General features: G+C 42.5%; 2 protein-coding genes across 2 annotated transcripts in view; both read left to right on the forward strand.

Moving 5' to 3' along the window:
* Positions 1–4,740: 4,740 nt before the first annotated feature.
* Agr3 (anterior gradient 3, protein disulphide isomerase family member) lies at positions 4,741–22,362 on the forward strand. Its single transcript, XM_021651374.2, has 8 exons — positions 4,741–4,785; positions 7,331–7,466; positions 14,378–14,441; positions 19,198–19,250; positions 20,614–20,690; positions 20,901–20,964; positions 21,404–21,487; positions 22,000–22,362. Exons 2-8 carry the CDS (start codon positions 7,361–7,363, stop codon positions 22,047–22,049), a joined length of 498 nt encoding a protein of 165 aa, XP_021507049.1. The 5' UTR covers positions 4,741–4,785; positions 7,331–7,360; the 3' UTR covers positions 22,050–22,362.
* A 40,178-nt stretch (positions 22,363–62,540) lies between these two features.
* Positions 62,541–72,089, forward strand: part of Agr2 (anterior gradient 2, protein disulphide isomerase family member) — a 10,339-nt gene continuing 790 nt past the window's right edge. Inside the window, exons 1-7 of the mRNA XM_021651382.2 lie at positions 62,541–62,592; positions 64,773–64,918; positions 65,166–65,229; positions 65,345–65,397; positions 66,681–66,754; positions 67,839–67,902; positions 70,586–70,669. Of these exons, the coding sequence (XP_021507057.1) occupies positions 64,780–64,918; positions 65,166–65,229; positions 65,345–65,397; positions 66,681–66,754; positions 67,839–67,902; positions 70,586–70,669 (478 nt within the window). The 5' untranslated portion in view covers positions 62,541–62,592; positions 64,773–64,779. The remainder of the gene's footprint in view (positions 62,593–64,772; positions 64,919–65,165; positions 65,230–65,344; positions 65,398–66,680; positions 66,755–67,838; positions 67,903–70,585; positions 70,670–72,089) is intronic.

A 72,089-nucleotide genomic window follows, 5' to 3' on the forward strand; every position in this document is an offset into this window, starting at 1 on the left:
TGAATTAAAATATTCCTTTAATTAAACATGAAAACCTTATCCCATCGGCTAGCGCCTGTCATCTTCAGATGAAGCCCACAGTGAGGCATACGTCTTCCCCACAACTATCTTTTTCTTACCTCTTCTACTTCCTAGTCACTTTTTCCAGGGCCAGCTTGGGCTGGATAAAGGAGAGAACAAGTGAAGTGAGGGAGAAGTGCCTGGCCCAAAGAGCTACTGTTTCCAGTCCGATCTCTGCTCTCTGCATCTGGCAGAAAGAAGCAAAAGCTAAGCATTTTACAGAGACATCTGTACCATTTCTTCAGAGAGGCTCAAGCCTTGGGATTCCCTCCTCAAGCGCCCTTCACTAGGGAGATTTTCCCATTGTTCAAAGCACTGGGCTATATCCCAGCCCTAGCCACTCTTGTTTGGCCAGTAAGAATTAAGCATTTTCTTCTAAGAGCTTGCTATTCCCTTTTTGGTGATTTTCAGCAAAAATAAAAATGTCCCTACTGAAGGAGGACGGGTCCATAGGCAGCCCTAGTTGACCCAAATCTTCCTTTTCTCACTATTACTTCTCAAAGTGACTGTAGAATGTACTGTGAAGCCAGCACATTGGAAAAAGAAGAACTGAGCAGGACAGCCTCAACTCAGTCCTATTTCTTCCAGAACAGGAAGGTACTTAACACCTGAGCAGCACCAAAGCAGAAAAGCAAGGCCGACATGCTCTCCGAGTCTCTGAGCTGCAGTACACAGTGAGGCATGAACATACATGATGCTATCATCCTAGGACAGCTTTCCTGAGCCTTCGGGGACCAGCTCTCCATGAATCCCAGGCACTGTGCTCTTCTTGTCTATCTGTGATAACCTTGCCTGAGTTGAGCGAGGCCTGTCTCACTGGACTCACATAAGTGGCAGAGAACACCCATCTCCGCCGTCATAACCCACATCTATACCCCAGGCAACAACTCCTTTGCACAAACCTCAGCCAAGCAACCTTCTTGCTTCCATTAGAGGGTGCAGAGAAAGCATGAAGGGCTGGTGGCGAAGACAGTCAGTGCTCACGAGCCACCGAGCAAAGGGTCTTACACATTTCTACCTGGAGTACATGTCACAGGATGCATTTTGACAGGCTGCTACTTTCTGATAAAGCTCCAGTCTGTCTGTGGTTCCATCTAGGAAGTACACTCCAGCTTATCCTAGAACTCCTGGGCTGACAGAGCAAGTCCTGGAACCTCTGTGGTTTACAGATTTTGTGATTTGTACTCAATACATGATACAAAGCGACACTTTCGTTTCATTTCAGGTAAAGGTATCCACCTACTCACACAGGTCAAGCCTTGCTCTGCTGTTGAGTTGTCTTCACAAATCTTCCCCTCCCACAGTCAGCCTCTAACCAGAGTTCCCCCGCCCCCAAGTAGCCAATGTGCATGTCAGCAGGCCAGCTCTCTGTGAAATGGAGAGATCTGCTGCTCAGATGCCCAGGACTCCCCCAGCAATCTCAGTGGAGGTCCTGATTAGGAGGCTGTGTGTGCAGCAGTGTGGGATGGAGCGTGGAGGCCCTCACGCCATGGATTTACTATTGTTATCTTATCACTGAGGACAGAACCAACTGTCCAGAGTGGCAGAGATTTCTGTTATCCAAGAAAATAAAGGACTTTATGGTCGAAGTTGGAGTTTTTGGTTTGTTTTGTTTTATAATTTTTGTAACAGACAGCTTCCCATAGTTGGCCATCTGTAAACATGAATAAACTTGAATTTGGGAAATTCCCCTATGAAAAATTTCATGTAAGGGCAGGGGAGATAGATCTGTGGGTGAAGTGCTTGCTGGGTGGGTCCTGAGGCTATGCGCCAGCCAGTCTACCCAAGCCAGCAAACGTGAGGTTGAGCGAGAGATCCTGCCTCGAAGAATAATGTGGGGAGCAGCAGAGGAAGCACCCTGATGGCAGCCTTTGACCTCCACAGGTGCCTGGATGGATGAGTACATGAGTACACCTGTATACAGGATCAGGTCGGGGGCGGGGCAATGGCATGGAGGGAGACAGTGCAGAGAAAGATGGCTGGAATTGGAGGGGGTGCGCATTTGGGGAGCAGCGTGGAAACCTAGTATAAATGAACCTTCCTGGAATTTATGAGGGTGATCCTAATGAGGACTCCTAATAATGGTGGATATGGCATTTCAACTTGCCATCTTCTGTAGCCAGGCTGTGCTTTCAGCAGTCGTACTGGGTTGCATTCGGTTGCCTTGGGTTCTATGGAGTTCCTTAAACAGCACAGACTATGCTAGGACAGAGGGTTGCTCTCTGCAAACTGACAGTGGGACCCTGGTTCCAAGGACAACATCTACACAGCTCATTGACTGGGGAAAGGTTGAGCGGGTGCCTGCAGGGAAAGGGAGCCTTCACCCCAAGTTCTGGTCTCTTTGGTGTGGGAAGGTGCTTTGCCGGGTAAGAAAAGTGAAACCTGGATGATACAGCCACAAACCTCTTGACCTACAATTTGTCATCCCTACAAGATGTGGGGGGATGGGCGGATATGGTGGCTCAGAGCTTGTGGGAGTGGCCAACCAATGACTGGTTTAACTGGAGGCCCATGCCAGGAGAGGGAGCCCTGCTGGACTTGAGGATGCTCTGGACTTGGGGTAGTCCAGAGACCCATGATAGAACCAAACAGGCTGGTATAAAAAAAAAAATCAAAGAAAGGATTCCTAATAATATTCTGCCAAACTCATAGATCTGTGCCTAGCCCAGAGAGGCTTCCTCTGGCAGCAGATAGGAGTGGATGCAGAGACACACAGCCAGGTGTTCTGCAGAGAGAGTCTACTTGGAGGTGTCCATAGAGTCCCTCCCCTCAGAGCTCAGGGAATCAACAAGAAATAAATAAATAAATAAGAAAATCGATTCTTCTCTCATACCATACATTCCTACTGAAGTTTTCCCTCCTCCCAGGTTCCCCCTCACTTCCCTTTTCCTGCAGATCCGCTCCTCTTCCATTTCCCTTTAGAACAGAACAGGTCCCCTGGGGGTAAGCAAATATAGCGTAACAAGTTACAATAAGACTAGGTACAAGCCCTCTTATCAATGGTGGTTGAGGAAAGTCAAGGAAGAAAAAGGGTCCCAAGAGCAGTCAGAAGAGCCAAAGACACCCACAATACCACAAAACCCCCAGGCTACACAACCATATTGTATATGCAGAGGACCTGGTTCAGACTAATACAGCATTCATGATTATTGCTTCAGTCTCTATGAGCCCCTGTGACCCCTGTTTAGTTGATTCTATGGGCTGTGTCCTCATGGTGTCCTCAACCCCTCTGGATCCTATAATCCTTCTTCCCCCTCTTCTTGGGGGCTCCCTGAGTTCTACCTGGTTGTTTTCCTGTGGGTGTCTGCACCTGTTTCCTTCAGATGCTGGCTGGCGCCTCTCTAATGACAACTGGGCGAGGCACTGATCTATGAGAAGAGCAGAATATTGGGAATCATTTCATCGACTTTTCCCCAGCTGTGTTGGGTTCTATCCTAGGTCCCTGGGCCATCCAGCCTCTGCTTCCTGGCCCTCCTGGTAGTGTCGTAGGTGGGCTCCCTTTCTTGGTTTGGGCCTCAAGTTGGACCTCAGTCATTGGTAGTCACTCCCACAAGTTCTGCACCACCATTCCCTCAGCACAGCACAACTTACAAGAAGAAAAAAAAAAATTCAGGTCAGAGGTTTTGTGGCTGGGTTGAGGTCTCCCACCCCTAGAAGCCCTGCCTGGTTATAGAAGATGGTCAGTTTGGGCTCCATATCCCTCATTTCTAGGAGTCTTCACTAGCATCATTCTGTTGATCCCAGGAAGTTTTTACCTGTATCTATGTTGCCTCCCAAATAACCCCAATTCAAGTAGTCTCTCTGAGCACTTTCTCACTACGTCCCTTACCCCACCCCACCCCACCCTTCCTGTTCCCATCTGAGCCCTCTCTGCTGCAGGGTGCCCACATCAAGCTAGAACCCAGCTGGAAGCTTCTAACCTAAATATTCTAGAATAAACTTGCAAAGCTTACTGTCTCTGGTTGGTCGGTGTTAGAAAACGGACAGTGTCATCCTATTGGAGCTTGGAGGGGCAGGTGGCATTGGGGAGCTGACTTGCCTGAACACCAGAGAGCCCACTATTCAACTTTCAGGAATTTCACTGCACGTCAGTTAAACACAGCCAATCTCTAAACCTAAACGAGATAAAGTCACAATATTGAACAATATCCAAAATAAACAGAAAAGATTACAGAGGATAATCCCCCCTCCCCCTCCAAGAAAAAAGAAGGAAAGAACACCTGATCTCCTTAGCTCTGCATTATATTCCTGTAATCTAAGCCTCCCTGAGGAATCCCTATTTGCTTTGTATCTAATCCCCAAAGCTCACCGGACTCCCATTAGGAACAAGGTGTACACACAGTTTCAACGCTGGCCGCCCCCCCCCCGCCTTTTCCCTCTGTTTTCTTTCTTTTTTCTTACAGTGTTGAAATCTAGCCAAATGTCCAATTACCTTGGAAAGTAAAAGGTAGAGGAAAGAGAAACACAAAGAAGTCTTTGGTGTCACATTTATGAAGACATGTGATCTTAATTTAGAGCGAGGAGCACCTTCTCTTTGCAGAGCTTGGGAACTGGAAAGAAGCCAAGTTCTTTGGACGAGCCTGTGTGCATGAGCACACAGGTGACAGCTCTCTTGTTGCCATGCAAGGGAAGTTGTAGGTCAGGTGTGTGTGCCTATAAATCCACACCCCTTTGCAACGAGGGACATCCAGAATACGTTTCTAACAAGAGCGTCAGGCAGTTCAGGTAAGCAAGCAAAATGTGCAGGCTATTCATTGCTTAATCTCATAGCCTCTGCTACGTTTAAATGATCTTTTTCTTTTTCTTTTTTTTTTTTTTTTTTGCTATTTAAAAATAAGACTTTTGCATAAAAGTGAAGCTATATTCTGTTGCTGCTACTGGCTTGGTTTCCTGTGCTGGCTTCATAAAATTTTCCTCTCAATTCATATCAATAATAGGATAAACTAGACTTAATGTAAAATGATTTCTTTAAAAATAATCTGGGTTCTAACAATAGTGCTTCCTTGTATTTTTTTTAGGTTTTATTTTCTAACAACTGTTTCTTTCTTTATTTATTTATTTACTTCTATGCCATGTGTTTTGCATGCATGTATGTCTGTGTGAGGGCATTGGAACTGACAGCTGTGAGCTGCTGTGTGTGTGATAGAAAGTGAACCCAGGCCCTCTGGAAGAGCACCCAGTGCTCTTAACCACTGTGCCATATCTACTGCTACTAAAGTTTTATTGTAAAATGTAGAATTTTTCAATATTGAAGTAAAATGGTTTACATTAAATTACTTTTCAAAAGTACAAGCTTAGTGTTAGAAAATGATAATTGGCCAACTCTGATAACACCGATTGGTAGACGCAAGGTTTGGTGTTTCCCAAGCAAGTCAGATGCTTCTGTAGTGCAACAATCAACTGAATTCTTCCCAGCTGCTGTCCCTTGCAGCTGGAACCTCAAAGCTCTCAGCAAGAGAAAGATCACCGAGCCCCAAACAATGGACGAGTTCTATTGCTTTGAATACACTGGTACCTTTTTTGCAACAAAGGTTTTTAATTTTGAAGATAAAAAGGTGTTGACAATAGTACATAAATACACTTCCTTAATAATTAGGAGTTATTAGGTTCCTTCTCGACTCTGAACTTGGCCTGAAAATGGCACAAATGATGAAGTTGCACGTTCTCTTTCTTTTCTTGGTGTAGGTTGCATCTGCACAGCTCTGTCTTTAACATCAAGAACTTTCTGAATACTTTCTCCAGATTAACCTTTCCTAACTCTTCCTTCTAAGATCCTAGAAGAGTCTGAAGCACTTTTTGAAATTTTTCAAGGACGATGGAGAGACAATTTGGGGGGTTTCTGTAACTGATTAATTAGTTAATGAATTAAGTTGCTGCCTGTAGCTCATCTGCAGCCCTTCTAGAAACCGACAGGACTCTAATGTAGGTGGCATTGCGACATCTCTACTGCAACTGTCAGCCTGATTGCAACTGACCTTCCCAAGTTGGGCTTGTTAGCCAGGCTTCCCATATTCCCTGCTAAGACCCATAGCTTCTATTTCATCTTCCAGATACAGGATGGCCACTTTAAGGAAACAAGATGACATTATGTAATGTCTTACTAAGCTCTAAGAACTGATGGTGTTATCAGACCTGGTTACTGTTTAACAGGGTCTTTAGAGCCCGAACACTGAGAAGGCAGTAAATGGTTCTACTGGCAATTATGGACGGAAACAATCCATATAAGACTAACTTGGGGCAGCAAGCATCATCAGCTTAGAGATGAGACAGAGGCGACATCACTGAGAATGAAAAGACGCTGGGAAGAGAAGGATAAGAAAGCACCTAAATAAGCCAGGGTGCACACTTCCTGTGAGCTGACATCCTCCAACATCTCCGAGGCCATTTTACACTGACTATCACAGTCATTGCGTGTTTTGTTCAGACCACCTTTTGTGTCTTACTAATCTTTGTGTTTTTCCATAATTCTTAAGGGAGCTAAATACAGCCACACTGAGACAGAATCAGTAAGCAATCGTTCGTTATATTTGGGCTAGGAAATTTCATTACTATGGTGGAATTCACTGCCAAATAACACAAACCTGCAGCAAAAAAAAAAAAAAAAAAAAAAGTTTTAAGAAAATTTAAACAAAACAAAGGGTATTTGTACATGTATTTCTACTCTGTTATCCATGTTTCATTTTAGCAATGTGACAATACTGTCATTTTTTAAAGAGAAGTGTAAAAGGTCCCATGACCGTTGGAAAGCACAGGGGTGGGGGGGATGGAGCATGACTACAGAGCACTGAAAAATGGGGCTTGTCCATGTTCTACTTTCCTTCTTATTCGTAGCTGATCAAATGATTTTTCGTCTCTAATCTCATTCTCCTATAAAGAAATCGTTCTTAGGTGTTACGCCCAGAAAGATGAAAAGACTAAGAGTCAGGTGCTGAGAGTCAACACTGCTTTGCACAACTCAGCTGACAGGGAGTCATGGACAGGATTGTGTTAGAGTTTCACCGTAGAACTCTGCACACCATAGTGACCTAAGGAGCAGCTGGGCGCCCTCAGCCTGCTCTCAAACATCACCCGTGCCAGGATTCCCAGAACCTACATGAACTTAATAACTAAGATGGTTCAATGTTTTTGAGTGTGTTAAAAAATGATACTCAGAGATTATCTAATGTGGAATCTAAAACTGAACCTGTCAGCATGGGGTTTATTCAAATATCTTTGAATAACAGACTGTTGGAAAGTGACCTGCTTCTGAAAATAATTTTCCGCTGTCTAGCTGCCCCTGGGTGACTCTCCAGAAGACACGATGCTCCATTCCGCTCTGGCTCTCTGCCTCTTGCTGATCACAGTTTCCTCCAATCTTGCTATTGCTATCAAAAAAGAAAAGAGACCTCCTCAGACACTCTCCAGAGGTACCGTAATCTCACTGTGGCTTCTAAACTTAGTCATTTCAACTGCTATCAAAATACTTAGTGTATCCATCTAGAGTTTGGTTGGCAACAAGTGAAAAAAAGATAAATAGAAGCGAGGTATTTTCAATGCATGACTTTAAAACAAACTTTTCTAAAGGGTGATGATTGATTTTAGACTGTAAATAACCAAATTGCAAAGAAATAACAATACTTTGGGTTTGGGGGATTTTGTTTTGTTTTGTTTTTGAAGCAGGGTCTCTCCACGTAGCCTTGGCTGGCTTGGACCTCGTCCACCAGGCTAGTCTCAAACTCACAGAGATCAGCCTCTGTCTCCCAAGTGCTGGGCATGGTGTGCAACACTATGTCCGGCTCAATCAAAATGTTCTGATGCATCTTTTGCAGATGGAAAGAACTAGCTTGATGTGTATAACTTTGACTACTAGAATCTTAGAAAAGAAATAGTTCGTTGATGTCATAATGTTTTCCTGAAGGCAATTTAAGATTCTTCAAACTTTGTCAAAATTCCCAGGACTCTATTTAAGGCAAGGAAATAATTTGGTATTATTTTATACAAGGCTACCTAGAGAATCATACTTTATCTCACTTCCTGATAATTTGGGGTAAACAAGCCTTTCTCATGACAATGATAAAGTTGCACTCATTTTAGACATTTGCCATTGGCTCCAGCTTCAGAAAAACTTCTATATTTTTATACTTACAGTTTTCCTTTGATCTAAGAAACAAATAGGAACGTGGTTGAGCAAATGTCCTTGTTACATCTTTTGGATATATGCCCAGGAGTGGTATAGCTGGGTCTGGAGGAAGCACTATTCCTAATTGTCTGAGAAAGTGCCAGATTGATTTCCAAAGTGGCTGTACATTCCCACCAGCAGTGGAGGAGGGTTCCCCTTTCTCCACAACCTCTCTATCGTCTGTTGTCACTTGAGTTTTTGAGCTTAACCATTCTGATGATTGTAAAATGAAATCTCAGGGTCATTTTGATTTGCATTTCCCTGTTAGCTAAGGATGTTAAGCATTTCTTTAAGTGATTCTCTGATGTTCGATATTCCTCTATTGAGAATTCTCTGTTTAGCTCTGTACTCCATTTTTTAATTGGATCACTTGATTTGTTGCTGTTTAATTTCTTGAGTTCTTTATGTATTCTGGATATCAGCCCTCTGTCAGATATAGGATTGGTGAAGATCCTTTCATAATCTGTAGGATGTCGTTTTGTCGTTTTATCCTGACAACAGTGTCCTTTGCTTTACAGAAGCTTTTCAGTTTTATGAGGTCCCATTGATTAATTGTTGATCTTTGAGCTTGTGCTGTTGGTGTTCTGTTCAGGAAGTCATCTCCTGTCTCTGACATGAACTCAGTGGCTGGCTCTTTGATCACCTCCTCCTGAGGGGGGTGCAGCCTTACCAGGCCACAGAGGAAGACAATGCAGCCAGTCCTGATGAGACCTGATAGCCTAGGATCAGGTGGAAGGGAGGAGGACCTCCCTTCCTATCAGTGGACTTGGAGAAGGACATGGGAGGAGATGAGGGAGAGAGGGCGGGTGGGGTGGGGAGGGAATGAGGAAAGGGGCTACAGTTGGGATACAAAGTGAATAAACTGTAATTAATAAAAAAATAAATAGGATTTTTAAAAGAGACAAATGTTCATATCTAAAAGGATGATGAAGAAACAGGTCACAAAACTGGTTTTTATATTTCCAAAGAACAGATAAATGCTGAGAATTGTTTGCCCCAACACAATGGATTCAGAAAATCAGGATCACCACACAGTGCTTGGCCCTTCTTTGGACCGGTGTTCTGAGCACAGTGAAAAGTGAACCTTTTCACAGAAGAACTAAAATCTGTCCTGGTGGTGTGCTAGCCTTTAATTCCAAGATATTTAAAATGCTAAGGCAGACTGGCCTCCAAGCCATTCATTTCTTCATATACATAGAGTGCCAGCCATGTGTCCATAATAGTTTACCCAAGTGAATTCATTCAACTTCAGCTCGGAAATCACGATCTGTGTGTCTAGAAAGGCAATATATACTGCAAAATAAATAAAGGGCAAAAATATTTCTCTGGATAAAATTTATCACAGAGCTCTCCACACAAACATAATAGTTATAAAATAAAGAGCTTAGTAGCTTTAAATCACCCAAGGCCAAAATACTCCTTGCTCTTCAAGTCCTTCTACAGTGGAGGTGAGCGGCATGGCTACATTCTGAGACTCCAGTATTCTGTGAGCCCTTTTAGATAGGATCCAAAATTCTGCAGCAAGGCTTTGCTACATTTATTTACTCATGTGCTGAAGTCAGAATACTGATGCAGTGAGGCACAGTGTTGTGAGCTGGCTTATGCTGGCTGATCCTTTCGCTTTGTCTTTCTGTGTTAGAAATGGCTGGGAGGGTGCGATGGAAGGCAGGAGCGGATGGAAGTGTGCAGAGTTCACCCCTTAACGAAGAGCAGTGCCAAACAGCTAAGGGCAGAGACAAGTTCTCACACTCTTCTAAAATGGAAGACTAGTGAGAAGAGGAATAGGTGGTTTTTAAACACACACATGGTGACTAAAACATTTCCTAACATCCTTTTCACAGAAGAACTAAAATCTGTCCTGGTGGCATGCTAACCTTTAATTCCAGCCCTTGGGAGGCAGGGGTAGGAGGATCTTTGTGCGTTCAAGGCCAACCTGGTCTCCAAAACAAAAGAACTACCCCAGACCTGGACCAGCTGCCTAGCATACAGCAGATACTCAATGAACGCATAACTGACAAATGAATAAAATCATGGAAAATGAAAAGGCACAGCTAAAGCTAGAGACACAAGCCATGAATCCAGACCTAGAAGAGAATTTAAATCCTGTTACATTTGTCCCATTGTGCTTATGACCTAGACTGTATAAAAGCAGTTATGACACAATATGGGCCCTATAGAACAAGTTATGTATATATATTTTTGTATTACCAGAAACTAGTGGATTAAAAACATGGCAGATGATCCTTTAATGTTTATGGAACTAGGTTGAGCAGGAAAAAAGAATTAGAATGTTTCTACTCCTAATGCTGTAGTATTTGAGTGACATTTACAACCTATGAGGGGAGCTGAAGAGATGGCTCAGCGATTAAGAGCACTTACTGCTTTTCCAGGGGACCTGGGTTCAAGTCTCAGCACCCAGATGTCAGTTCACACTAGTCTAGAGCTCCAGTTCCAGGGAATCTAATGCTGACCTCCCCAAGCACCAGGCATACATGTGGTACAAACATACATGCAAGCAAAATACCCACAGACAAAAAAAAATTAAAAATATGAATAAATATTTTAAAAAATGCAAGCAAAGTGAGAAAGGTAATCCAGGGGCTGCTCTCATATTCTAGGGTAAAGTTCACGTGGAATGTGCTAACACAACATCAGATCATCTGTCAGGATCTTTACAGAGGATAGAGGGAGGAGTCAGAACAATATGATGTCTTCCAACGTTAAGATGTTAGATCTACCACATGCCTATCGTTTTGCCATTATTATAAATTGGCACAGTAATGTTGTAGAGCAAACTAACTCTCCTCAGAAAGTTAAAACACAAGACAGGTGTGCTGGTGCTCACGCTTAACCCCAGCACTTGTGAGTTCAAGGATACCCTGGCTCCAGGACAGCAAAAACTACTACGTACAGAGAGCTTGTGTTAAGCAGTATTATTCATCAAAGTCAGAATGCTGAGATAACCCAAATTTCCATCAACTGATGAGTAATAAGTGGTCGTCTTACTTAGGCTTACTACTGCTATGATAAAACACTATGACCAAAGACACTTGGGAAGGACAGGGCCTGTTTGGCTCATACTTCCACAGAGCTGTCATCACTGCAGGATGTCAGGTCGGGACTCAAACGGCAGGATCCTGGAGACAGGAGATGATGCAGAGGCCATGGAGGGTGCTGCTTGCTGGCTTGCTCCTCACACCTTGCTCAGCATGCTTTCTTACAGACTCCAGGGCGGCCCCACCAACCATGAGCTGTGCCCACCGCTATCAATTTTTAATTAAGAAAATGTGACAGCCAGGATACAAAGTGAATAAATTGTACTAAATAATAATAATAATAATAATTTTTTTTTTCAAAAAAGAAAGAAAATGCCTTACAGCTGGGTCTTATGGAGGTATTTTTTTTCTTTCCAGTGATTCTAGCTTGTGTCAAGTTAACATAAAACCAGGCAGTATAACTGACCCCTTGCCAACTTGATACTCAGAACATGTCACCATAAAACCATGACCATTCCTTTCTTCTTCATCTCCAAGATCACACATTAATATCAACATCAAAACACAAAGCATCTTACAGACTTTAAAAGTCCCACAACCTTTACAAATTCAAACACTTTAAAATTCAGTCTCTTAAAAACCCAGTCTCTTTTAAGAGCCTAAAGATCTCTTTTAAAAATCAGTCTCTCAACTGTGGGCTCCTGGAAAAAAAAATTTTTTTTTTAATTTTTCAATACTTTCATACTTCAAGAGGGAAAGACCAGGGCACAGTCACACTCTGAACAAAGCAAAAACAAACTCCAGACTCCAAGTGTAAGTATTTGTCCGATTATCTCAGATTCACTCCTAATCTTCCAGGCTCCTCCAAAGGGCTTGTTCCTTCGCCAGCTCTGCCCTCTGCAGCACGCACACAGCTTGGCTTCCAGACTCCAGCTAGCTCCACTCCACTGCTGCTGCTGCTCTTAGTGGTCATTCCATAGTCCTGGCATCTCCAAAACGCTGGGGTCTTCTGCTGCAACTGGGCTGAACTTTCACCAACAGCTGCTCATAGGCTCTCTTTGTGGTGCCAAGACTCCGTCTTTTCCTCCTGGCCCCTTTCAACTTTTCAATCCTGGGCCCTCTGCTGTCACTGAGGCTGCACCTTCAGCAAAGCCCTTCCCTGGCTCTCACAAGTTCAGCTGCCAGCATGGGGTACCACCTTGGTCACCTCTGGAACACAGCTCCTGTGCTGACTCTCAGCAAACACTCCCCAGAAGATTTCACCTCAATGATGCTGGTCTCAATCACTGCTAATTTCTCAGCTCCAGCCCACCAGCACTGACTGTACCAGCAAAGTGAAGATTGCATTTCAGTAGTTCTGTGTCTTGTTAGTCACAGCTGATTCTTCAGCCCCAGCTAACCAGAACCACGGAACCTTTGCACAAAAATCTCGGCAGAGTCTCTGCTTCCCTCTATAATTTCATCGTGCAGGCCTCCATTGTCTACCCTGCTCTCGGCACTCATAGCTTCCAAGTTTCTACAAAACAGTTCACTGAGCTCTCAACACTCAGTGACGTTTCTAGCCGTGAGTTTCAAAGTCCTTCCACAATCCTCTCCAAAGCAGCATGACCAGGTCTGTCACAGCAATACCCTATTATTCTGGTACCAACTTCCTTCGCTGCCTAAGCTAGGCTCTGTGTGATGGAACAATACTAAGCCAGAGAAAAGTCACTAAGGAAGGAATACTACGTGGCAGGGCATGAACTTCAAAAACATGCTAAGGGAAATAATTCAGCCACATTGTGTGTATCTCCATTTACAGAAAATGTCCAGAATAGGCCAATTATAGGGGTACAAACTAGATGAAGGGTTTCTTAGAGCTGAGGAGGATCTGGAGAGTGGAGGGTGGATGACAGCTGAAAATGTGCAGTTGAGGGCTAGCAAGATGGTTCCGGAGGTAAAAGTGTGTACTGCCAACCCCGGTGACCTGAATTCAATTTCCGGAATCCTCCTCCTGGAAGAAGAGAGCCCACACTGTGCAGTTGTCCTCTGACCTCCACACTTGTGCTGGGGCTCATTATGACCCCCCCCACACACACACACAAATAAATAAAGAAATACATGCAACTAGTTTTTTTTTTTATCAGAGTTTACTTTGAGGTGTTGAAAATGTTCTAAAATTGATTGTGGTGTTGGCCATGTACCTCTGGGAATATGCTGCAAAGAATGTGCAGTTTCTGTGGGCGAATCGAATCATATGTGAATAATATCTCAACAAAGTGCTTATCAAATAATGAATAAAGAAAAGAAAAAGGAACACAGAATCGTGTTTATCTTAGTTGATGGTTCTGCTTTAATTCCTGCTGTTCCACATGTGCATAGATGCCACAATCTGACCTTTGAATACAGAGGAAAACCTGCATCTGACCAGCCCCCACATATCTCTGTCGTGATAACTCGGTGTTCCTCATCCACGTCTAGGCAAGTCCGAAGCACCCTGAAGTATTCCTGCATGCTCTGTACATTCCACTTCTTGAGGGCTTCGTTTTTTACTCTCTAGCGTGCTTTTACATGACTTCTTTCTCCTCTCTAAGGCTAGTAGATTCCGGCTGTTGTCACAGCTCACAACTTTCTCACTATTCCACTCCTTGGCTGTTTCCAGAATATGTGTGTGTGTGTGTGTGTGTGTGTGTGTGTGTGTGTGTGTGTGTGTTTTCAAACATGAAATTTCCTGCCTTAAATATCTTTCAAGTAAAAAGTGGAAGTAGAATTTGGTACTCCTTTTCTCCAGTGTGCACGGTACAGAAGCAGTCGGCATCCTTTGGCACTCAGGGGACACAGGGCACGTTGTGGTGGAGTGTAAAGGGCTCTGGGTGGTTTTTCAGAACTATGCTACAATAACTGTTATTTCATGTACATTGTGAAAGCTGGGGCCTTTGCATGACCACAGCAGTTCCCCCACGGTCCGGCACTGACAGGTACTGATGAGGTGCAAGGCTGGGTCTTGAGCTTTGGTGCACACTCCCAAATCCTCCAAAGGGCACCACTTCTCTGCCTTCAGATGGAACTCACCATCTTTCACAATGCATGTCAGTAGCCTTGCAGCTACTGTAGGTCTGGGGGTGACAGCTGCTCCTCAGAGACTACAACCCTGGAATAATGCATTGATTTATGTCTTCCTCAGGGTGGGGAGACGACATCACTTGGGTACAAACTTACGAAGAAGGTCTCTTTCATGCTCGCAACAGGTAAAACCCCTCCCAGCTGCTGTTCATGCGCCATCTCTCATGCCTTGTGGAAGAGCCAGAACCAGTTGTGTTAGCCTCTGAAAGAATGCCGCAGCTCTCGAGCCGCTGCTGTACGCTGCGTCAAGTCAGGCTCGCTATCCCAATGCTGTCCTGGCTACGCTTTCCATCGCTGTAAGCAGACAGCTGACCAGAAGCCACTTAGAGGAGGAAGGATTTATCCTGAGCCAGGACTAGGCCATAGAACCCATCGTGATGGGGAAGGCATGGCCGTGGAGGGCTGCATCACGCTGCGGCCAGCAAGCAGAGCCGGACCAGAACAGGGACAGATATAACCTGTGGGGACATTGCCACGGACCCCTCTCTCTCCAGCTTCCACAGGTTCCAGGACTTCCCAAACCCTCACCTCCAGCTGGGGAACAGTCCCGTTCAAACCATGACAGATGAGATTCTTTACCTGTAGAGGCGCTAAGTCCCTTCGGACGATTTCTTTAGGACGAAGGAAAGCTTTCAGTGCCCGTTGCACGAGTGAGGTGGTGCCGCCCAGTAGGCACTTCGCAAGCTTAGTAGTAAAACAGTTTATTGGAACACTCCGGGGTGCTCAGCCAGACTCCCTGAGGAGCTTTGCGTCATGCGCACGTTCACAATTCAGCAGCCACGTACTAGCTGATTGCCCTGTGCTGTGTGGCGGGCGCGGGCCCAGACTCAGTGACCAAAAGCAATGTAATTTTGATCCTTAAAGATCTTCTAAATCTCCTGGAGAATTTTCCAGCTATCTAAAGAACATTCATTTTCAATTCTCCCATTAAAATAAAAAAATTCAGGAAATTAAATGAAACCTAAATAAATACTACGGGAAAATCTTGTTTCCAACTATAAGTGTAAGAAACATGTAGACAAATGCTAGCGTCAGAGCACGGGTGACGCAGGCGGCTGATGGAGCTGAGTAGAGCAGGCGCCAAGCCCTCTCCATCGCCGCATCACCTAAGATGGGTGTCATGGAGCACGCCTGTGCTGCCAGGACTCAGGAAGGAGGTACAGGAGGAGCCGAAGTTCAAGGTCATCCCAGCTACGCGGAAGTGCAAGGCTGAAATTCCGGGGGCAAGTGGAGACAGGAGGACCAGAGGCACCCGCTGGGATGCAGCCACAGTGACTGTCCATTCAGGGAGCGCCCTGGCTCAAGAGAAAAGGAAAAATACGGATGGAGGTTAACAATGACGTCCTGCTCTGGCCTCTTCCTGCACGGCACAGGCGTTCGCAAGCACACACCCATGTGCATGCACCTCATACACAGGGCACACACAGCACTCATGCCATGCACCACATAAGGGCAAGAGTGCACACTCACACTCACACCCCTCCTCTTCCACATGGGATCTCCAGATATCCTGGCCAACTTGCCTAGGCAAGATAAATATGTAGAAGGCATCCAAATGAGAAAGAAGGAAATCTCAAACCATTCCCGTGTGCACAGGAAATGATTGTGCACACAGAAAACCCCAAGGGACGTTAGAGCTAATAAAGGATTTCAAGCATTGCGGCCACGATGATGAAAAGGTAACTAACCACAGGATGCCTATATCTGTGATTGTGTGACTCTTTCGTGTAGCTAGAACCATAGGCCATGGAAGAAGTAAAGAAACGAAGAGGGGGAAGCGGGGGAGCTTATATCACAAGAATGAATTTCTCCAACACTGAGTCTTCTTTAAAGTAAAAAACAATCTCATCGCTGCAAACAGTGAGTGAAGGATATGACAGGTCACAGAACCAACAAAACACAATTGGAACATACGGGAAGGACTGGTTTATAGGAACGCAAACTGGCAGTGCCCTTCTTTGTTTTCCCATATTGGGGAAAACAATTTAAAGCTGATGACCCGTAACAGAGGTGCACGGAGTTGCCTGCCAGAGAGAACTTGAATTGAGACAGCTTCTATGGGGAATAAACCAACAGGATGCATGCGCATACTTGCTGGAATACAAATTCTGCCTCTGGAAATTAATTGACAAACATGCACACACAGGTGCAAACTCATACACAAATAACCACTGCACACCCACCAAGTCAGAGTTTATTCAAATGGAAAGGAGAGATTGAGAATGATTGAAGTACCCACGTTAAGGTGACTAATTAGAGAAGATATTTAGTGGAATAATATATTTAGAAAAGACCTGTGGAGTGACATCTGAGACGTGAGATATACTGAGAAGAAGGCAAATCCATGTTTGGTAGTGTTTGTGAGCCTTCTTTTTATCTTTAGAGAGCTAGTCTTCCTAAAACCACTCGGCTTGCCTGAGTTCTCTGTCCTGAACCTCCTGCGAGCAGCTTCTGTTCAGATGTCACGTGGTGCCTGTCCTGTGCCTTTAGAAGTACACACACGCATGACACAGGTAGTGGACATGTTTGTGGATGTAAACAAGACACATCTATGTTTGGGAAACTGGCCCCCAAAAAATCTGTGGAAGAAAACAGAAATGATAGCACTGCTTACTTGTGGAAGACGGATCTGGGAGGAAGAACTTCTACCTTTTCAAGTTTTAAGAAAACTGAACTTAAAATTTATTTTAAAAGGAAAAAAATGTACAACTTTAAAGAACAACTTACCAAATGATGTCAGTCAGTGAGGCCTGGGGCTGCCTCTGACTTTTAGAGTCTCAAAAGTTCAGACAGTAAGATCTATTGCACTCCCTCCTCTCATATCTCTCTCTCTCTCTCTCTCTCTCTCTCTCAACCTCTCTCTCAATACCTCTCACAGTTGGACATGCTATATCATAAAGTTTTAGCTCAGGAATCACATTTCATATATAGTATTTGAACTGAAAACTGACTTCTGATTTTTACTTTAAAATTTTTGGATAATAAAAATATAGTATTTTATAATGTGAAAATGACACTAAACTCACCTTTTAGTGTTCACAAATGTACTTTTGTTGAAATACAATCATATTCTCCCCCCACACACACACATATCACTTTTAACTACTTCTATGTGATAAAGGCAAAGAGAAGCATTGAAGATGAAAATGATTATAAACCCTTAGGTATTTACTTTCTTCAACTGAAAAACAAAACAAAACCTGAAGCCTTGTTTCAGACTGTAGCTACTTCAATTCCTGCCATGCAGTCCTTGTGTTTTGTTTTGTTTTGTTTTCATTTGCAGACTGTTAGGTCTTCCATGTAAGATGACATTTTCCTTGGATTCTAATTGCTACAATGTGATGCTGAAATTAATGCCCCAAGACCATCCTCAGGTCCCTCCATAAGCACAGCTGCCCCCTTTCAGGATGTCTTGTTGACGCTAGGAAGAAGTAGTCGGGAAAAGCAGGGTGGCCTGGGCCCCTGGTGGCTCTGTCTCGGGGCGCCTACCCCACTGCGCTCAGTGAGAAGAGCTAAGAGAAAGCTGATGCTCACAGGCTGAGTATAGACCTGCCTGTTGGAGCATCATTAAAGGTCATAGGCTCAGGAGGTCTGGATCTAGTTTGTCCTTCCTGTGGAAGCCTCCGAGAACACCTGTAGGCTTAGCATACTGCTCATACGAGGGTGTGGCATTTCATTCATCACAGCTCAAGTCCGCAGCCTTCCCAATGCCAAGTGCTGGCGAATGGGAGCTTTCTAATTACCCCATAAATCCTAAAGGTAATTTGGAAGGATATTATCCAAAATGTGCTTCTTTGTTGTTATTGTTTTGTTTTGTTTTGTTTTCAAGGCAGGGTTTCTCTGTATAGCTGTCCTGGAACTCACTCTGTAGACCAGGCTGGCCTCAAACTCAGAGGTCTGCCTGCCTCTGCCTCCCAAGCACTGAGATTAAAAGTGTATGCCACCACCACCAGCCAGCCCCAAAATGTACTTCTAAACTAAGTTTGAGAAAATATATAATAATAAATAAAAGTATTCACTCAAAATTTATGTTTAACATTTACTGAGATTAAAAAATGTTAGATACAGCATAGACTTATATAACCACTGAATTTATATAATTATATGTTTAATTGGTTTTGAAAAGATTTATGCTGGCCTGGGAGTATAGCCAACTAGTAGAGTGCTTGCCTAGTATGTTTAAAGACTGGTTACCAGCATCACCAAATTACCTAATTAATGCCTAAGAATTTTTGTTGAATAAATCTCCCCAAATCTCTCTCTTCTGATGCCTATGAGTATCTTAGTATTAAAGCCATATTTAAAAAGTCATCCTACATATCTGTCTTAGTCAGTGTTATGTGGCTATAATCAAATATATGAAGCTGGGTAATTTGCAAAGCAAAGAGCTTTACCTAACACCTGAAGTCCAACAGCATGGACATCAGTATTTGCCTGGCTCTGTGCAGGCTTGTGGCAGATGGCATCACAGGATATGATTGTGTACCAAGAGGATTAAAAGATCCCAGCCTCCCAGCAATGCATGCTTGTGGGAACTAACCCAGTCCCAGGGGATCAGATCCTCTCCCAGGAGACGCAGTAACATCTTCTGGAGGACAGAGCCATTCTCTAACCACCTTCAAGTTTCCACCACCTTATTCCACTGGGGACCTTGCTTCCACCACAGACCTTCGGGGAAAAGATGACATGTAAGCCATGAAAATATCCACATCATAATCATTTTATCCCTTGATAGACACTACCTACTATGGGCTACATTGCCATGACGTATGAGTCTAAGATTTCTATTTGATTCTAGTCAACAGCACCAAAACTTAAAATCTAATTCAGTTTTGCAGTGTGATGCAGCATTAATTAATTAACTCTGCTTTCTCTGTTTAGCAACAAGCCATTGATGGTTATTCACCACCTGGAGGACTGCCAATACTGTCAAGGTAACTTTACAAGTTCCTGGCATCTTACAGTATATCCAGACGTAAGGTACCGTGAGCTGGTAAGAACAGTTATGAAGACACCCAGACAAATCACACTTTATTTTTTTCTTGTATTTTTTTATAATTTATTCATTTTATATCCTGATTGTAGTCCCCTCTCTTGTTTCCTGCCAGTGCCACTTTCCCTTCCCCCCATCTCTGTCCTCTAGTCCTCAGAAATAGAGAGACTTCCTCCCTTACCATCTGACCCCAGCCTATCAGGTTCCATCAAGACTGCCTGGATTATTTTCCTCCGTGGCCTGGCAAGGCCACCCTGCCCAGAGCAAGTGATCAAAGAGCAGGCAGCTGAGTTCATGTCAGAGACAGCCCTGCTCCCCTTACTCGGGAACCCACATGGAGTCTGAGCTGCCCATTGGTTACATCTGAGCAGGGGTCTAGGTCCTGACCTTTTCCATGTCCTTGGTTGGTGCATCAGTCTCTGCAGTCTCCCTTGGGCCCAGATTCTGTGGCTTTGTTGGTCTCCTTGTGAAGCTCCTGTTCCCTCCAGGTCCTTCTATCCCTCCCATGCCAACTCTTCCATAAAACTCCCTGCGCTCTGCCCAGAGTTTGGCTGTGAGTCTCAGAATACTACTCAACTATTAAAAACAAGGAAATCATAGAACCAGAAAGACATGCATGGTTTAACCTCACTTATAAGTGGATATTAGCCATAATATGTAGGATAAACATACTTAAACTCACAGACCTAAAGAAGCTAAATAACAAGGAAGACCACAGGGGAATGCTTAAATCTCATTCAGAAGGAAAAGCAGAATAGACACAGGAAGCAGTTGAAGAGAGGGAACAGGACGAGAGCTTACCACAGAGGTCCTCTGAAAGACAAATCACATTTTAAAAATGTCATTCTCAGATTACCAATTCTATCAAGTGAGAGCCACCTAGGGGCACTCGCTGGTAACTACAGCAGGATTGTGAGTCTGAGGTAACCTCGGCGAGGTAGTGAGACAGTCCAGACAAGATTATGATTGCTGCTGAATGGGAAACTGTGATATGCTCGTTGAGATGTGGTACCCACGTCTTAAAAATCAACATGAGGAGAAAAACTTGATGACAGAAATTTTTCTAACCAATGAGTTACTGAGCAATGTAAATTATAAAACTACTGTCTTCGTTAATGTGATTGCCCCTTGACATCTCCGTGGCCATGTTCTAGCTCATTGCTTCCCAACGACAGAGTAAGTAGTAAAAGGAGAACAAGCCATTTAACACACGTCATTGACACAAATGATAGAAAAACATACCGACTTTGACACTGACGATATCTTGACCTTTAAGGAAACTGACATTTTGTTCTACCTTACAGCGCTTAAAAAGGAATTTGCCAAAAACGAAGAAATACAAGAAATGGCTCAGAATGACTTCATCATGCTGAACATCATGGTACATTAACTCAGCAGTGTTTTCTTGATGTGAAAGAATCATGGAAATCTTGACTCCCCCCCCCCCTTTTTTTTTTTCAAAACATGCTGGGTCAAGGATTAGTTGCTATAGAATTTTTGAAAGACCTTAATGTATAATTTTCTGAAAATTTAACTTCCATAAAGAATGCCACACGGTCCAGTAATGTTCATTTATTTTTTCTTCTGCTAGCACGAAACCAGGGACAAGAACTTGTCTCCTGACGGGCAGTATGTGCCGAGGATCATGTTTGTAGGTATGCGCCCCCACAGCAGTCTGGCAAAATTAGTCGCAACTTCAGCACTCTTGCGTTCATTTGCTGCTCTCTTTAAAGGGGAGTCATTTCTAACCCAATCAATAACATTAGGCTCTTGTTAGATTGGTGCCGATTTTTTATTGTTCATTAATTTTTATTTTGCTTTACTATTACTAACAAATTTTAAACGTTTAAAGCAATTTATGCTATTAAATCAACTTACCCATATACCTTTAGCACAGTAACCCAAAATAGATAAAAAGAAAGCCACGGCACTCTACAAGGAAACTCCAGGCTAATCCGTCATGAATCCACATGATGAAAATTAACTTTGCTTATGAATTTGCCTGAGCTTGGCTTGAGCGCAGGGAGAATGAGCGACTTTAGGAACGTGTTAAGTGATGTCTGAGTGACTTTGTGTTGTGTCGTGTTTCGGCAGACCCATCTTTGACAGTCAGGGCTGACATAACTGGAAGATACTCTAACAGACTATACACATATGAACCCCAGGACTTACCCATGTGTGAGTATTCATCAATTATTCTGGACAGTGGTGACAGCTGACCGTGACACGCACTAAAAAGATGCAAACAGTAAGAGAGATAATGCTTTCTCCTAGTGTCAAAGACCCAAGGTGATGCTCTCCGGAGACAATAATGATGATCTTGCCTTTTTAAAATGCCTATAAATAATGAGGTACAAATTTACTTAGGACTTTAACCATTTTAATAACAGTCACTATGGGACATATTTAAGAAGATGCTATTGGTCCCAGATCCAGCCACATTGGATTAATTCAATAGCTAATTAAAAAGTTCTTTTAATAAATCTCCTTAATGTAAATGATGAGCCACCTCTGATTGATGAAATCCACAAATTTACAAATATTCATTTAGTTTATAGTATGATATGGTATGCTTATGAGCCAGCTAATATAGAACTGGGAGCAGTCCAACTTTATTTACTATCAGTTGGATTCTAACATTCACTACTTTCATTTACTGAGAGCACAGTATGTGTTTACTCTTATTTCAGTGATAGACAACATGAAGAAAGCACTGAGACTTATCCAGTCAGAGTTGTAAGGAATGAAGGAAAGATGCTTCAACTCCAAAGATGCTTCGACACAAACATCTAACTCACTAACAATCACCAAATGTGCAAGTAAATGGATTTTATAACACCTCTACTTAGACCTGTGACATGTCTGTGGTAGTTTTTATGAAGGTAAAATTACGTTTTAATAAATGTTGGAATGCATGGTGACGCTGTAACTCGATGTTTACCTTGATCTCTAGCAAAGACAGTTTGTCACCAGCTCAGAGCTGCTGTGCTTTGCATATGAAATGTCCTCACTGCCTCATGTCTTGAAGGCTTGGTTCTCAGATAATAGAGAAGTCCCAGAAACTTCAGAAGGCAGCATCTAGCTAGAAGCTGTAAGTCATGATGGCAGCTCATTGAGAGTATCTACTCTCTGACACATTCTTCTCTTGCTCTCTGCTTCCTATTGACCGAAAAGAGGAACCTCTGCTGCACAGTCCCCCCTACAATTGTTCTGTCAAAGTACATTGGCCCAATTGACCGTGGACTAGAAGCTCTGAAAGCCTGAGCCAAAGTAGAACTTCCTTCCTTATGTCGTTGATGACAGACACTTTGGTCACTGTGAACAGTAGCTGATACAGGTCTAGTGGAGGAAGAACGACCCAAATCGGGAGTTAATGGGTATTTCTCTTTCCTCAGCCCTCACTCACTTTGTCCACTAACTAATTTTTACACCTACCCTCTGCGGCATATCAAGTCTGCTGGTGTAGATGACAATTGACTTCCTTGCTACATACTGGATCATTTAGCAGACTATTTCAGAGTTAACCACTTATTTCAAATTAAGAGAGGCATTTGAAAACTAATTCAAATAAACTTAGAACATATTTTAAATTTCAATAACATTTTCCTTAATTATTCGTAGATACTTTAAATTTTTAATGTTTTAAGAAAAGTGAAATTGCCTCAGTAATATTAAAGAATTTCTCTAATAATTATTAGAGTAGGGTGAGATAGCTTCCTAAAGTTATCAGATGAGCAATTTCTAATCCAGTTCTTCACAGGAAGATACCAAAAGGATGATAAAATGTTGTATGTTCTTTTAAATGTGAAAAAAAAATCTGCGGAAAGAAACCCCACAGCCAGTCAGGACGGAACAACTATCAGAAGGCAGGATGTCTCTGGATAGTGTTTTTCACCCACAGAATCTGGTTGCAGTTCTGAGGTATCTTGAGTCAGAAAATATATACACACTGTCTGACACTTACACCTGATTGACCCCAAGATTTGATGAGTCAGAGGAAGATTGCTCCAGGTGTCATTTGACCACCATCCTGATGGTGTTAAGCAACACTTTTAGTAAACTGATCTACTTGGATTAAATAGGTTGTGTGACTTTCTGAACTACGATTCTATGTAAGGTATCTGAAAAAGGCATGAACACACACATTCATTCTCCCAAATCAGAGAACACCAGTGCATTTTAACAGATCAGCGTTTATTTAAACACTAATTTGAATTTGATCTAAAATTGAAAATAAGGTGTGTTATAAAAATGATATACCCCATGGCTGAAGATTAAAGTAGTACAGTTGATTGTATTGCTGAATACATAGGAGAGTGGGAGAAAATGTCAGTAATCATTTGATGTGATCTGCAGAAGAGATTCATTGACAACTTAGTTTCTAAAATTAAAAAAAAAAGAATATTCACTTGTTTTTATTTAGAGGGAATGGTGAATGTGTCACTGAATATAAAATTGACTATTCCTTGTAATAAAAATGTATATTTATTTATACATTTATATATATAATTGTATTATGCATATATTTAACATAATTCATTTTAAATGGTAATAATTTTGTAATAACTATATTAGTGATTTTACGTTTGGAATCTTTTATTTCCCTTAAATTATTTAAAAGTTTTAAACATTGTAGCCTACTTGATGTTTCTACTCAATATCACCATTTCACAAAATGAGTTGCCTGGATACAACAGCTTCTAGATTTGCTCTTGCATTTTGTATTTAGAACTACGCATCAGCATGGGGGGGGTTGCTAGATTGTAAATGTTGTTTGCAGAGGGTATCTCTTGTGTCTGTATGGAAGCATTATCTGGCAATAAAAAGCTAACGGTCTATAGCTGAGGCAGGAAATAGGAGGTAGGACATCCAGTAGGCAGAGAGGATTCTGGGATAGAACCAGGTACAGTAGATTCACCCATGAAGATGTGAGGAGGTCAGATGAATGGTACCTGTGCAGAGGTAACCAGCCATATGACAGAATGTAGATTAGTATAAATGAATTATTTTAAATTATGAGCTTGAAAGAAAAAGAGCCTAGCTATATGGCCTGGGTTTTTGTAAATAAATATTTTGAGTCTCATGAGTCATTATTCTGGGAGCATAGGGATGGAATGAAAAACCACTATAACTTGATGCTGTACTATACGTGGAGAATAGAATCCAAACTAACTTGAGAGAAGTCCCAGGTGGAGGCACAAACCCTCCCTGAAAACAAAACAGCTTCAAAGCTCAATCACTGCAAGAAAAATGACCCCTGATAAATAGAGGAATGGCAGAACCCAGCGCCTCAGGGCATATTGGCCCACTCCCTAGTACTGCCTGGTTCCATGGGGACTGAGGAAGACCATGTGACCAGCCTTGCTACATCCACTTCCAGAGCCAGGCTGGCCAGTGGCCAGCAGGAACCAGAGCAGCAGCAAGGAGACTGAGGAATTAGATGCTAGGTTAAGCATAAAAGGGAAGATGATGGATTCTTTAAATAAAAATAGAAAACCTTCAGAGGAATCCAATTTGAAACTTACAATAACACCAAAAGAGGTAGTTCCAGATGAGAGAAATTCACGAAGGTCCCAGAAATTAAAATGGCAACCTGTAGAGGTACAATATATTGACTTAAAGATCCAGATTGTTTTTATTGATGCTACCCTACAGCAGTGTCATACAATAAGTTATGTGTCTGATTTTTGTAAAGTGTGGAGAATGAAGGTATGTGCACAAGTTGGTGAATCATACTATCGCTGCATATTCAGAATCCCAGTGGGTCTCTTGAATCCCGAAAAAAGATAATTCTCATATTGTACATTTATTCAAAGTTATAACAATTGTAGGCACTGTACAAATTGAGACTGACACTACTACAGCAAATATCTCTGGTAAAATAAAACAGCTTTTAGCACAGTATGGCATGAAATCTGTTACAGATATATCCTGCAGTCCTGTAGGACAAGTAATTATAGAAGAATTTCACAGAAATTTTGAGGGGAAGCTGATAAGACAGAAGAAGGATGAAGATCACCCCACGGATAGATTAAATGGTGCTTTGCTGACTTCAAATTATTTAAAAGTCAATGATACAAGTAGCACAACTGTTAAAAAAAATATATTGGATTTTAGGAAGGACTGATAAATTACATCAGCATATAAAGGTGCTAATTTCAAAATGGAAATAAAGGAGGTATGTTGTATGGGGAGGAGATTTTACATTTGTTCTTACGGGAAAGGAAAAGCTGTGTCTGCCATCCAAATGGATAAAAGTCAGAACTGACAGAGGGAGACTCCCTGAAAATCTTGGCCACACACAAGAAACAAACCAAGACCGAAACAGGTAATGTCTGCTGGTCCCTGTATGGGAACAGCTCTGACATTGGCTGAGACATAAATACTCATGCAGAGCCAATAAATCTTGTTGGCTACAGAATCCTCATGATGTACTATGCCATCCTTTTAAATGGCATAGAATAAATTTGGTATTATGGAATGGTATACAATGCAGACCAGCTTAAAGAAAAAGACATGTTTTTCATCTTCACAAACAAAGAGCAAGAAATCATTTTTAATTGATCTGTTTACTTTGCACATTCCACATATATATTACTATGGAACTGTATATTATTTGTGAGAGTTTATATATTTGCTGCACAAATGGACCAAACACCAACAGAATGGAGATGGTCTTGACAAGACTCATCCACCAGGATGTTGTCAGCTCCCAATACCTAGAAACATGTATTACCTGGAACCCCCAATGGCCACAACCATCAAGGGCCCAGAAGACTTCCTTACCAGGCAACACATAGCAACTACACTCTCCTAGGAATCACTGAGGGCAACAAAAACCAAGGAACAAAACATCCAACAAAGACGAGACTAGATATCATCACCTAGAATTACAATCTTCCAAAACCCAGAGGCTTAGACAACAACATAAAACATAATCAATGACAGTATGATTCAGCTAGAGCCCAGCAACCTACAAGAGCAGGCCATGAAAATTGCCACATAGCTTAAGCACAAAACAAGGACCTTACAGTAGCCTTTATTAATATGGTAGAGTTTTTTTTTAAAGAAATTAATAAATCTCTTAAAGAAATCTGAAACCACAAACTGTAGAAGAAAAAAAAAAGTAAAGCAGTTTAAGATGTGAAAGTGAAAATAGAATCAGTAAAGCAAGCCTCAATAGATACAAGAAAATTAAAAGAACTCTTTGTATCCTATATGACCACCACAGATTATAAACAACAGCAGAAACAACAGGAAGCTTACAAGCTCATGGAAACTGAAGAACTCCCCACTGAATGAAAAACGGGTCAAGACAGAAAGATAGAAATTAAGGAATTTCTAGAATTCAATGAAAATGAATATGTAGCATACCCAAACTTATGGGATACAATGAAGGCGGTACTAAGAGATAAGTTCATAGCACTAAGTTCCTACATTTAAAAAAAAATGAAAAGATTTCATACCATCACTTAACAGCACACCTGAAAACTCTAGAACAAAAAGAAATAAGCACTCCCAAGAGGAGTACAGCAAGAAATAATCAAACTCCATGCTGAAGTCAATAAAATGGTAACAAACAAAAACTACAAAGAATCAATGAAACAGAGTTGGTTCTTTAAGAAAATCAATTAGGTTGACAAGCCTTAGCCAAATGAATGAAATTAAAGACAAAATGGGGCATAACAACAGATACTGAAGAAATCCAGAAAAATCAGAAAATCATGGGAATCTGTTCTCTACCTAATTGAAAAATTTTAAAGACATGGATAATGTTCTCATCATATTACCTACCAAAATTAAATGAAGACCAGATAAGAAATTTAAAAGACCAATGACCCCTAGTGAAATAGAAGCAGTCATTAAGTCTCCCAACCAAAAAGCCCATGGCAGGATGGTTTTAATGCAGAATTCTCAGAGGTTTTCAAAGAAGAATTAATGCCAATACTCCTCAAATTATCTAATAAAATAGAAACATAAGGAACATTGTCCAGTTTATTTTATGAGGCCACAGTCACCTGATACCCAAATCACATAAAGACCTAACAAAGAAAGAAAATTACACATCAATATCCCTTATGAAAATAGATGCAAGAATTCTCAATTAAATTCTTACAGAGAGAATCCAAGAATATATAAAGCCTACCATGATCAAGTAGGCTTCATCCCAGAGATGCAGGGATGGTTCAACATAGGAAACAACATATAAACAATCTGAAAGACAAAAACCACATAATCATCACATTAGATGCAGAAAAGGCCTTTGACAAAAATCTAACACCCTTTCATGATAAAAGTCTTGGAGACATTAGGATACAAGGGACATTCTTAAACATAATAAAGCCCATAGACAACATCACCTTAAATGGAGAGAAACCCAAAGCAATTCCACTAAAATTAGGAACAAGACAAGGTTGTCCACTCTCTTCATCCTATTTCTTATCATACTTGAAGTTTTAGCTAGAGGAATAAGTCAACTGAAAGAGATCAAGAGGATACAAATTGGAAAGAAAGAACTCAAAGTTTCTATATTTATAGATGATACGATAGTACACATAAGAGACCCTAAAAATTTCATAAGGAAACTCCTACAACTGATAAATGATTTCAGCAAAGCAGCTGGATAAAAATTGGTTAACAAAAATCGGTATCCCTCTACATACAAATAGGCTGAGAAAGAAATCAGGGAAGCAACAGCTCTCACAATAGCCACAAACAATATAAAATATCTTGGGGTAACTCAAACCAAGCAAGTGAAAGACTTGTATGATTAAACAGTTTAATACATTGGAGAAAGAAATTGAAGATATCAGAAGATGGGCTGATCTCCCTGTTTCTCCGAAAACTGTCAGTCCCCATTGCTGAAGTCAACACCAGCACAAGTCACTGAACATGGGGAAATTGAGCTGGTGCCTGGGTAGAGCCTTCACCGCTGTATGCTAGACCGTTTGGTACAGGACCATGCTCTGCAAGCCACCAAAGGAGAAACATAAACATCACCACACCTTCAAATCCTTTGATCTACAGGGGTGTCCTTCCTGTAAGACATGCTAGTGCCATGGAGACACAAAGCTTGGGGGAATAGCCAACCAACATGTGGTTTGACTTAAGGCCCACTCCACAGGATGACATACCTGAGACAACTTGGTTAATCAAGAATCTGAGACTACATAGGCCAGGAACCTCGGGCAAGCCCAGATACTATTATTCTAAAACAATAGCAACAAAGGTAATAACAAAGCGACTCCTAATGACACTCTGCTACACTCACAGATATGAGCCTTGCTCAGCCATCGTCTGAGAAGCTTCCTCCTGCAGCTGATGGGAACAAATATAGACACCGGGAAATGGGCAATGTACAGAAGGTGAGAGACCTGGAAACAGTCCGTGCAGAATGGTGTGTCCTTCTCAACTCCCTCCCCTCGCGGCACAGGGAACCTTGCAGAAGAGGAGCTGAAGACAGTGGAGGAGCTAGAAGGAATAAAGGACTATGGAATGCAGGCCTTTTAGACACAACAGGCCTGGCTCACAAATGAACTCACAGAGACGGAAGCAGCACGCATAGAACCGCCATGGGTCTGCACCAGATGGGGCCCTAGAGATGAAAGGAAAAGTGGACACCCACCCATCCCTAACCCCAGAAGCTATTTCCAATTCACAGGCACTTACAAATGAACATTTAGCTTCCTACAAGGGAGTCTCCCTGGGGAAACAAACTACTCTTAACAGTAGAGCCCATGCCTTGCACAAAGTGAACTCAATGGCATCTTTGGAGGTTCCTTGTCTCATAATGTCATGTCAGGGCTTTGCATTTTTCTTATTATTATCTTTGTTATTTTATTCATATTTTTTTCTTCTTTCCTTTTACCCTATCGGCACTTTGCATGCTTGTTATGATTTCCAGCTTAGTGTTTTGATTAGATTCCTCAGTGTGCAAATGATTGGATCTCTGTTTCTTGTGCCTTCTCTTTGGCTCTTTTCTTTCTATTTGTTTGTTTTACCCTATTCCAGTGTGTTGGGTTTTTTGTTTATTTTTTTTTTATTTTAGTACTATTCTTTAGAAGCCTGTTTGTTTTCTAATGAGAGGCAGAAAGTGGGTAGATCTAAATGAGAAGGCAGACAGAGAGGAACTAAGAGGAGTAGAGGGAGGAAAACCATAGACTATATCATGTGGAAAAAAAATCTGTTTTCAATAAAAGGGAGAAATTTGGGTCTCTACATTCACAAACAGAGACTATACCAACATCTTGGTCCAAGAGCTCCAGGCTCCAGCGCTGTGAGCCAACAACTGTTAAAGCCACCCAATGTGCAGGACTTTGCAATGACAGCCCTAGAAAACTAATATAGCGGCTTGCCCAGCCCTACATCCAACTTGCAGGATTTCTACCATGGGTAAGGACAGTGGGAAGGAAGCCTTGATACAATGAAGCAGCTGTGTCTCACAATAAGGTTGTCGCGTCCCATTTTTGCCCTCCACATACTTTCTTCTCGGTTTTACATTATTGCTGAACTCCAGGGTAATTTAATAAAGTTCCTGAAATATATAAAGCCGATGCCCTGGTTTCAACTCTGAAACAAAAGTCATTCCTGGGGAGAGGCTGGTCACTCCAGTTGGTGTTTAGATGCAGCACTGACTCTATGTTGCCGACACAGTGATGAAGTCTTCACGTGGATGAGTGCATTCCTGTATTTACATAGGGAAACTCTGATATCCTTTCCTAACTTGAGAGTTCACGGGAACCTGACAATGTTTCATCCCTTAGAGCCAGGACTCAAATCTACCAAATCTAGATTCTGTGTCTATGCACTCAACTTCATAGTATTCTGCTTTTGGTTTGTGTGATGTGAAGAACATAAGATAAAATAAACTGGTATTGTGTGTGTGTGTGTGTGTGTGTGTGTGTGTGTGTGTGTGTGTGTGTGTGCACATATGCATATATACAGGTGTGCAGTTGCCTGGGGAGTCCAGAAGAGGACATTGTATCCCCTGTAGCTGGGGTTACAGATGGTTCTGACCCCCATGATGCAGGTGTTGGGATCTGAATCAGGCTCTTATGAAGTGGTAGTTTCTGGTTTCCTTGAAGACTCAGTTTTGTCTTGGGATGTTGTGCTGCAAGCTGGGCACCTGATGTTTAGCCTAGGTTGGCTTGTGAGAGGGCATGTGATGTTTCGCTGTGAGCCCTCTGTTTTGAGGGCTGTGCTTTGGGCAGCTGAGAGCTTCCATGGGTGGACTCTGAGAGGACATATATAGAGGCCCAGAGAGAGAGAGAGAGATGTCGATTTTTGTATCAACATCGCTGCGCTGACCTTCGTGCTTCCACACTTGACTTCACAGAGAGAAGCATTCCTGAGAACTTCTGGGGCAATCCGTCTGAGTCTTGTGGCTTTCGCCGACTGACTTCATGTTGCTGCTTGGTGTTGGCCTTTGGACTTGCCTGTTGGTATCCTGACGCCTGAGTTTGGTAATCCCCTAAAGACCCATGGATCCTAATCAGCAGGAAGTAGATTAAAGAGATATACAGATCTTTTCCCTCCTAATCTCCTACCTAAGATGGGGGAGGGGTGTTGGAAGGGAGGTAAAGATGTTTACAAACCCTAAATAAAGTAGCTTTGGTGAAAAAAACCTAAACTACAGTCTTAGGAACACTCTTAACCCGAGAGGCTCTCTCCAGCCCCATTCATTTTCTCATAGATCTTTTCTAAGATCCCTGTTAGTGTCAGCCCCTGCCCAGAGCCTCTCCCCTCCAAGACCTGCTCTCCTTACTTTGGAAGTGTATCCTCTCCTCAGTCCATTTGCGTCACTCAGTCTTTCAAAACCATCTGTCCCTTGCCCACCATCCCTTAAAAGCGATGTGGTAATAGAAGCCAGGTAGAATGACCATCCTCCAGGGATTACGATCAGTGCTGTCTTCTTCATAACTCCCTGCTTGCTTCTGGTTTGTTGTTGCTGTTACTTGTTTGTATTTAAGACAGGGTTTCATGAACCCTACACTGGCCTTGAACTTACTATGTAGCTGGGGATGATCTTGAATTTCTAATCTTCCTGCATCTGCCTCCAGAGTGCTGAAATTACAGGTACACACCACCACACCTAGTTTGTGCAATGACGTGGCTCAAATTCAAGGCTTCGTGCATACTAAGGCTAGTACTCTACCAACTAAGCCATATCACAAGAGGTACCCAAGCCTTAAAGGGTTGGGGTATCACTACAATAGCAAAATAAAGTTGGAGCCTTTGACTCTACTCCTCAGACTCTATCTAACTTCACCTAGGTCTGTTACCAAGTTGAAATTATATTTTCTTCATTCTATTTAGTCCTATGAAATTCTGCTAAATTTCATTTACACTTATATAATTCTTTGGTATGCTAACAAAGTTTTTCATACTAATTTACCCCAAATAATCGCATTAAGCTTGATTTGGCAAAGAATGCATACAAACTTGAAGAAACTACCCAGGAGTCTAAATAGATAATTTTCTTAGTTCAGACATCTTGGCATAATAATATTTTTTAAAAACCCCTTTATAATTTGCCTCAAAACTTTCAAACTCTAAAATCGAGAAGCCAGTCAATTTTCTGTCTTCATCTTGTATATGGATTTTCCCAAAGAAGAACCATGAAAGAGGCAAGCCTTTGGGGTGACCCTGGTGAAGTAGAGAGCTGAAGGCTGTCTGCCCAGGGGGCTTCTTTCAGAAAGCAAAGGTAGCTGACACAAGGAACAACTCTCCAGTCTAGGCTCACGTTCTAGTTCCTGAAAACTCACTCCTAAGTGCCCAGAGCTAACACTAGAAGGAGAGCTATAAGATTCAAGTCAAGGGGTTTAGGTCCTCTCCATGCTTAGTCCTTGGTTGGTGTATCAATCTCTACAGGCTGCCATGAGCCCAGATTGGTTGGCTTTCTTGGTCTTCTTATGGAGCTCTTGTCTGCTCTGGGTCCTTCTATTCCCTTCCTCTTTCCCAAGAGTCCCTGCACACTGCCCAAAGTTTGGCAGTGACTCTCAGCATCTGCTTTGATCCCCTGCTGGGTAGAGTCTTTCAGAGAACATCTGTGGTAGGCTCCCATCTTGTTACCTCTCTTCAACCTCATCTGGTGTCTATTCTAGTTGCCCTTCTGAATGAGAATTCAGCATCCTCCCGAGGGTCCTCCTTGTTATTTAGCTCCTTTAGGTCTGTGGATTATTGTATGGTTATACTGTGTTATACAGCTAATATCCATCTATAAGTGAGTATATTCCATGAGTGTCTTTCTGGTTCTGTGTTACCTCACTCAGGATGATCATTTCTAGTTCCATCCTTTTGCCTGCAAATGTCACAATTTCGTTGGCCCCTTGCTCAGACACAGATGATAGGCAGCCCAGTCTCCATGTGGGTGGCCTACGAAGGCAAGCAGGGGCTATCTCTGACATGGACTCTGTTACCAGCTCTTTGATCACTTACCCCCACCTGGGGGCCATTGCCAGGCCACAGAGGAAGAGAATGGAAGCAGTTCCAATGAGACTTGAGAGGCTGGGATCAGATGGTAGGGGAAGAGGGCTCTCACTTTCTGAGAAATAAGGGTGGAGAATAGTGGGAAAGATGGAGGGAGGGTGGGACCAGGAGGAGATGAGGAAAGGCATTACAATTGGGATGTGAAGGGACTAAATTATAAAAATAAATTTAAATTAAAAAAAAACGAACAAAAGTTAAACATCTTCTGTTAAAAACCAGGGTTACTGATCATTTTAAAGATACACACTGCTGTGAGCTGAGTGTCCTTGCTAGGAATGGAGCAATGAAGATCTCCTTCCCATAATACCCAATGCTTCTAACACATTCAAGGGCAATGCGCCAAGTGGCTTCTTATTCCATTCTTTACCCCCAAATATCAGAACAGAGAATCCATAAAGGCATCCATTTACCTAAAGCTGGTGATAACTCAGCCTCTTTCTGACTCCATTACTGTAAAAAAGATTTGTGTAAGAGAACCTGAAAGCAATCTTTATGAACTGTGACAAACACACACCCTTCTCTCCACTGTATCAGGCACTCTTAGCATGGGGCAGCTCAAACAAAGCAGGTTCCGAACGTCAATTGCTCTCTCCTCAGGGCAGGAGAAACAGGATACTAGCTTGGATCCGTCTCTTTACAGGTGGGTGTTGGCTCACTGTGAGCAGATGGTGAGTTTATGATTCCAGTGTGCTGTCTCTTTCTTAATAGACAAATATTTGCATTGGACCAGAGTAAGTAATGCAGAGAGAAAGAAAGAAAAAAAAAAAAAAAAGCCTGCCTGGTCTAAGCTTTCAAAGAATGCCTGAAGTTTAGGACACCTCAGCATTCAGAGAGGACTGAGGGAAGTGAGTGAATGACCCCCAAACCCTGCCCTTCCTGTCACTACTACCCGCCCTCCCTGACAGATAAAAGGAAACATTTGGAAGGCACAAATACAGTGAGGTATGTTTGAGAATCAATGTTTTTCCTCCATTCAGAGAGATCTGCAAAAAACAGGTAGCACAAGCACTGTAGTTCTAATAAAAAAATGTAAGTTACATGACCTGTACCTTACATGTATTACAGGTACATTACAGGACCCTGCAAATGCAGCCTGTTGAGTTTCCTTCTCTGATACGTCATGCTGTTTCTTCCTATGGTATGTCGGTGTCCACTTCTCCCCTGGATATGAATAGACTGCTCGGGAAACTTGAGTAAAAACCTTTAGCTGCTTTACGAGAATTTCAGTTTCCCCTTACACCTTTAGAGCAAGGGTGTGTGGGCCTCTTTCCCAGCCTGTTTTTCTTGTTTTTGTTCTCTGTGCACCTGTAAAAAAGTGTGGGTGTTAGTATTTGACCTGGCTTTCCCTGCTAAACTTAGGAGAACTGCCCTATGGCTGTGAGAAATGAATTTTAGAGGGGTGGGGATGGCCGTAAGGGTGAGGTTGGGATGATGCGGGATGGGGATGGGGTAGGGTTAAGTTGGGGGGTTGGGAGAATAGGGGGTGAGGGTGGAGGTGGGGGAGAGACACGGTGGAAAACATCTTACTCAAACAGCAATAAAAGAAAAAGGAAGATGCAGCCTCTGGAAAACAAACCTATTTCGTAGACTCAGGGACAAGTTTTATTCCTCTAGAACTTGACACTCTGATTTCCGAAGCTGATGGGCAGGGGCAGTACTTTAAAATAAATGTTCTCTCCAAAAAGGAAGTCTCTTGAGTGTTAGCTCTCTCATCCTACGTGGCTGAAAATTTAAACTTGAGACAGAAGACAATTTGACTCACGTGAGGGTCTATGGATGGGGAAGAGGGAGACAAGCAATGCAATTCCAAAGGGTTACTTGTGCTCCCGGAAGGAAAGTCCAGAGAAATGCAGGAAGTGGCTCTTCTACTCAAGAATGGCCTCAGATGGTTGATGGTGGGACAGAAATCTCCGAGGCCTCTAGGAAAAGAGAGTGTGGGGGCTTGTAGAAGAAGGTGGGACACAGAGAAAGCTGATCACGGACCCCTGAGAGATGCTGAGGAAGATATGGCCACAATGGTGTGCATGCATGCCCCTCATCGCCCCACACCCTGCCGAATCTCTCCAGCACATCTGGGTTCAAGAGAAGAAGGGGCTCTCGCTGCAGCCAGGCTGTTGATTTATTGCATGATCTCCGTTAGTGTCCTTTGAGAAATGCAAATAAGATAGAAAGTTTTTAGCTCTCTCTTATGGAATGGAGCCATATGATGTCTGAGTTATGTGAAGTTAGGATGTATCCTTAGGTCAAATATTTTGCTTGATTATGATTCTTCATCCACAAAATTTTATCTTCAGTGTGTAGATAAAGAAACCGTAAACAGAAAGCATAGTTTAATTATTTTTTACAAGTATTTAAGAGCCTTCAAATAGCTCAGATGTCCCTCGTGTCTGCATAAAATGACAGCTGCTCCTCCCTGCTGCACTCAACCAGTCAGGATTTCAGAGTGAACGCCTCTTTTCAACATTAATGTATGTGTTTAGTGTGTGCCTGTGTGCACGCACACATGTGCACGCGCTGTGGTGGACATGTGGGTCCGAGAACAACCTGCAGGAGTTGGTTCTTGTCTTCCATGATGTGGGATTGAACCTAGGTCATCAGGCTTGGTGGCAAGGGCCATCTCAGTAGCGCTGAAGTTTCCCTTTTATGTAGCTATCACTCCATTATGCCTGATTTTTACTTGGTTTTGGATCCTAACACCCTCTGGTCAGTCTCCACATCTTGAACAAGGGCTCCATCCTAGCTTCTGTCTGATTTATTTGTTTATTTAGTCTCTCCACAGTTTACCTCATTTAAGTCCACTGAAGTGAAAATAAACTTTTTATGCTGATGAAATGCATTTTTTCCCTCCAGCTCTGATTTCTCCACCTAATACCACACTCAAGTATAAAACTATATTCTCGACTTTCCTCATCTTAGAAAGACAGGTTCTCGAGTTTCAACACAACTAGATCTGAAACCCTTATTCTTCATCCAGGCCCCAACTTCACTCTTTCTCATACTGGTGAAAACCACCACAGTTTGTTTTCAAATCCAAATCTTCTCATGGGTCTGGGGAAGTTATTTCAGGCTGAAGTAGGAAGGCTATCCTGTTCATCCAAGTTGACTATGACCCATTCATGGACGTGGAAAGAATCAGCTAACCCTCTAAGCTCACAATCTGGTGCTGGAGTCCTGGGTGATTCCTAGAGAGCTGGTGTAATTCAGTCTACCTCGTACCCAAAGAATTCCATTCTAATGCTGTGAATATTCACCAGAGAAGACTTTTTAAACCAATAAGAAGTCTTTATTAACCAGTCAGTGATCACACTGGGTGTTTGGACTCCAGTGTAGCACTGAGCCTTCCTCAGTGTGAGCTTTCAGTCACAAAAACCATGCTCTGAGTTGGCATACCTCTGTTACCAAGAGCAGTTGACCACAGGCAGAACTCCAGAAGCCAAAAAGTAAAGGCAATTCACTTAGAGGCTTTCTCAGATCTATGGGCTTGATGAACTTGATGGATTGGGCCTCTGCTTTAGTTTTGGCAGGTGGTGCTGTCTACATGCTGAGTTTTACAGCCTGAATGGTGCTTTCATCATGGAGTCATCTTGCTAAGGTCTGGGGGCCCGGTACACTAACATCAGTGAAGGAATGCCTTGGCAACAGAAAAAGTGAACTTGACAGTGAAAATGAAGGCAAACAGGCAAAAGGCAAAAGCTTCCTTCTTCTATGTGTGTTTATGTGGGGTGCCACCATAGAAGATGTGGCCCAGGTTTAGCACGGGTCCTCCCCCTTCTAATCAAGAAAATCCCTCCCAGGTGTGTCCAGCTGCTTGGGTTTTAACTGATTCCAGAAGTGGTCAAGCAGACATCCAACTCCACCTACCACCATTCACTTTTGTACGACATCAGCCACCTGGAAGGCTTTTTGTATCATCAGCCTCTTCCTTCTCTGTGAGTGGATGCCATTCTTGTAGTAGATCCTAGTGCTCAAAGGGTTACAATTGTAAAGTATCTGTGTTTTCATCAGAATAAGGACATGAGAAACAAACTAATGCGATTCAGGTATGACAGGTTATCAATCCTAAGAAGCATTCTGACTTTCGAAGCTGGTGAAATGTTGACAGATGTGCATCATGGAGTGGAAGACAAGGCTAACACCAGGCTTGATGATTAAATTTGGATTCAGTAATCTACATTTCCTTGGCTCCAGAAATACTTATTAAAATTAAAATAACCTTGTACATCTTCTTCTCTTTCCTCTCTTGTATTGGGACCCAGGGTCTTGTACATATTTAGGCACGTGTCCTACCGCTGAGAGTCATTCCTATCGGCATTGTCCTCACACGTACTTCCACACCCGGTAAATGAGACCCTTCCTGACTGATTCTAGAAACACAGTATTTAATTGTACAAATCTGGAAGCTCTCTCATGAGAACAGTCTTAACCTTATATGTGAGTGCTCACAAACACAGGATAAAGCAAGCTGAGAAATGAGAGTGTGCCACTCTCGTTTGTTTAAGTATTTTTATTGCCTAAACTAGCTGCCTAAGTTTTAAACCATTTCCTAATCAACAAACATCTACACATTACATGTTGACTTTTTTGGGATATTTTCAAAATTAAGGGGCTCAGTTAGGAATAGATTCTTCGCTTGGAGAGCTGGCTCGGTGAGTAAGCGTCTTTGCTGCTTAAACATGAGGACATGAGTTCAGAACCTTAGAACCCAAAGGGGGGAAAAACAGGCATGATTGTAACCAAACCTGTAACCCCAGCACCAGAGAGCACAGAAACAGACGAACTTCAGGCTTTCTGGCAGAGAGTGTAGGTCTAGTGAGAGACCCTATCATAGAGCGAAACATTCTACATCTCCTTTGACCTTTGTGAGTGTACGCAGTACATACACACATAATGCACACAATCCATGCAATCTACACACACACACACACACACACGCACACACCTACAATACAGTGAGTAGAGGCTGGTGTCAGTTGCCATCTGTGTCTGCCCACTCCACACCTACCCCTCACCCCACTCCCTCCCTCACTTCACAGATGCTCAGTAACAAAGTCGGTCAGGGTGCTGAGGTTGTTAGATTGATCAACAGGTCTGGACCTCTCCTAGATTCAGTGATGAACATCTCAGCCCCTGCAGAAAAAAATAGCACAAAGCAGGGTAGGTGAAAAGAAACAGTCTACCTCCAAAATCAGACAGGAACTGAGCAAAGTTTACCCGACTGCCGTAAAGTCTTTCCACCACGACGTCCTTTCATCGGTCTCCTTTTAGTACATATGAAAACTACCTAAGACACATTTATCTCAATCTACTAATATTTAGTTTTCTATTAAACTGTTCAAGTTCTTAATGAGTTTGCTGTCTTTAACTGGTTGAAATCTTATCTACGCCATTTTTTTGTCCGAGGTTCACTTTTTCAACAGCTCATCAAAGCTTAATGTCAAACAGCAAGCCACGTGTTATCATAAAGTCCAGTTAATGGTGATGGCGTTCCTTCATGGCAGTACAAAAAGCCCTGCTTCACAGTGGGAGAGGGAGGACATTCAGAGCCTGGGCCTGGGAACACAATCCTACAATCCCAGCCCCTTGGCAGGCTGAGACAGGACGATCACAAGTCCAAAGCATGGGATACAGAGCAAGTTCAACTCCAACCTGGAAACTTAGTGAGCCCCTCATGAAAACAGGAGGTAAAGGGGGTGAGGCCATCTGCGGTTCAGTGTTGAAATATATGATTTGTATGCTTGAGATTCAAACAAAAACTGTAGCCTTTAAACTCTAACAGGTATTATTAAAAAGTGTTATCTTTGACCCCTGCTGATCTTATGCTTGCCAATGCATCTATTCCATTTTCTCACACGTCATGGTCCCACTTCCCTTTACAGTTGAATAAAATGTATTGTATGTACACAGTACGTTTTCTTTGCTACTCATCAGCCACTGGATATTTAAGCTGGCTTCATTTCTTAGCTCGTATGACAATTAGAGCGATGAACACGGATGTGTAAAGTATCTCTGTGGTAGGCTATGGAGTCAGGTGTATGCCTTGGAATGGTCTAGCTGGTTATATACTACTTCTAGTTTAGTATTTTGAGAACCCCCAACCCTTGTGAGGAAGCCAGTTTTCCTTCAACCAGCAGTGAATAAAGGTTTCTCTTCGCTACATCTTTTGTTTTTCAACATTGGCCATTCTCACTGGGATGAGAAAGAATCTCAAAGCAGTGCTTTGTGTTTCCCCCATGGCTAAAGATGCCAACCATTTTTTTAAAAAATAGCCATTTGAGAATCTTTTTGTAGAAAATGTCTAAACAGTTCGTTAGCCTGTTCACATATGTATTTGTATTTATTTGCTTGCTTTATGTTTCTGAGTGTTCGGCCTGCATGTGTGTATGTGCACCTCATGTATGCTGGTGCTCACAGAGCTCAGAAGAGAGTGTCAGATCCACAAGAATGAGAGTCATGGATAGTTAGGCAGCACCATGATCGAAGCTCAACCCAGGTCCTATGCAAGAGCAACAACTCTTAATTCCAGAGTCCTTTCTCCAGCCACTAGCCCATTTGTTGGAAGAACTCTTTTGATGCTTAATCTTTGCAACTCTTCATGATTATAAGGTATTAGCCCCTGTGTGAGGTAAGGTGGCAGTAATAAAAATGATGTAAAACATACACCTATTATTAACACCAATAATGTTGATATCTTTCATTTATTGGGCACCTATTACATGGCAGACATCTTGTAAATAAATAATCATTAATCCTTAAAACAAGCCCTGCAAGGCAGCTCTTACCTCACCTGTAAGTGCCTGTGCCAAAGGGTAAGATCATCTCTGGCTGGCCCAAACCACTTAGAATATGACTGTACAGAGAATTGTAGTATAAGATCTTTAAAAAAAAAACAACAAAACAAAACTGTTTCACAGCGTTCTATTAAGAGGAGATCACAGAAGAAATTCCAAGTCTGAGAGGAAAACAGTTGACAGCAGCAGCAGGCATTAAAATGCCAAGGCTAGGCAATTGTGCTGGCTGGTTTTCCGTCAATCTGACAGGAGCCGCGGTCAGTTGGGAAGACAGAACTTCAACTACATAAATGCCTCCACCAGATGGGCACGCAGGCAAGTGCCTTTTCTTGATTGATGAACAATGTGGGAAAGCCCAGCACACTGGGGCAGTGCCATGCCAGGGCAAGTGGTCCTGGGCAGTATAAGAAAGTGAACAGGAGCCTAGCATAACTGTCTTCTCAGAGGCTTCATCCAGCAGCTGGTGAAAACAGATGCAGAGACCCACAGCCAAACAGTAGGCCAAGCTCAGGGAGTTTTGTGGAAAAGTGGGAGGAAGGATGGAGGGAGCCAGAGGGGTCAAGGACACCACAAGGAGAATACAGAGTCAACTAACCTGGACCCTTGGGGGCTCACAGAGACTGAACCAACAACCAAAGAGCTTGCATGGACCAGACCTAGACCCCTGCACATATGTAGCAGATGTGTAGCATGGTCAACATGTGGATCCCTAACAACAGGAGTAGGGGTTATCTCTGACTCAGCTGCCTGCCTCTGGATCCCTTTCCTCTACCTGGGCTGCCTTGTCTGGCCTCAGTGGGAAAGGATGTGCTTAGTCTTGCTGAGACTTGAAGTCTGACAGGAAGGAGAGGGGGGAAAGGGGTCATGAGGGTGGGACTATGAGGAGAGGAGGGAGGGGCCTAGGATCAGGCTGTAAAATGATTAAATAAATAAATTTTAAAAAGAGAGAGAGAGTGAGAGTAAATAAGCTGAGCAAGCCAAGGAGAGCTGTCAGGTAAGCAGCATTCCTCTATGCCCTCTATTTCAGTTCCTGCTCCAAATTCCTGCTTTGGCTTTCCTTGATAGATTGTGACCCCAAGTATGTAAGCCAAATAAATCCTTTCCTCCCCTTTCAGGCATGGTCTTTATCAAAACGATGGAAAATTAACAGACAGCATTCCAGGCAACTCAAAGTAATTGGTATGTGTGACTAAAAAAATAGTCAGAATTAACAAATAACAAAAATCAGAACAAGAGAGAGAGAGAGAGATCTCCCTCTCATGAAGCAGGAGCGGAAGAGTCACACCAGCAAGAAGCTAAGTCCAAGTTATTGCACAAGATGTTTCCAACCTGCTGATTTAGTAGCAACCATTCATGCACTGAGACTTGTGGAATGGGAGAGAATTAAACACTTTCGTACGCAAAAGTTGTAAACCAAGCATCAAGTTTTACAGGCAGATTTGGATGAGTTTCTCTTCACTTTCTGGAACATTCTTCAAATATTTTTATGTCAGACACATTCCTGACCTGACTTGTAAATACCCACACTCCTTCATTCTGAGCCTTTCCTCAAAGGGTGGAATGACGCAGGGCCTCTCTCACTTTTGCACTAAAGCAGTGGACAAAACCCCCTAACTCCACCAAGCCAGTCTCCACCTCTTTGCAAAATAAGGTACCTAGAAACACTGACTTCTAAGATCAATCTCAAGTGGAAAAACCCTATGATTCCATTGAAAATATTTTAGAGACAAACCAACATGAACATATCTTTGAAGACCACCAAGAGTAATCTGTGGAATTTAACAAGATCTAATTATTTGTATAAATATTAACGCAACTTCATGATGACCAACTTTATAATTTTTTTCTAGTTCTTCAGCATTATTTAGGTTTCCTAACTGCCTGTAACACACACAACAATACCAATACCACTGTTTCCTCACAGGACATGGATTTTTCTGTTTTTGTTTACACATAAAGCTGTCTTTCCATGGCAGCTAGATGGTACATAAGGTGTTTTAAAGGAGGTTTAGTGAGAACCACCACAGCGTATGTTGCTAGGTCAACACGCACCAGTTTAGAATACGACCTGGATGACAATCGGAAGACACAAAATGATGGGATACATTTGTGGAGTACAGGTAGAGCCAGCACAGCTGTGGGTGTCTGAGGAGCTAGGGTGACACTGTCTGCTTAGGCTACAGTTCCTTTATTTGAAGTCAGAGAATGATGATAGTAGCACTGCCTTCCCAAGCAGTGGTCATGAGAGCTGAATGACAGAATGCACAGGCAAGAAATGAGCGCACACTGAAGGGTGCAACTCTGCCTTCTGAAAGCTGGTTATCATATCCACAAAAGAGTTGTTGCTTTCAACAATATATCCATATTTTGGTGAGACACTGCCATTCCTTAATTCGAGAGATCCTGCCGTTTGTTCCCGGGAATGCTGGGTGTTTTATTAAATGACTGTGGTGAAAACCCAAACATCTTGCAAATCACCTAACTGAAACCTTGACTAAGCAAAGTTAAACCAACTTTCTTCTTGCAGAACTTCCGAGTGCTTTCAATATGCCAAAGACCAATCTTCCACAGGCCAGACGTTTTTTCATGATTTCCAAGCTTACTCGGCCACAGAACCAGGCTCCAGAGGGCGTCTCTTGGCAGTAATGCCTAGCAAGTAACATTTAGGGAGCGTGGCGCTAATAAGATGTTTTCTTCTGTTTGACTTGCTGAATGATGTTAAAAAAAAAAAAGCACAATCTGTTCAGTTTTATACTCCAGAGCTGCAATTCCAGACACAAAGAACGGAGGCAGGATAGTAAACACTGAATCCAGCTGTGCTAAGTACCTTCCTAACAACACTGAGGTAAACAGGGCTTCTGGGCAGCAGGTATATCAGAGGAAACATCTATGGATCTCCAGGTTTTCAGGAGAACCAGTAGGCAAGTGAGGAACATTCTAACTAAAATCACTCACGCCCATCACCAGATATCTCCCTTCCGGCTTCCAGCCCATATTCTCGAGGCTCGTGGTTTGATAGCTTCCTTTTTCTCTCTGTTTTGAAGTGTAAGGTTCTAAACTTCTTGGTGAATGTTGGGAATCTTGATGAAAGACAACAAAGGAAGTAAGAAAGAACTCCCTTGGGAGCCAGATTTCCCAAGTGGACTATATATATCCCGTATCTAAAACTGAGCACTGTGTAGCCTCAGAAAAAGACAACTCACTTTCCTAGGCTCCAACTGTATCCGGTATAAAGTAAAGCAAGAACAAAAAAGAATCCTCACTATAAAACTTTAGTAACTGAGTAAGTCCAGAAACTCCTTGCCATCTAAATTCCCACTTCCCCTTACCTGAAAAGCAGGAACTGAGTTGAATTGGATGTTTATCACTCCCCAGTTTTTCTGCCCAATCTGAGCGATTTGATTTGATGATGAAAGCCTGACCCACAGTGACAGCTGGCCATTGTTATTATTCTAGTCCACATGGCATGACCTTGGTTAACCTCTCTCCAATTTATATTTGACACAGGCTGTTGCTACTGTGACTCAGTTTTTTTTTTTTAATTTTATTTTTTTCTTATCAGTTACATTTTATTAACTCTGTATCCCAGCCGTGTCCCGATCCCTCATTCCCTCCCAGTCCCTCCCTCCCTCATCTCCACTGTGCCCCTTTCCAAGTCCACTGATAGGGGGGACCTCATCCCCATTCATCTGATCCTGTTTTATCAGGTATCTTCAGGACTGGCTGCAAAGCCCTCCTCTGTGGCCTAACAGGACTGCTCCTCCCTTGGGAGATGGGGAGGCCAAAGAGCCTGCAATTGAGTTCCTGTTAGAAATAGTCCTTGTTACCCTCACTTTGGGAAACCAATTGGTTACTGAGCTACCACAGGCTACATCTGAGTGGAGGTTCTAGGTTATATCCATACATGGTCCTTGGTTGAATGTCAGTCTCAGAAAAGACCCTGTGCCCAGATATATTTGGTCCTTGTGGAGCTCCTATCTTTTCCGTAACAGACTAACTCCCCTTCTTTCTTATGATTCCCTGTACTCTGCCAAAGGTTTGGTCATGAGTCTTTGGTCATGAAAACACTATCATGAAATTTGCAGGCAAATGGTGGGATCTAGAAAAGATCATTCTGAGTGAAATATCCCAGAAGGAGAAAGACAAACACGGTATATACTCACCTATATAGACCTATAAGATATGATAAACATAATGAAATCTATACACCTAAAAAAGATAATCAAGAGAGCGGACATGGGGTAAGATGATCAATCCTCATTTAGAAAGACAGATGGGATGTACATTGAACGTATGACAGGAGTCTACTGAGCGCATCTGAGTGACTCAGTTTTTTAAAAAGCATTATCTTCACCTCTCACTTAACTACTTGTTTGTTTTTGAAGTAAATGTTCCCTCTTTTATTTTGGAGACAGGTAGCCCAGGCTGACCTAAAATTCACCATGTAGCAGCCAAGGATGATCCTCTTGCTGAGGCTGCAGGCAGGCAACACACCCACAGTATATGCAGTGCTGGAGTTGAACCCAGGACCTTGGGCACGCTAGTCACATACTCTACTCATCGAGCTACATCCCTAGGAAAGAAAAGAACAAGAAACTGAGCTTGTTGGCTTCATTTCTAGGTCATCTTTGCAGAATCTTAACTGTAGCATTTTTCACCCACGGGAGTAACTTCTGAGCTTTCAATTTACCCTTCAGAAAAGAAACTAATGTCTACCCTTCTTGCCACATAGGATTGGCAGAGAAAAGATCTAAAACTGCACTGCTAGTGGCAGTTTGTGGCACTTAGAAAAAAATAACGACACTCCACCTGAGTCACTTCTTATTCTATTTGTGGGTTATAAACTCAAAACCTCCAGTCCTGATCTCCAAACTCTTATGAAGCCAGAGCCATCTTTGGATGCAGAGGAAGCGAGAGAGGGTCACACTGATTTGATTAGAGAACCATCAATTGATTGCACAATAGGCCATATTAGAAAACAATACTCAATAAAGCAACCAACATGGAAGGGACACCTTCTAGATGCCCAGGCACTTTGGTCCAGCCAGCCTGGCTGAACCGTGGGTCATGAGACTCACTGGCCTACAGAACTGGATATTTGTTAATGGGGCATTTCTCCTCTCACACACCTCATTGCTGATCCTTATTAAGTCCCATACAGCCTACTCAATTGGCCTTTGTTTGTGAAAATGGCCCTCCACTTCAGGAGAGTCTGAGTTTGCATTTCCTCAGAAGGAAAACTTCACTGAAACCCAGCCCACTTATCGATAGTATATCAGAGACTGATTTCCAGTGGCAATGCCTGCTTTGTGAGCCATTCCTCCTCCTCACTCGGAAATTTAATAAACGTTATCTGAAAGGTCTTGGGTCCTTCCTGTGCAGCAGCACTAAAGGTATTTGTGGAGCTTTTAATATTTAGCCAACCGTTTACCCTTTACAATCTCCCTGTTTATTTTCCCCTTAGCAACCTCTGTGGTTTGTTACCATCACATACTTTGGAAATAAGGAACCTGAGGCCCCAGTGTGAACACCATTTACCAAGGGACACCAACAATCTGTCCTTATAACTTTGACAAGTCAGCCTTTAAGCTGAATAACATTTCACTATTTAGACAGAATTATCCTCTAAACATAACTTACCCTGCGAAAACTTACGAAATAATGCCTCTGAATTTACCACCAGGACATAATACCAAACATTCCTGTATTAATACTAAAGAAGTTTTCCTTTTTTAATCTTTATTATCCTTTCCCTCTTTAGCAGAATCACTACTAAATTCTCCTTATTATTGGCTAAATTACGCAAATAATAGTTTGTCAGCTTATCTCATACTAATATGAAATTACAAAATAAGAAAATACCCAAGTCAATTTAAAATCTTATATTTTAAAAATGGAGGATGTTAGTAAATAAAGATCACATTGCCTATTGTATGACTTATCTAATTCAAGAGCAATTTGGATTTCTGAGAAAAGGTTATAGCCCTGATTTCCTGAGGCCGTGTCAGGGTCATGACCTTTTACCTATCCCGGAGCTGGACAGTCATTTGCTCACTTTTACTGAGTCCAACTCAAGACTATCATTTTGAGTCTTCTTTTGCCAATATTCAATTTCTACTTAAAATAAAATCACTTCCCATTTGCAGAAGAGATTAAAGTCCATTTCACTGAATTGCATTACCTCCCTTCTCCCTTCTCCAAATTTCTTCCTTTGAAGATGGAGATCTGGTCTACCTTCTTGTTGAGGAAGACCTGTCTAGCATAGTCTTTGCTGCCTCACTACTGCTCCTGTCTCCTCTACCCCTGCTACTTTTAGGGACCCTTTCCAACTTGAATATTTGTGATTTCATGAGTCTGGATATTGGTTACAAAGAATAGTTCTGAGAAGTACAGTTATGGTTTGTTTTAAGTTAGATGGCAGTGTGTAATATAGGAATTCAAAGTACAGAGAGAACCTCAAGTTAATCCCCTCCTACTCTGTAGAAAGACAGTTAATTCTGTCACTCAGTCATGTAAGCATTGACCAGAGCCATTTGAATAACATGATGCTTTGCTTATAGTGAGCCTACCTAGTCTCTGCTCCTTCCTTCCCGACACATCCTTGTTTTCTCTGGAGCTTATCTTTCTCATGGGTAAACGAGGAGTGAAAAGTGGGTGATACACTAGGCATTTAGAAGAACAAGTATGTGAGCCCTTAAGAACAGTGCATGGAACTCATAAGAACTCAGAAAATGTTATATATTGCCACAAACAGTGACTTTACTTCCTCCCTTTTCTGGTCTTTCTTGTTACACAATCTCATTTCACAATTACACCTAGAAAGCAACCATATAAATCCTTTGCCCATCAAGCCTTTGAATAGATGGAGGGATCCTTTATATCCTGGAGCAGCGGGGGCGGGGGTGGGGTTGTTAAAAACCCAAATTGTCAAGTGAAGCAGCCTCTATGATATTTAGCAACCTTCCAGTCTGACTTCCTTTTAAAGAATATGTAAGAATGAAAATAATTAAAACAAGAATATGCATACGTATTTTAAAATTGCTATCTAGGTGTTCAGAAATTGAAATGTATGTCCTAATGTCATCTGCATCTTTCCAGAATTTTTAAAGCCTTTCTAGGGCTTTAAAATCTATAACTTTAGGCCATACAAGGGGACAAAACATGTTTTATTTCTTAACAATTTATGCTTATTATAGGCTTGTCCACATATACTTCACATCTGTAGTCTGTGACTGTTTTGGACCTATTGTTTCTTGAATTCAAATAAGAAAAAGGCTTTTGTAGCTGTGGTCAAAATCTGGCTCAGAGTTTCTATGAAGATGCTTAGAAAGGACAAAGCATGCAAACTATTGCCAACAATTCAAGAAACGTGTGTGCTACTCTAAGGTGTGTGTGCTCGCATACCATGTGTTTGTGTGTATATATGCATGTATGCGCATGCATGTGTGCCACAGACTCTACTTTCACACCCACAGATAAGAAACATTTGAAAAGTATATCTGTATTCAACATGTGCAGACTTTCCTTTGCCTTGTTCTCTAAAACCCAGTGTAACAGCTGTCTGCACAGTGCCACGCTTAAAGGCAAAGCCATCTTTTTCTGTGTGTAAGGAATCAAACTAACTTTGCATCTTAACAGAAGAATACCTTCAAGCATCTTCGATGTGCAAAGCAGGTGACTGTCATAAGTCAGCGTCAGCCATGTTCTGGACAGGAACTAGTTTTCAGATGGCTGGAGGAACCTGGTGTGACCCACGGGTGCTGCAGAAATGCTGCTGGGATACAGGACAGAATAAATTTGCCAGAGAAAGAGGCGGGACACCCTTCATTTCATAAGGCTGTGTCACTCCCAGAGGTGACACTAGGGACACCTACCTGCAATTCCAAGTACTAGTTTGTTCCAATCCTACAGCATTTTTACTTAGGTTCTCGACTGCATGTGAATACAATGTATGTCTTCTGAGACAATGGCATCTTTCAGGTCTCTGGTTGTATCTTCTACTCTCCCATCCCCCAGCTCATATGGCTTCAACCAAATACCCTGCTCTAGGGCCCTCAAACACTAGTCCTCAGCACTCCTTCTTCTTCCTGTCTGACAACCTTTTCTTGTTTTACATGAAGCTTTCCCAAAACACTCAAGTTAAAATTATAGACATAGGGGCCCGCAGCCCGACATTATGCGGAGAGCAAGAGATCTTGGAAGGCTCATCCATGAATGGGATGTTCTCCCTCAGAGCTCAGGAACCCCACCCTACACCAGCACCATCCTTACCGCACCCCTGCTGCCCCACAATGGAGGGGGAAGGGGGAGACAGAACTATCGTAGGAGGCAGAAAGAGGGAAAGAGCCATAGGTGGAGGAGAAACAAGGCCTCTCTCAAAACCAGCATGAGCAAAGCTGATATGAATGCACAAGGGCGGCATGGGTCCGCACCAGGTCCTCAGCATACATATTGTGTCTTCCAGATTTGTGTCTTTACGGGAGTCCTGAGTGTGTGAAGGAGAGTGTCTCCGATTCTTATGTCTTCTCTTGAGTGCTTTTCCTTTGGCTGGTTTGTCTGTTCAACTTTGGTGTGATAGTTTTTTGTTTGTTTGTTTTATCTAATTATATTTTGTTTGGTTGCATTTTTTAAAATATTAGAAAACAAATTATAGATGTTTTCCATCTATGGACCTTGCTTCCTCCCTCACTTTTCTTTCTCTCCATTTTGCTTGCCTCTCCCTAAGGCATTACATGTGTCATACAAATACATTTCACTGTCTCTCTCTTTCCTGAGATGTAAGTTCCATAAGGCCAAAGATTTACTTATTCATTGCAAATTTCCTGTGCAGATGAAAATGCCTGGAAATGGTAGACACACCCTAATTATTTTTTGATGGAATGAAATTTCCCTCACCTCTACTAAATATTCATCATCACCAAAAATACATACACTCTTGGTATACCTCACATACACCTTCATACACACACATCACATGCTATGTTGAGCATATTAAAACACTTGGCAAGTTCTTTTTTCAGTTTATTTACTTTACATCCTAAGGGTGGCCCTCCCTTCTCTCCTCCAAGTCTTCCCTTTTCCATTCCCATCTCTCTTTCCCTCCAGAAAAGGGAAACCTCCTTCCCCCTGTATCAACCCTCCCCAGTCACATTAGGACTGAGCATATCCTCATCCCCTGAGGCCAGGCAAGGCAGTCCTGTCAGGGGGAAGTGATCCAAAAGCAGGTAATAGAGTCCATTTTAGAAACAGCCTCCCCCTCCACTCTCCAGGAAATCCATATGAAGATCAAGCAGTCCATTGGGTACATGTATGCAGGGGACATAGGTCCAGATCATGCATGCTCCTTAGTTGATGTCTTAGTCTCTGAGAACCCCCATGGGACTGGGTTAGCTGTCCCTGCTGGTCTTCTTGTGAGGCCTCTGACCCCTCCAGGTCCTTCCATCTTTCCCCCAACACTTCCACAGGACCCCCAGAGCTCAGCCCCATGCGTGGCTTCTAGTCCCAGCATCTGTCCTCAGTCTACTGCTGGTTGGAGTCTCCCAGAGGACAGTCAAATTAGGCTCCTGTCTGCAAGCATCATTATTAGTGTCAGGGACTCACTCTCTACCATGGGGTGGATCTCAGGTTAGGCCAATTATTATTTGGACATTCACTCTATCTTTGCTCCCTCTTTATCCCTGCACTTCTTGTAGGCAGGGTTTTTGGATCAAGACTTTCATGGGTCGATGTTGTTCTACCCTTCCGCTACTCCTGCCTGGCTAGGAGGTGGTCACGTCAGTCTTCACATCCCCAGTTAAAAGTCTCAGCTAGAGTCACACCCATAGCCTCCCAGGAGCCTAACCTGTTGATGGCCTCCAGCCTGAGGACAAAGACATGTCCCCCATCAGTTTCCCTTCTTGTTCCCAACCCTCTCACCTCCCACCCCTGTCCTCCCCACATCTGATCCCCATCCTTGTTTCCCTTCCCGGTCCAAGTTTTAAACACCGAGTTTTCCTAAAAATCAAGATAACACATCTGAGTAATAAAATTCACCATCTGTATCACTGACCTATTTTGTTTGTAATGTTTACACTAGTGCAAACATATCCTGAAAGTCATATCTCACTCCAAGGAAGAATACGCAAAAGCAGGAACTTTCTTCCCCTAATACAGGAAGGGGCGTGTGCGGTTACGCTCCACCCACCCGGGGCCAGGCCTCTGCCTGGGTACCCATCTGCTCCCCTAGCTCAGGCTTCCCCTCTGGTTCCCCCCTTATCGACTCCCCACCTAGCATTCCTCCTCACAGTCAATGGCAGCAAAGCCCAGGCTGGGCTGTCCCCACCAAGACTCCAAACAAAGCCACTCCCGAGTTACCATGGAAATAATCACTCCTCAGACAGCACTCATACCGTCTTTGCGCTTCCTCCCTTGAAGGGAATAAATACTTAGTCAAGGTAATCACATCAGGAGTTGCATTAACACGAATCAATTCGGGCCTGACTATACTACAGGAAGCGGCTTTTACGATCTGATCCACTCAGATGGCCTTTCCGGAGACTACTCAAACTGTCAAAACTCAGTAATAAAGCGGTTGTCTCACAGGAGAGCGAACGGCCTGAATACAAACCGCTCCACTGTTCCCTCGTGTCCTTCACCCCTCCCCCCACCCCCCGTCTAAAACAAGAGCGAGTTTAACGTGATTTTGATGGAAATAAAGGCATAAGAAAATAAATCTCTACTGACACTGTTAGAGGAGAAGGAGCCTGGAAAACACCAGCTGGTAACCAAGGAGCATGTCCTCCGTGGAAGCCTAGTAAGTGAAATAAAAACAACAGTAGATACGTTCTCACGATAAGACAGTAAAATCCTCAGCCTGTCCTTCGCGAGGGCATAAAACTGCCACTACCGTGCTCTTCTTAATGCGGGACCTGCTGAAGAAACTGGCCTATAAATGCTGTGGGCCAGAGATACCATTCAGGTCCCTGTCTGGGGCTAGCGCAAAGGCTCTATAGAGGGCTCCAGTGTGGCTCAGTGGTAGAGCTCTTGCTTGACTTGAGTGCATGAAGCACTGAGTTCAGTTCCCAGTGTCACAAAAATTAAAAATAAAACCACACCAAGGCTCTCTAGAGACCTGTCTACAACCCTGCACACTAGACTCCAACAGAAAAATAATCCTCCTGATGAGTTCACAAACAAAAGGTGTAGAACACTTGAAGAAAATGACTCCCATGAAAAGAGGAGAGCAAAGAAAATGGGTTTCTTAAGTACTACTAATTTGTGTATGTTTAAACTTATGAAGAAAATGTTTATAAGACATGGGAGAGTGTGAAAGAAGGCTGTAAAAGTAGACAGGTTGATTAAGACATACTCTAATAAAATGCTAGAAAGGAAAACTGAAACCTTAAATATGTTGAGGAAATAGAAGTTAACAAGTGACCCTGAGACAGTAGGAGGACATTTTGCATTCTATGAAAGGGAAATCATGATGAAATATTAGGAGAGCACCCTGCCCCAATTCTAACAATGGAAAGGCACAAGACTTCTCTCCAGAGCCCCAGGGGCAGTGTGATCACAGAAGACCAGCCTGGGGAAGGGAGGTCTTTACACATTCCTTTGTAACAAAGCACCTTACCCACTGAATGCACAGGCATCGATTCCATACCAGCCTCTAAGACACAGGTCTAGCTGAGGAGCTGAGAGTACACAGACGGTTGAGGGGCCTCATTAGGCCATGGTAGCTGTCAGAAGCACCATCATATTTCTCTTCCTTTTGCATTAAACACTGAGTTCATGTTTGTATGCTGGAGCCACTCTCTTACACGTCCTGTGTCAAGACACACAGAGCACCATACTTTTGTGTTCTTGTCACTGCTGCTGAACTATGCTTGGAAATGAATTATCACAAACTCCTCAGCCTCAGCCAGCACCCAGAATGCTGGCAATTACTTAGCAGAAATTGGCCCTGTGGGTAACACTTTCATTGTGATAACTTCCTCTTTCCGAGCTTAATAAATCTTTGTGGCATTATTGCCTAACCTGAAAGGTTCCTCCACCATATCTTATAGAAGGGAAACAGCTACAGAGTCTGAGCCTCAGAATGGTGTGCTCAGTTCCTGGGGAAAGGGGTCATTCTCCAAACCCTCGTCCTCATCTTGGTCTTTAGTGCCCCTGATACCTGTGGTGATTCCAAGTACAAGATGTGACAGGATGTACTATTGTCCTTATATGATATGCACTGAGGACTCATTTTTAAGTTTACTCTTCCTTGCATTACACATGCCTGAGTAAATATTTACTGACTTTAGGCATGGCTATGGGTTTGTTCTAGCTCAGAACATGTAGTCAGTCAACAAAGGGCAATGGACTTGCCAAAATGCAATGACATGTAGTGTTCAACGGGGTTAAGAAAGCCATACCATATTCCACAAAATACAAATTTCACTGTTGCATCTAATAGTAATTTTTATCGATAAAAAAATTCTCTTAGAAGGTCAGGAATCGTCTCTGCTTCTTCTGCTACTGTGAAGAAGAAAACCTGTCCACCTCCTAGAGACAGTCCCTGTTCCCCTTACTAGGGAACCCACTTGGAGACTGGTTATCTCCATGAATGGTCCTTGGTTGGAGTATCAGTCTCAGAAAAGACCCCTGGGCCTAGATGTTTTGGTTCTGTTGCTCTCCTTGACATAAACTCAGTGCCTGGCTCTTTGAACACCTCCCTCTGGAGGCTGCAAGCCATAGAGGAAGACAATGGAGCCAGTCCTGATGAAAGCTGATAGGCTAGGGTAAGATGGAAAGAGAGGAGGACCTCCCCTACCAGTGGACTGGGGGAGGGACATAGGAGGAGAAGAGGGAGGGAGGGAGGAAGCGATTGGAAGGGGAAGAAGGAGGGGGCTACAGCTAGGATACAAGGTGAATAAATTGTAATAAAAAATAAAAATAAAATAAATTTCTCTTGAAATTCATACCTAGGTTTAGAAATCTCAGAGACATTATTTAAGTCTTTTCATCCACTCTCCCATGGCACAGTAATAGTTAATTTTACACATAACTTTAATGAGAAAATGCATGGAAAGAAACATGATAAAACATGGCAAAAAAAAAAAAAAAATATATATATATATATATATATATATATATATATATACTGAAAGTCCCTGACCATGGCATCCAAACTGCAAGAACAAAGAGAATACAGAATAGAAATTCCAGTTGTTAGATTACCATTCCTAAAAAATAATCCCCACAGTTGTATCAGAAATACATATAGACATCAGTTATAGAGCATTTGTCTAGCATGTATGAGGCCTTAGGTTCAATTCCCAGTTCTAGAGGAAAAAAAAAAAATAAGCACATAATACAAACTCAGAAATCATAGCTTCAATTCTCTCATATTTAGTTTAGTTTTGCTTTATCTGCTTGTTTCTAGACTGGGTCTTACTGTGTAATCCAAGCTGGCCCAGAAGTCACAACTTGTCTGCTTGCTTTATTGTCCCAGGTGTGGAAATAGCTACAGATTTTTATAATGATTTGGGACATCTAGACAATTGCATTCAGAATTCCTTAGCAACTTTCACAGTTTATCTGGTTTATTTCCTTTGCCTGTCATCTGGAAGCCTTTAGTCCCAGTTTTCTAAAGGAATCTGAGCTGCAAATGTTACTTGTTAAGGACCTGTCTTTTAAATAGATGCTGAAAGGATAAAGAAAATGTAGTACATATATACAATGGAAGTCTACATAGCCATAAACAAAAATAAAATCATGGCTTTTATTTTTATGGACACAACTGGAGGTCATTACATTAGGCAAACTAAGGCAGACTCTGGAAGATAACTACTATGTGTTTTCTCTTATAGACAGACCTAAATTTAAGAGTATGTATATATGCATGCACACACAATGTGTGTTCTTGCATATGTATGTGGCTGGTCATGCAATGAAGGGATCATGAGAGGCAAGGATGAAATCTTAGAGGAAGTAAGAACTAGAAAAAGAATTAAGGCACATGTAATCGGGAGTAGAAAAAAATCTGTGTGATTGGTTAGAATTTTAAAGTAAAATTTCCTATCTATACTTTAGTGATTAAAAATAATAAAAAACCATATTAGTGCTCATTCATGTATTTTTAAAAGAGCACAATGGTTTCATATGGAAAAATTTATAGAATACCTACATTTTGTGCCATAAAAGTAATCAATCATAATGGCAGCCTTAGAAAGTTAACAAACGCATCAAATTCCTTAGCATTTACAGTATCTGATGAGAATTATTCGCCTTTGGTCTGACAACCCAGCATAAGATGGGAACAGTGGAAAACAGGCTTAACTGTAATGAATATCCTCTTCTAAAATTACATCCTAAATGTGCCCTGCTTGAGACTCATGTTTCTCCACCATGTAGAAGCGAGGGGACAAGAATAATAAACAAATGGGACCTTCTCCTGTGCAGTGAACAGAGGAAAGCTTAGTCTTGAAATGATGACGAGGTCTTAAAGAAAGTAAATGTGACAAGTTCTGTTTGCTTTCTGGGCTGGCCAACTGCTGAGGAGAGTGAGACTGTTACAGAATGACTCAGAAAGCACAGGCAAACAGAGGCATGCAGAGGTACGTGTTATTCTCTTGTTGGTATTCAGCATCAGGGAAAAATTACAAAACCTGGACAATGCACGAGTTCTGAGAAGATCAACTTGTGGAAAGGGGAGTATATATATATATATATACATATATATATAAATTAACTGATATACAAAAATCATATATGTATGTGGAACTTACGATGTAATGTTTTGGTATAAGCATGCATTATACAGCCAGGTTGAATGTCTGTTTCAAGTATTTATTTCTCCTGACAGCGACACTCAAAAGCCTTTCTTTTAACTTTCAGAATCACTCACCAGTGGGGTTCTATAGATTGTGGTAGCCCACTGCATACACCAGACCTACTTGCAACCTATTATACTACTGAGATGGCTCAGTGGGAAAAGGTGCTTGCTGCCAAGCCTGACGTCCTGAGTTCAAACACCGGAACCCACATAGGAGAAAGAGAGAACAGACTCTTATGAGTTGTCCTCTTACCTCCACAAGCATACCACCACAAGAGCACGTGTACACACACACGGTAGAACAATGATTTTTAAAAAGCAACCAATACCTACTATTCGTTGATCAATCTCACAATTGTATTGTTGTTACTGTTAGCAATTTCACCCAAATTCATGCCAGCTCAAACTTTTAAAGCCAGTTCTTTCAACTTGCAGAGGCAGTTAGTTTAAAAGATCAACCTAAGTACACTCCAGAGAAGCACACTTAGAATCATAGTTTGCTGAAAAGTTAGTTTAGGAAATTATTCACAAAATGAAGTCTTGGGAAGTCACTTATAAGTGTTTGATATACAGCAGAAATACCTCGATCCATGGCATGCTGGTACAGAACTGTGACACCTTGGGAAGTAAAAGCAGGAGGATAAGGCCATCCTGTGCTACATGGCAGGTTTGAAGACAGTGTGGGCTACATAAGACCCTGTCTCAAAAAGGAGAAAACGTCAAGCTGCAAAAATACTACGTAACACATTGTATCATGTTTTATAGTTGCCCAGGTAGGGCTGATATATGATCTGCCTATTATTTCCATGCTATGCTGGTATTTATTAATTATTATCTGATAAAACATGGCATTTTAGTATACAGGGGCTACATAATAACACAGAAAACTTCAGTCATGACCACAAGACAATCAGGTGACACTGGATAGGAAAATTATGACATCTTTCAAAGGAACAAGGTGAATAGATGGGTAGATAGTTGGATGTATGACTGGATGGATGCATAGATGCATGGGTGGAGGGATGCATGAATGCATGGATCGATGCATAGATGGATGGATAAATAAAAGATAGATAGATTCATGGATTGATGCATAGATAAATGATGATGATAAAGATAGATAGATGAATAGATAGATTCATGGAAGAATAAATAGACGATAATGATGAATATAGACAGACAGACAGATAGAGAGAGAGAGAGAGAGAGAGAGAGAGAGAGAGAGAGAGAGAGAGAGAGAGATAGATAGATAGATAGATGGGAAACCCAAAAAACTAAAGCAAAGCTACATCACAGTTTTGGTCTTTTCAAAGTCACTGCCAGGCATAAAGGAGTGACAGCTCCTAACAGAAACTCTGCTTGTTCAGTGCTCCACCCTAAGGAGTGTATTTGTCTACTGTTATGTCAACTCCAGGGTCGGACTGCAACTGCTAAGGACACGTTTCCTTAAGGTGTATGACCCTGCCTTTCCTCTACAGCCCTTGTCATTAATAGGCCCAGATTTAAAACAGGCAAGTAGCTTCATTAGCAGCATAACACTCTGACAGGAATTCCAAGCATTTGCTGAGATGGTTTCATATTCTAAAACATGCCACTTGCTTCTTTTATAAACACTCAACTTCAGAATATTTGAGCTCGAAGGAAAATCACATAATAACCCTGGTCAGTCACACATTTTAAGTTACTTATAATTCCTTCTTCCTTTCAAAGGGAGTCTCCAGCATGAAGACAAGGCTTCAAGACAGGGAAAACAAAGATCTGAAAAGCAGTGAGACTAGGACTTCCAGCTTAGGACAAGGTATAGAAGTTCTGAGTAGCTAAGAATAAATATTAAGTCATGCTAGAAAAGCAAGAAAAGAGAGCTGAGTGCCAAACTCTGAAGTTGTGGCATCCTTGAGAACTTTACCATGAGAATAAGAAAACCTGCAAACTAGGATATATCAGAGATCCCGGGCTGGATTCAGTGCTGAAGCAAACCCAGTAAGACAATGTTAAAACATCTTTCTACAAAAATAGACGCAATTCTCCTAGTAAGTCTACAAATTTCAGGCTAGCAAGGTGAACTCAGTGGGTAAATATGCTTGCTGCCAAGTCTAAAAACCTGAGTCTGATCCCTGGAACCCACATGGTGGAAAGAGAACTGAGTCCTGCAAGATATCCTCTGACCTCTACATCCATGTCATGCTACCTGCTTCTACACACACACACACGCACATACACACAGTAAAAGAGTTTAAGTGTATACATTTTATTAAGACTGTATTATTTATTGTTGAAATTATGATATCGTTTAAGATGAAAGCCAATGTCCTTAGTTATTATAGCCAACAAAGGCTTTACCTCAGGCTTTTCCCAGCAGTCTGAAGAGCACTTCTTCTTCTTCTTCTTCCTCCTCCTCCTCCTCCTCCTCCTCCTCCTCCTCCTCCTCCTCCTCCTCCTCCTCCTCCTCCTCCTCCTCTTCTTCTTCTTCTTCTTCTTCTTGTCCTTCCTCTTGTTATTCTTATTCTTTCTTTTCTTCTACTTTTTCTTCTTCTTCTTCTTGTTATTCTTGTTCTTGTTCTTTTTTTTTTCTCTTCCTTCTCTTCCTCCTCCTCCTCCTCCTTCTTCTTCTCCCCAAGTAATACACTATTAAACATGATTTGTTTTTCTACTATTTGAGCCCACATTGCACACATAGTTTGGGACTTAAGGCAACTGATTTTTACTTTTCCGAGTATATTCTCAAGTGTCTGGCTCTAAGCCATCCCTACATCTCACTAGGTACTGTTTTGTGATTCTAAGGTCCTCTAAAGCTTGGACTTGGAGCCATAACACATTCTGTGGTCATCCTTATCTCACTGCTACATTTGTGCTGTGTAAATGCCTCTTTTTCTCAACCTCTCATATAAGCAGTTATCACCACAGTTTGCTGCTGGGCCTTTGATTCCATATTCTGCCAAAAGAAACACACCCAGTGGTGTGACATTAGCTCTTGACTTGCCAATGGCCAGCTTTCACCAGTGACTGTTGTTATGATCCCAAACCATAACAGTAAATGTAGCAGTGTGTTACTGGAGGTCAGGAAGAGGGTAATGTCCAAATCAAGGAGCCTCGATTCACCAAATGGGTTAACGTGTTCCTTCCTCCCAATGCCACACGTAGAAAGTAATGATGCCACTGCATCTGTAACTGATGGTGTCCTGCTAAGCTTTGAAAACGTTGCAATAACGTTGTGTCTATAATCCAACAAGGTACAGTAAAAGGTACCTTGTTGGACTGAAAGAAATATCAGATTTATCATCATTCATTACAGTGAGCTGTGAGTCCTCTCGCTACTCCCTAACTCTGGGTCTTTGGCCTACTTGTGAGTAGTTATCTGATCAGCTTTCTTTTATTTTCTTTTAAAGAGAATGATAAATTCTAGTGAGGTTGTTATTAATTACGTGTTGAACATTTAAGACTTGAGATAGGCTTCAAAGAAAAAGTAGTCAAGGGTTTTGGAATACCGTTGTTGGATTAAGAGTCCTCTTCCAGAGGACCTGAGTTCAGTTCCCAGCATCCACATCAGTAACTTACATCTAGCTGTATCTTCAGCTCCAGGGTATCCAATACCTTCTTCTGGTCTCTGTGGACACCCCCACACACATACACAAACAAACAACACAACCATAATAGTAGTAATAATAATAATTTTTAAAATGATTAAGATTCTAATGTCCTGGAACTAGCAGTCTGAAACCATAACACATGGAAGCAAGTTTTACATTATTTATTGATAATTAACGTTGATCACTTACTATGTGCTAATGACTGTTTCTTTTTGTAAAAATGTCTTTATTACATTTTATGAATATGAATGATTCTCTTGCTGTGTATGCCTGTGCCCCCATGAGTGTATCTGATACCCACGGAAGCCTGAAGAGGGCATTGGATCTCCTGGAACTGGAGTTACAGATGGTTGGGAGCCACCGTGTGCAGCAAATCCTGTTAACCTCTGAGCCATGTGCCCAGCCCTGACTTAATGTCTTCACAGCCTTTGACATATCCCATAAAGTATATCTTGCTAGCCCACTTCACCAACTGTATGGCCAAAGCACAGAGATTTTTGTTTTGATCCTAGTTTAATAAGGTGTGAAATGCTATACAGGTAGGTTTGAACTCAAACCAACCTGGACAAGTAGCTTTCCCTCTACCCACCACACACTTCCTGTGGAAGGTAAAGTATAGATGATAAAATAATATGAACAAATGTTAATATTATCATGCATTAATAATATAACAAAAGATTTCACTTATGCAAATAGTGAGACATCTTTCCAACCTATTATGTCGAGCTACTCAGACACACTCTCTCTAGCTAGACTCAGCCAGTGAATATTCTATGAATACACCATACAAATTCTTCACCACTGTTTTAAAATAAAATCTTAATTTTTACCACTAATTTGAGTACTAAGCTGAGCTTGCAGACAGCTTTATCTCCTCTGAAACGTAATTTCTGAAGTCTGCTCTGCTTTCTTGTCTCTTATTGCATTAAGTCTTACACAGATGGTTAATTTTTAGTTTTAATATCCCATTTCTTCAACCAGAGTTTTAGAAAAGTAAAGCAGGGGCAACATGGTAAGCTTCCCCTTGGTCTCCTCAGGGCACGTGAATCACCCTGAATTTCAGTTATCTATGCCTGTTTCCTGTCTACCTTGATCACATACCATAACTTCTTCATCTTTTTATTTTAACGCCTGGCAGGGTATTTGCTACTTAGCATTGTTGACTCACGAAGGAAAACAATGGGTTGGGTTTCAGGGTCGGTAGATGGGGCACTTGTCACACAAGCCTAGCAACCTGAGTTTTGATCCACAGAACCTACATGAGAGCCGGATGTGGTTCCACAGTTCTCTGTCATATCAGTGCACCTAAAACCGGAAGGGAAGTAGAGACAAGAGAATCTCAGTAAACCCACGGACCTGGCTTACTCAGCAGTGAACAAAACAGACCTTATCCCAAATAAAATTGAAGATGAGGAACAACACCAGTGGTTATCTATGATCTCTACATAAGCCATGACACACAGATACAATAAATAACAAATGGAACAACATGCTGGACCCTCATTAATTGCTAGATATTATTTGTTTTCAGATATTATCCAAAATAGGAAATAACCTACTTAGAAATATGGCTGTATAAAAGACTTTAAACTGACAGCACAGACAATTCAAACATAAACATCTTCATCATGAGAGCTCTAAGGATTACTGGTACCAAGTTTAGTTCTATTGACCCAGTGCTTATTTGGAATTATCAAGGCCTGCTCATAGAAAGCCCATTCAGAAGTTATCAGCTCTAGATGCCCAGCAATAACATACCTCTACAACATCAGGAGATGACAGAGAATAGCCACAGGACAAAGCCTTAGCAGCATAAAAGAACACCCCTCACCCACCCGTCCCAAAGCTCCTGGAGACCTTTGCTTCACTTCATGATTGATGCAACGAGGATGCCAGTGCCACCTTAGGGTGTGCGGGATGCTGTAATGTTTCCTTCCTTCTTGCTGTACCATAATCACCTTGGCAAATATCAGATCTTTATCAGCATGAGATTAGACAAAGAAATACTCCAATATAGCTGCTATATCAATATAATTAATTATAGAAAATCAGAGATGTTTTTAGTTATCAGGAGATTTGGCTGAGATGTATCTCAGAAGAATCCATGTGTTGAACCTCCAGTGTCTCAGAATGTGACTGTACATAGAGGGTCTTTTTTTTTTAACTTTTTATTGATTCTTTGTGAGTTTCACATCATGCACCTCAGTCCTCCCACTCATCTCTCCATCCCCTTTTATCCATCTTCTGCCCTTTCAACCCCCCTTCAAAATAAAAGACACACAAATGAATAAAAAACAACCAAAACTAAAGAAAGTACAGAAAACATCTCATCGCGGAAGCTGTAGTGTGTCACAGAGTGTTCCACAGCGCACCCTTTTGTCCAAACTTCCATGCTTGCAAATGTTCACTGCAGTTAGTCATTGGTCTGGTCTGAGGTCTCTGGCTTCTGTGGCACCATCAATACTGGATCGTGTGATACACTTAAAGGGTAATTTAGCTAAGGTCCAACGGTGCCTTTCTTCAGTGCAACACTTGCTAAGTGTATGCAAGGCTCTGGGTTCAATCCTAAGCACCGCAGTAAGTAAATAAAGCAAAAGTAACTGAGCTGAAATAGAACATAAGACTGGGTTCTAAACTAATAAGACTGTTATTCTCATAGGAAAGAAAAGTAGGTCAGAGACGTGTCCAGAGAGAAGGGCAGGTACAGGCACGTGAAGACTTCACCTGCAGGCCAAGGGCAGAAGGCTCAGAAGAGCCTAACTCTGCTGATGTATGGTTGGTGGGCACAGAGCCTCCAGAACTGGGAGAGGATACATCTCTCTGGTGCTTCAGCCTTCCAGGCTGTGCTGTAGGAGCAGTCAGAGAAGTCTAATCTGCCAAGTGTCTTCCCCCTCCTTAGTTCACACTACGCTCACAAGAGTTGTGTATGTCACTCAGAATGGTTGCATATCACCCAATTACAGGTGTGGAAACTGGCACTTCAGAGGAGTTCAGGGCATCTCTGATACCATCATCCAGTGAGTGGAAGCGGGGTACTCACGGCAGTCTTGACCCTCAGTCCCACCCACTCTACAGTGTCCAAGGTAATGGAATAGAAGAGCCTGGCTTTGCTCCAAGCTCTGCCCTCAACTAACTGTAGGGCCTTCAGAAAGCCATTGGTTCTTTTATTTATTTTTGTTTGTTTGTTTGATGTCTTCATTGTAAAATCTGTAAAATGGGGGTTTGAATTGAACTACAGGCTTAGTAATAGCCAATGTGAGAGCAATTCTATCTTAAGGCTTTAGCTCAAATCACTGTTTTTGATCAAACTCCTTTAAAAATAAAATGGTCTCCGAGGGCTGGAAAGAGGTCTTAGCAGTTAAGAACACTGGCTGCCCTTCTAGAGGACCCAGGTTCAATTCCCAGCACCCATGTGGCAGCTAGAATTGTCTGTAGCTCTAATTCCAGGGGCTCTGACACCCTCACACCAATGGACATAAAAGAAAATTAAAGAAAAAAAATTTTAAAAGGTCTCTGTATACTCTTTTAGAACAGAAGCAAATGCAATTATTTTGAGAGTCACTAGCCCACAAAATCCACTAGCCTCTGCTGAAGAACATGTATGTACTTACAAATATCTTTAGATAAGGTAAAGTTAATTCATTTTAGAAATTACTTTCTAGAGCCTTTATCACACTGGCTCCTTCCAGTTGAAGATTCCTCTGTCCTGAGTTTTCTAAGAATTGCAGATGGCTTTGTGAGCAAACCACAGAATTGAATTTTGCTAAGAGAAAATGTGAGTTCTAGTTTTAAAATTCTCAGATAATCAGATAATTGAGAGGGGGTAGATTATAGACATTTGTATGAAAAAAAAAATGAGGTGAGTTACTTCCTGTCTGTCTGCCTAACAGGAAAGTTTACACTAAATAAAAAAATATCTCTGAAGTATCTTTAAATTCTTCCTTTCTCCAATAACCTCTCCAAGTCTGAAACAGTCTGTGGGTGATGATTTTTTTTTTATATACCTGCAGTTAAAGCGCATTAAAAAAAAAAAAAAAAGAAGAAAAGAAAAAAGAAAAACGTGAGTATATTGTGGAAAATAAAGTGGATGGTGATAGATCATGACCAGCTGTATGAAAGTTAGAATTGTGAATCATCTTTTTTAAAAAGCTGAATAAATGCAGTCTGCCCAAGAGGGAGGAAATGAGTATCTACAAACCACAACTCCCATCCAATCACATTCAGACAAATCAGCCTTCGGACGAATCAAATGTCTTCATCTAAAGCTTACCTGGATTTGGCACACTGCCCAGATTTTCCAAAACTACTGACAATAATACCTTCACCAACAGTTAAAAACAAGGGACGCAAACAAAAACAAAAAACAACAGCTTTTGGATATGATTGCTTTAAAAACAACTTTTAAAAAAAAAAAAAAGGCAAGGAACTTTTTAACCCAGGAAAGATAATTACTTGAGAAGAGGAAAGTTTGCTTCTGAGTTAGCAGCTTGTGGAAGCAGGATTAGTGGGTGGGATTGGGCTGTGCTCCGTCCATAAATAGAAGCTCAGAGCTGTGCTGGCACACTCTGAAACTTGGACGGCAACCCGGGCGAGCCACGCAGAGCAGGAGAGTGGGAGGCCCAGGTAAGGCAACTGACAGTGGCTTTGGCCTCTGATTGCTGCGCATGGCTGCAGGCAGTCAACCAACAAGATGAAAGCGAGGTTCCCGGGGCAGGAAGCAGGATCTGGAAAGAGTACCACCCAATCCAGGGGCGGCTTGCTGGGGCCTTTCTTTGGTTAAAAGTAGTAGAGAATCATGCACGTGCCTGCCTAGGTTCAGAGTGATGCTTGCCCCCTCAGGAACCTGGAGGTTTGTGTGGGTGGGTGAACTGTGCTAGGGTTCAGGGGATCCTGTGTCAGTCATTGCTCCTCTCCCACGAGGTAACAGAAAGGCCCATGGGCTCCCCGCTGTATAAAAACTAAGCTCAGCTTGCCTCCTGGGAGTATATTATTGCAAATCAGGAAGCAGTTTTCTCAGTGCTTCTGCAGTTTGTAAGACTGTCAGAGAGCAGAGTTGGGCACTTGCTGAAGCAACAGCAACAGTCACTGAAACCTCCAGCAAAGACTCATTGTTAAAGACAACTTGGGGACAGAGTGACAGTAAAATGCATCAGTTTCAGGGGGTCAGCGGGCCAGGGATGGAGAGGATCTCCAAATTATTAAAGTCCCCCGCTAATGACTTGACACATTGGGTGCTTTGGGTTTTGAGGGGTTTACCCAGGATGTCCATACAGTAGTCTGAGTGACTCTCAGAAAGCCATGATCTCCCAGTGGGATGTTTGTACAGCAGTGTTTTATTAGCCTTCCTTGCAGCATCCTGTCATAAAATGCATTGGACATATCAATAGTTCCAGACTGTAATCTGTAGCGCTATTGCAAGGAGTCCTAAGAGCCATTTGCACAGCAACAGTTGACAAAGGAGTAAACACAGCATTTGGCCACCAATTGACTTTTATATTTTCAGTGACTATAAGTGCTGCTATCAATAATACATTGCCAAATATTTGCTGAGAAAGTCAAGGAAGTTAATCTGTGCTTCTGAACCAGCTTGGATTCCAGAAATATAGTAATTCGCACATCTAGTACTTCATCCATTGTTTAAATGTTAAACAGAAGTCATAAAACTAAGAAGTCTACTGAGTACTGCTAGTTTATAGTATACTTGAGTTGTTGCTACAAAATTTTAGAAGATAAAACTCATTATTAGCATTCACACATCCTTACGAATGTAGAAAATTGTAACAATATATCACTGCTTTAGCTAAGGTCTTTCCTGAGCCACTGTGTGTCTATATACCAAGACTTGGATAACAACTGGCCAGTTTAATTTAAGGCATCGCTTGGGGTTGGTAAGGAATCGACATCTTTTTAATTACCTAGTCTAGCAAAAGTTCCCATTCAAGCTCACAGATGACGAAGTTCTTCCAAACACTAAGCCACGACAATACACCCTGCTTCCTTTGTAGAGTACACTTGATGTGATTCAAGACCTACACCAACACTAGAGATGGACACTCTAGTTCTACATTGCTTTCTGGGCAACCTTTCAGCATTCGGCTTTACCAGATTCTAAGTCTGCAGCAGCCCACAGTATGGCCCATAGGTCTTTAGTGACACGAAACACAACATACTGTGCTTCCTCCCTCCACTACGCAATGTGTATTGTCATTCATACTCTGAATGAAATAAGAATGTGGCCGTGCTATTCATATTCATTCTTCAATGGTGACGAACCCATTTCAATGGAAGGGTAAAGATGTTTATGTTTAGAGTGACTGTTTCAGGAAGGGGAAGGGGAGGGAGCTCTGTAAAATAGCAAGATTCAGAGCTCTTTGATTTTTCATCTCTCTGAAGTTCAGAGTCTTCATCTTCATAGTGAGACACTGAAGAGAGGGAGGAAGAGGCACCCCCAAATTACATTCTGGTATTATGTCTTTGCAGTATAACTTTTAAATGTGTATTTCCTTTACAGAAGAGTGCTTACATCTAACTAGTTATGTATTTCCATTAAAAAAAACCTTATCTGTTCTACTGCAAGATAAGATACAACAAATGTTACTTATCCACTGATAGTAAAGCAATAGATGTGACGGCAAATAGACACTAGATGGATGGGTACCCATGATAATAAGGATTCCCAGGAAACTCCTGCATCCTCCGGAAGGCGGCTTTCCCTCCCGCCTGGTGTCTGACCTCAGTGCAACTTTCCACTGCAGCAATCCACTTTATAGATTCTAACTCCTTTCTGCTTATTTCCCGTGTAGATTTGCCATGGAGAAAATTTCAGTGTCCACTATCCTGCTCCTTGTGGCCATCTCGTATTCTCTGGCCAAAGATACTACAGTCAAACCTGGAGCCAAAAAGGACCCAAAGGACTCCCGGCCCAAGCTGCCTCAGACCCTGTCCAGAGGTACAATAGACTTTTTGTTGGCTCCCAACTGCAGCTCAATTCATAAAGACCCCCTGACTCTTGGTACCACATGTGTATGCTGAAGATACTTGAGAATTTTTTTGTCTAGATTTAGAAGTTCTCCTCTCCCTGGAGGCATTTGTTCTTAGGCAATGAGTCCGTATTATTCAAGTCCTTACCATACTGTTCAGCAGATTTGAGCCCGAAACTGTGGTGGATTTAAATACACCAACTCCTCTTGTTCCAGGTTGGGGCGATCAGCTCATCTGGACTCAGACCTACGAAGAAGCCTTGTACAAATCCAAGACAAGGTAAGCCGAGGACTCCGTGGAGCTCCCGAGAGTCTCTCATGCGCGCCACCTAGTGATGACAATCAGATGCTCATGGCATCCTGCTAAATGTCCAATCTCCTTGTCTCTCTCCCAGCAACAAACCCTTGATGATCATTCACCACTTGGACGAATGCCCACACAGTCAAGGTAATTTGTTCTTCAACATTTCTTTTATAGGCTTTTATGTCAGGTCAGGGTTCGGATCTCCCATCTTTACATTCCTAGAACCTAGCACTGTTGAACAAGAAAGACTATTTGAAAACATTCAAAAAGATGTTGAATAGTCCCATGTATTGAATTAACATGTTTTGAGTAAGAAATTCTGGGGTTTGTGCTCAACTCCTTTCATCTTTTTCCATCCAATACATCAATAAATACATTTGGGTTTACTGTTAAAAATATATCTTCCGGCCAGCTTTAGTTTCACACACATGCCACCTGCAGGTGTAATGAACCCATTGCTGTCTTCACTTAATTCCCACATGAGGGGCTCTGCATCTTCATTTTCCAGTGGTGTCTGTGTGTTAGGTAGCCTGTCTTATCCAAATCCAACCACATCCTCTTGCCTCGGTGCTACCATGTCGGTCCAAGCCAACCTCACACCCTGTTGACAAAATCACAGTAGTCACCTATGATCACACATGTCAGTCTTCTACACAAAAGCCACACTGAGGCGCTTAGCACATTATTAGGTCTAGTCAGTCATGTGCCCCAGTGGCTTCTCATCACAGCAAAGTTAAATCCCGATTCCCGGCCATGGCCTTCAAGGCTGGACCTGATCAGAGCGGTGCAGTTTTCCTTTCCCACCACGATCACATATTCTCACTGTGCAGCCTGCCTTCATGCTGCTCCTCCTTATTAACCAAGGCTATTACTCTTACATCGCCCTCTGCCTGCAAGGACCTGTCCCCAAACGCACTCCCTGACCTCAGTAGCACCGCCTAAAGGAGATGTGCAGTAACAAACTAATAGCTCTTCAAGCCTTTGCTTCACTTTGTTTGTTCCCAATGTATGTATCTAAGCATGAAACTATTACATATGTAGTATGTACTGGTTTATGCTTTGATTTCCACATAAGCATCTCAACTCTGTGGAAGTTCTGCATGTTTTTCTATTCATGGTGTTTTCTTAGTGTAAAAAAAATCATATCTGCCACAAGTTACTCAGTAAACATGATTTAAAAATAACAAAGGGGTGAGTGAACAAATAAATTAAGGTAGTGAATTAAAAGAGCAAAGATAGAATAGCATAGTATAATATAGTATAGAATCGTACAGTAAAGTGTAGAAAAAAACATAGCGAATCATTTGCTGGAGCGGCAAAGCAGGTGTTGCATTTAAAACACTATTCGGCTTAAAAGCCAGCAGAAAATAAGGGTTCTAACCAAAGCTGAGATAAATGCTTCAATAATTTTTTTTCTTATATTACAGCCTTAAAGAAAGTGTTTGCCGAAAATAAAGAAATTCAGAAATTGGCAGAGCAGTTCGTTCTTCTCAACCTGGTTGTAAGTTTCCCCCGGTCATCACCCACATCGCCTCCTGGATTCCTCTCATCATCACACACATCACCTCTTGGTTCAATGTCTGACTCACTTTTTCTATGCATCTAAGTCATGCTACATTAACTAGAATCTCTTCCAAGTCCCATCATACACATGAGAAAACAAAAATATTTTACTTAATAATCTTTCCTCTAAAAGTTTGCACTGTGGTATTGAACCCAGGACCAGGAAACAGTCTCCCATTGAGCCACATACTCAGTTTTTTATGTGACACACTTATGTTTTAATGTAGTAGTAATTACTAATCTTATCTGAAAAATACTCTTCAATGGTCAAGATCTCTGTGCTGCTCTAGTAACTGCTTTTTGTGTTTCTCAAATCACTGACTTTGCCCATCGCCCTATGGTTCTGGCTCATGTATTCTTGTCACTTCTATTCCTGGGATAGAGAGAACTACCCACGTGCCTTGTGCTTTAGTTTCTTTAGTTTCGTACCTCCTGTCTCACGTTCTCATCAGCAACCCTCCTGCCTTAGCATGGGCTTTCTGCTCTATCATGGTCTCTTACCTTATCCAACTGTAGCTTCCTGAGTTCTTCCTCCTTGAGTTGTTTTCTTCTTTGAGAATCACATCTACTAGCTATGTCCCTCAAGCCCTGTACCACAGCTGCTCTTCCTGCTCTGTGATACTTGTCCTCTCATCTGTGTTATGAACTCTTTGCAGAAGAGATTCCCGCGCAGTATTTTAGGCCCATGGTACAGTCATAGACACATTCTCTTTTTCAGATTAGTTTTTAAAATTAGTTCACAAAGTAATGGATTCCACTGTGGCATTTTCACATTCTCTTTGTTTTCCCCCACCCCCACTAGTCACTTTGATCAGCACTAAAGCCCTCCTTTTGTTTATATATTCTATAACCCCTTTTCAACAGCCTCCCTAGCCCTCTCTTAATAACTGTGTTTCACTTTTCAGGGTGCACTTTCTACTTCTAGGAAACTTTAATGGACACGTTTTTGTGTTGTCAAGTTTGAAAACACTGAAAGACAAACAAACTAATAGCTGTCTCTGTTTTTTTTTTTTTAATTCCAGTATGAAACAACTGACAAGCACCTTTCTCCTGATGGCCAGTATGTCCCCAGAATTATGTTTGTGGGTAAGTGGACGTGCTGGTGACATAAGACACACAGGATGATGCAATCTCGGCCACATGCTGTGTCCCTACAACATCACACTTCCCATCTATGTCCTCATCCTCAGCAGCCATTTCACGATGACCAAGGTCACCCACCTCACGAAAGGAGCATGACTTTCTGGGTGGGGCTTCATGTTTTGCTAAGTCTCACAATACGCTTTCACCAGAAAGTATGAACTACCATTTCCAGAAATGACTTCTTTGCTCCTCTGCTCATTTCATCTCCCATCTTCTGTTCTAAGCACATCTGCAAAGAGAGTGTTCTCCTCACTGGCTGTTTTAGTTTTTAGTTACCCCCTGTTGGGGAATGACATATTACCACGGCAGAGCTACGTGTGTTTCTGTCCCACCACAACAGGCCCAGTGCGAGCCTACAGTAGGTTCTCAATAATTGTCCGTTGAGGGGCCTAATAAATGCATGGAATTTGGCTCTAACCAGTCACTTTAAAACTGTGAGTAAGCCCACTGACTAGCAGAGCCCATTAAGTGAGCAATCTGGGCAACCCATCAAAGCTTGCATTAAAAGTGAAAAAAACAAAAAACATGGCGGGGGGGGGGGTGGCGGGAGACAAGAAGGACTGAACCAGAGCGCTCGTTTGTGGGAGCCTGAGCATTTTTGTGAGGGCATTTTTGGAGGTCCTCTGTGTATAGTTTGTTCGGGACTTCTCTGAAAGTCTCCTGGAAGTTTGTGAGCGCACTGATCCACATTTGTCACCTTCCGCCGTGGTACAAATCGGGAGATACTAACTTGTGAGGCTCTCTGCTTTTCCGTGTTGGCTGAGTGTTAGACTCCCCAAAGGATTGAAAACCCAGCTGCCCTGGCTGCATCTCAAACCAGGGACGGGAGAGTCTCTAGGTAGGGATGCAGGAAGCCATTGCTTTAAGAAGCCTCCAGGTAGTAGGAGTGCAGCGGCTCGTGTATAAAGGCCCTGTGTTCAGGTAGTGGGGAGGTCAGACTGTGCTTTGGTAGTCGCTTCCCGGAGGCAAGCATCACTAGGTCTCTGTCGAAAAAGCAGATATCTATGTCTGCTAATTCACATCTGTTGCTTCTGTTCCAACATTCTGAAGTGACAAAGACAGTCCTCTGCAAGATGGGACAGACTGCAAACATCCAGCTAGTTCTCACGTGTTATTTTCTCCATCCGAGCACATTCATTCCCGGCCCCTTCCTTCTCAGCTGTGGGAACCCAGCTCAGGAGCGCGTGTGCTCTGTAAAAGCGCTGCCATCACCCCAGCGCTCAGTCACCCCCTTTCAGGGCAGTGTCTAGTCCTCTCTACACCCCTCGCTGATCTTCTGGGTGTAGGTCACCTTTGAAGTACCCCTTTTCCTCTTTAATCACAGAATTTCAATTACATAAAAGTAAGACAGAAAGGATGGGGGGGGCGGTGTTGTTTGTTTTGTTTTTTTGAGACAAGGTTTCATGTAGTCCAAGCTAGCCTCAAACTGTCTATGTGACCAAGAATGACCTTGAACTCCTGAGCCTCCTCCCTCCAGGCAACAAGAGCTGAGGTTACTGGCATGAACCACCATACCCAGCTTGATAGGTAGATTTAAACCAAGGGTAATATTGAGAGAGAGAGAAGGGAAAATTTGTAAATATCTATTTTTAAAGTGTAGCTGATTAATCATAAAGTATTTTTTAAGTGGAAGGCACTATGTGTTTGTAGTTATCTGACCCTGCTGTGCTTAGGGACTTACATTATTTTGAAGAAAGAAAGAAAGAAAGAAAGAAAGAAAGAAAGAAAGAAAGAAAGGAAGGAAGGAAGGAAGGAAGGAAGGAAGGAAGAGAAAGAAAGAAAGAAAGAAAGAAAGAAAGAAAGAAAGAAAGAAAGAAAGAAAGAAAGAAAGAAAGAGAGAAAGAGAGAAAGCGAGGTGGAGGCTGGGGATATGGCTCAGTTGGCAGAGTGCTTTACCATCAAGCACAAAGCCCTGGCTTTCACGCCCAGACGGTATAAACTAGGCATGGTACCTCAGATCTACAATTCTAGCACTCAGCAGGCTGGGGAAGGAAAATTGTAATGAATTCAGAGCCAGCCTAATGTACACAGTTTCCTGCTAGCCTGGGCTACAGAGTAAGAGACTCTGTCCAAAACAAATAGACAAAACAAAAATAATAAGGAAAATAAACAACAACAGTAATAATAATGAACCATATAGAGACTCAGTCTGACCCAGGCTAACCATTTGCCCCCTCCTGTCACCCTCATGCTCCTGCAAATCACGTGCTTTATTCTGTTTCTCGCTTTTCAAACACCTCAGTAGAGAATAAAAAACACCCAAACACCATCGTTAGGTGTATCCGGTTACTGAGGCTTTTCTTAGGAAAGTCTGTCACTTAAAATCTCGCAGTAATTCTGTAGTAAGAAAACTAATGTTTGCACACACACACACACACACACACACAACCCCACAAAATATGCACTGTCCTGTTTTCAGGGCACTTTAGGTAGGATGCCAGGGTTTGAAAGCTTTTCCCCAAACAGCACTGCGCCGCTGTTGAGTGTCCCCTGAGCTGCACAGGTGGCAACTCCCAGGAGGCAGGGTAGCAGTACAGGAGAGGCGGAGCTCCAGACAGCTCCCTCCACACACAAAGCAGACTCCCTGGAAGCAAATTCCGCTCATCCTTGATCTTTATCTCTGTAGACCCATCGCTGACAGTGAGGGCGGACATCACTGGGAGATACTCAAACCGTCTCTACGCTTATGAACCTTCCGACACTGCTCTGTGTAAGTGCTGCCTGCAGCTTATCCGGCTGAAAGCCCTGTTGCTATAGTGATGGGGGAGGAGCCTCCACAGAGGTGGGCGAGACCGCTGCCCAGGGGCTCCAGAGAATCAGTTTAACCCAGACTAACTATGTGCCCATCGGCAAATCACAGGCTTCACTTGTCTCCCACTGTGTAAGCATCTCGATGAAGGGTCAATCGTTCAGTTGAGGTTTCTGTTCCTCCTGCTGCTGGAGAACCTATCACCACCCTGCCTCCGTGCGCGACAGCGCACAAACCCTTCTGCCACAGAAGTGCCTCAGAAGTAGCTGACACACAGGCTTGCTGTCCCCCCTCCCATCCCCACCCCATAATGAAAAGGGAAATAATTCGGTCCGTTTTGCGGTGGTTAAATTCAGCTTCACTTTAAGAACATAGGCAAGTGATCTGGAGAGTCGCTAACCTCTCCCTATCTCCGTTGGCAAACGTAGGCGGCGGGGGCGGGGGCGTGGGAGACAGAGGGACAGAGACTGATTTAAGGCAGCTGAGGCAGCCAGTGGAAGGCTATCCTGTCACACCTGATTAGGTCTGGGAGGAATTGGTCCTGGGACCAGCCGTAGGCTCTTGCAGTGTCTCCTAGGACCTCCCTTTCTGAACCTCAGCCATTACCCATTAAGCTGCTATTTAATTTTAGGAGAGCTCCCACAGTCCATTAGTAATGTCTCCAGGACCAAGGGCAGCACGTTCCAAGCGGGGACGTTTGTGAGATTCGGGCTGTGTCTTAGAGGGTGGAACTCGTTAAGAGCCCTACACAACCCTGCCCAGTCCTACACAGTAAGATCCAGATTGAACAGTTACTCCGGGAAGTAGGCAGCAGCTAGGTGTCCCCCTCCGACCTCCCACCCCACCCGACCCCGACCTCGTTCCATTTCCCCAAGCTCATAATCTGGAAGTTCGGGCTCCGGGGCCTTAGCTTCATTGCAGTGTGGTTTTAGTAAAAACGCAGCCTCTCTGGGCCTGTCCCACTGTTGAGAAACCAGGACAAATAATTTTTGTGGGAATGAAGAAATTCATCTACACAAACACTCGGTGGGCTGACGGCCCTCATTTACACTCCACCGACCCCTAAAATAACTTGCAGCAGCTGCACACACCTGATAGCATTTCTCATGAACGCGATTTAAAATCTGCTTCTAAACCAGGTATAACTGGTCCACACCTTTAGTCCCAGCACAAAAAGGTAGATCTCTGTGAGTTCACGGCCATCCTGGTCTACCATAGGATGTTCCCGGCCAGACAGAAGTACATGGTGAGCCTCTGTCCCGATAAATAAACTAATTACTTAAATGAAAAACTAAAATTAAATTTGCTTCTACATTCCCCACAATCATTTGCTGCTGACAGAGCTTGTGCAGGTTCTTTGCAAGAAGAAATTGGAGGAGGA

The sequence above is a fragment of the Meriones unguiculatus genome, chromosome 1 (assembly GCF_030254825.1).
Source record: "Meriones unguiculatus strain TT.TT164.6M chromosome 1, Bangor_MerUng_6.1, whole genome shotgun sequence".
In the NCBI taxonomy this organism is placed as follows: Eukaryota; Metazoa; Chordata; class Mammalia; order Rodentia; family Muridae; genus Meriones; species Meriones unguiculatus.

Excerpts from the sequence above, each read along its gene's own strand:
- Agr3 (XM_021651374.2), top strand. The coding sequence starts at position 7,361 with ATGCTCCATTCCGCTCTGGCTCTCTGCCTCTTGCTGATCACAGTTTCC. Across the intron at positions 14,442-19,197 it reads CTCTTTCATGCTCGCAACAG|CAACAAGCCATTGATGGTTA; the intron begins GTAAAACCCCTC and ends TTCTCTGTTTAG. Across the intron at positions 21,488-21,999 it reads ACCCCAGGACTTACCCATGT|TGATAGACAACATGAAGAAA; the intron begins GTGAGTATTCAT and ends CTCTTATTTCAG.